General features: G+C 41.8%; 1 protein-coding gene and 1 pseudogene across 3 annotated transcripts; one reads left to right on the forward strand and one right to left on the reverse strand.

The window, feature by feature from the left end:
- Positions 1–19,441: 19,441 nt before the first annotated feature.
- On the reverse strand, positions 19,442–22,570 carry LOC144385280 (uncharacterized; annotated as a pseudogene).
- A 2,101-nt stretch (positions 22,571–24,671) lies between these two features.
- LOC144385357 (uncharacterized) lies at positions 24,672–30,803 on the forward strand. 3 transcript variants are annotated; one of them, XR_013451604.1, is made up of 4 exons: positions 24,672–26,717; positions 29,990–30,045; positions 30,113–30,264; positions 30,526–30,803. XR_013451604.1 is itself a non-coding variant. In XM_078085600.1 (3 exons), exons 1-3 carry the CDS (start codon positions 25,695–25,697, stop codon positions 30,530–30,532), a joined length of 1,086 nt encoding a protein of 361 aa, XP_077941726.1. In that variant the 5' UTR covers positions 24,672–25,694; the 3' UTR covers positions 30,533–30,803. The 3 variants fall into 3 exon arrangements, 2 of the variants coding, with proteins under 2 accessions (XP_077941726.1, XP_077941725.1); XM_078085600.1 differs by lacking the exon at positions 30,113–30,264; XM_078085599.1 differs by lacking the exons at positions 29,990–30,045; positions 30,113–30,264.
- The last annotated feature ends 41,286 nt before the right edge of the window (positions 30,804–72,089 follow it).

Below are 72,089 nucleotides of genomic sequence, written 5' to 3' on the forward strand. Positions count from 1 at the left end.
ATATTGGGAGACTCTTGGGAGATATGAACCTTGGAATCACAGTGCTCTGGAGACTCAAAAAGAAAAAAAAAAGTCTGTGAAAAAACAGTTTTACCGACTCTTTCACACTCAAGCTGACGCACACCCGTGCAGCATTATTCCAATGGCCCAGAGCTTCCTTCTGCTGCAGCAAAACGCGTATAAGGAATTATTAGTTTAAGAAAGATTAAGGACTCACAGGGTGGAACATAGGGGAGAATCTATATTTCACCTAAACATTATCCGTTTTTTAAGAAATCAAAATGAGAACATTTCTTTATGAAGACAACTGTAAGAACAGAAAATGACTCAATACCTTGGCGAGTCTAAGGGTGTGATTTTATGACAGCAGCAAACTGTGAGACTCTAAAAAAAGACGTTGTCTCCGAGCCCCATTAACACATGCAACTGTGCGCAAACAGCAAAAGAAATACAAATTAAAGTGGCTTATCATTGAGTCTAGTCATCTGGCTACACCATCTTTTTGAGCAATCACAGATTCTCTTTCATCTACACTGTGAACTGCAATGATGCACAAACAAAGTAACTCACAGAACCAACTGTGTCTCCAAAAAATGCATTCAGACACAAGGAAAACATGCCAGAAGAAAAGGAAGAGTAATTTTTACATCAATTGAATTATGTAACCTTTTTAATGGAAATATCTTTACATGTTTTATTTTTGTATATATCTTCACAACATCAGCCACCATGCTTTAACTATCAGTTTTGGTGATCATTTTATTGTTATGGTAAAGCAACTTAAAATAATGGAGGGAAATATTGAAGAAAGCAATTATGATTTATGATTAAAATGGTTGGGTTAGTTTGTCCTTCTACATGCAAGTAAATAAAATGTTACAGGTGATTATAACTTGCTATTGCACACAGTAATTAAGGGAACATTATGACTCTAGCAGGAAAAATCAGAGAGCAACCACATATACAGTAGCTATCGGCAAAAGCAGCCGACAAATAAGTATATTCTAAACATCCTTCAAACTTGTGTGGGTCCCTTGTAATAATGCTGAGGACAATGGCCCTTAACTGCACCTAATCGCCGACCCGTGACAGACACAATCACTTCCTCTGGCATTTTCATTATGAGAATTCCATTCAGTGGTGATTCTACACCTGCATGTCAACGCAGCTGCCACGACACTCCGGATTTCTCAAACTAATGGAAATAACGTCCGATGAAGGTCAGTGATGTCATGCTGTGATGAACACCGAGAAGAAGGGGCGTAGACTACGGGTGACTGTCAGGCGACCACGTTAAACAGAGACCAGTGTCTGGTGAACGGACTCGCCATGTGACAGAATAATGAGGGGACGAGGGAAAACGACGTGAGCGATGCATGTAGGAGGTACTGAGAGTATGGGAAACAGATCCACGCTAAGGACCGAGGAGTGGGCGCGGGGGTTTAGGCGCTGTCTTTTGGGAAACGTCAGCGTGACATTACATTACATTACATTTAGCTGATGCCTTTATTCAAAGTGGCTCATAATAAGTGCATTCAACCTATAGGGTACAGACCCAAAACAACATTTCTTCAAGAAAACTACTACGAAGTGCTATAAGCAAGTGCCATCTTAAGCTCTACATGACCAATACATTTCAATCCTCAGAAAGAAGTGTAAGATCTTCTGTTCTCAACAGTAAAAACATGATGTTCAAATTATATTTTTAATTGTATTGAATTATTAACATGACTTTAAAGGCGGTGGTGTTTATTACACAATAAATCAGGGGCAATATTAAAAAAGATAGAAACTACATAACAAACAAACTAGCTCACAAAATGCTTATGTGCGTGCGTGCGTGTGTTGCTGTGTGTGTGTGTGTGTGTGTGTGTGTGTGTGTGTGTGTGTGTGTGTGTGTGTGTGAAAGAGAGAGAGAGTGTGCCTGCATGCAGTTTATCCAAAACTCAAGCTCATATCCATAATTTTCTTTAACACAGCATATGGATTTGGAATCTCTGGCCAACATAGCAAAGCATTATTTGCCAAGAAAAGCCAAATGTCTGGAAATGTGGATGGATGGCACATTTCAGGCCACGTTCATGGAGGCGGAGCGACAGAAGGTGACAGTAGCTGTCGGTCGGGGCACTGGCTGGGATTCATAACGACCCCAGGCCAGATTACCGGCCATCTGTACAGTGCTATAGATATCTGCACACTGCTCCAGTGGCGGAGGAGCGAAGGAAACGATGGGGAGGGAGGAAACGGAAGAGCGACCTTTGGCTGAATGAGTAAAGGGACGAAGCCCTTTCGATGGACAGACAGAGCGAGTCGGGACAGAGGTGAGGAGGGAGAGGTGACTGACAGTGATAGATGCAGACCCCCACAATCTGCAGGAAACGGAAGGAGCATGACTTACATCCAGTCCTGTCCTACAGTATATCACTTATGCCTGCTTGACACAACCCAAGGCTTGGAGGAAGAGGGAAGGTGAAGGAGTCTGTCAGTTCCATCTTCTCGCAGGTGCTTGGAGACAAGCCATTTGTCAGAGTTTGTCATTGGCTCTGAGGTTATCTTGCCTCTCTGATAGAAGATGATAGGAGGAACATCAGAGTTGTGCGTGTGTGTGACAGGGAGGTGTGTGGAAGTAGGGGGAGGGAGGGTTTCATTTGGTCTCTATATATAAAGCATCCATCACCCATCAGACGTGTAGGTGTCAGCTAACCAGGCAAATCTAATGATGTGATCCTGTGGAGGTTGAGGAGGAGGAAATCGATCTCAAAAAGTAGTGAGTGGAGTTTAATGCTTTGAGCCATTTCATAAAAAACATGTTTATTTCAAATAAATAAAAACAGTCTGCTTTACAGCCCCACAAAATAAAACGATTGTTCTGCTAGTGGGTAAGGAAAAAATAAGCACTATAATATGTCAAAGGGCCATTTATCTATCGTAAATCTTACATATAAAGTTCATGCGATTTAAAAAGGCTAATCATACGTAATTTTTTTATTAATTGGATGTGGTGTCGTCCATTTGGAGCTTCTTCACCACAGTCCACAGAACCGTTTTGTCAAGTGCTTGATGGAGCAGGAGCTTCTCACTGGCCAGCGGGAAGTGTAAAAAGTGACCTGTCGCTCTAAACTACTGATGTGATCCCATGTATTTATGTCCTAACAAAGGACCCCCCCCTGACCTTAGGAGGGTGATGTTCCCTGGAATGGTCTGCGACACCAAAGCTGTCCAAACACATCTCACGGTCATGCTTCAACTTTTCTGACATGGCGTGACAGCGAGAGGCATCGACACGTCTCCTCGACAATTACTCTGAATGTCGAACCGGCTGTTTTTGCGAGACCAACTCGCAGCCGGTAGTCCGACCTGCTGTTGCTTCACTATTTTATAGAATAACGGAGACCAGTTCTTTGCTCATCAGCATGGGGGCAAGTGGTTTTAAAATGCTAAAATGATTATTCGTCACGCATGTCTGTCTTGTCTCTCTCTTTCTCATTATGTTTACACAAATACGAAGGGTACATTTGGCGTCATTAATTCAGTTGAAAAACAAGCGCACCATGTGATATTAACATTCAGATATTCTATTGAACCAGAATTGAGAAATGGACATAAGGATGTTCGACTCCTAAACACACGGGCAACATGATAGAAATACAATGCACTGGTTCAGCTGTCTCGGATATGGCAGTGTGCCCGAGAAAAGGTTGGCTTCTCTTCTCCAAAACACATTTATAAAAACTATGACCTTGAATTAGCTTGGGCGGGCTCTCTGGTGCAGCTGACGAGAAGTCTAAAATTACTGCTGGGGGGTCAGCGAGGGCCCCTGTCGAGGGAACGGAGAACCACAGGCTGTGTTTTTCCTTGCTGGTGCCGCGGAGGAGAAACAGTCAGTGACAGATGAGTGAGAGATAAAGAGAGTGAGTGTAGTAGGGAATCTGTCCTCACCAGATCTCTCCTGCTTTTTGCTCAGTGTTTCGACTGGGGGAGACCGGCCATAAAAAGGCAAGGTCACACTGAGTGAGCACCACAAAGCTGGAGCAGTAAAAAGCCGGCAGTCCTTCCGACCCAATAATGTTAATTGCGTCAGAAGGACCTATACCACATGTTTGTGGTGATTATAGCAAATGGTAGATGGAACAATAAACTGGTGACATAAATAAGGTAAAATATATTTGAAAACGTGTAATTAATCTCAGCGATTACTTGATTTATTGGGCTTTCACAATTGCATGGTTGACGTTTCTTTTCCGCTAGAGTCGTATTTTGAATTTGCTTTTAATTCTTCCTCTACTCCAGCAATTATAGAGCACAGCGCTGAGATGCACTTCCTGGTGGGTCTTGTGTAACACGTTGTTCCCTTACGAGGAGGAGTTGATATTAGTTGGCATGGCTTTGGCAAAGGTTCAAAATAGCCAGCAGAAAACAAATCTAATATCTTGACAAACGCCTAAGCATATCATGCTCATGGCCTCTGAACCCAAGATGCCGTAGTTCATGGTAACTCCGGGCGGTAAAGAGGTCATTTTATTTTAAATGGTTTCTTCATGTGCAAAATGATCCGTTATGTTTTTGTGCAGCATCTATAGTTTATGTTGGCAGAGTGTAGTTTTATTCAGATTTGAAGTGAATCTTACTGAATTTTAATCAAACACCAACTGTTGCGGAAATGTAGGCCTCAATTATCATGCTATTGGTCACTGACTGATACTTGTATCTATCTCTTGTCAACACATATGCTCGATACAAACTTCACATGTATAACTCTGCTTACTGAGTAGAAATATGATAAAAAAGAGCCACTTGACCTTGTGATGCTTCCCACACCGTCGCATGGTCTGCTCCAACATTCAATCCACAGCCTCCTTCCTGCCTTTTCCTTCTGAATATGCCTCGCTGAAGGACGGCAGGCTTAATCTATCGTAGAGTCCATAACATTTGGCCTGTGCGACCGTATAGAGCAGCTGGGGCATGGTTGAATTTCAGCTAAATTAGTAGAGGGTAGAAGGGCATTTTGCTGTAAATGGTGTCCATTTGGAAGATCACAAGGCCAATGAGCACGACCAGCGCTTTGCCGGCCGCCTAATTAATTAGCAATGACGGAGGGAAAAACTAAGCACACGTCCAAAAGCCCAGGCGAACGATCCATAAATTTGTAAAGGGTTAAGGAGCGCGACGCCAAGAGTATTCAAATGAAATCAAAGACTCCACAAAACGTGTGAATACCAACAGCATATGAAACAAAATGTGAAAACAAACAACTGTTCACAGTTGCTGGAGATGTCATGTAGATTTTAAAAGTTTCTCATACAGTTTCTCTCAAAGGGGCCATAATTCATATCTCAGAAGAGGTGATATTGGAGTGTCACAATGGCAGCAATAAAAGTGCATCCCCCTGAAGCTATCGGCAGTCTGTCTCCATTACAGTCAAGCACTTCTCATGAACCCTGTCTCTGTTGATATCACCTTTCATGAAAGAGCCTTTCCTCATTGTCTCTGTTCATTTCTGTTTATTTATTGTTAATAGAGGCCCCAACTTCAGTGGTCACAGCTATTCTGACTGGTAGATAAAAGACCAAAAAAGCTATGCACAATTGAACAGTGTCCGAATTATATGCATACTTTATATACATCATATACATTGTATACATTATATGTTATTGTTGATTACGTGCACTAAAATGAACAATGCTTTAGGAATTCAAATTATGTTAGAGAGGCCGGTGATTAATGCTGGACCCTGGAGGGTCTCATTCATCAAATAAACACCTTTGACTGTGAGGAACATGAGGATATTATGAGCGTATTGATACAATGCCAATTGTAAGTCTCTTAAGCTATTGTATCCGCTTCAATGAAGCTGCATTTTTCATGCCTGAAAAGATAAACTATTGGCAGCTATCTAACTCCAATTTGGGAAAATTGAGTTTGACTTAAAGTGGTTTGAATTTTTTCTTAACAACTCAGCACAAACACATGCACACACGCACACAGTTGTATGCACACACTGGTAGGAATGCGTGCTTGTTTATGAAGATAGTACTGCAAGCAAGGCATTGGCCAAGTGTGAAGAAGTTCTGGAGATGGGGAAGGACATACCTACAAATAGAGAGAGAAGGTTTACTTTTCTAGTTAGATACCAATAACCCAACTTACAGTTGAACTACAATCCAGAATAGCAGCTGAGTTTGACGTACAGTGCAACACACTGGGATTTTCTTTTTACGTCGAGAGATTAAACTTAGTCGTAATCATTGCTGCCTCAAGAGGTGTCTTCGATATCCCAGCTCGTATTGGGAGGACGAGCTGAGGAAGCACACAGAAAGAACCCAGCCGCTAGGCTTCCAACCACCACACCAACGTGCTGCCGTCTTCCCATTGACGTCATTCACATTTAGTCTCACAATGAACAGCTTGTTTCCTGAAATTAATGAAAAATGCTCACCCAAAGGTGCCATTCTCTCCCACTCTTATATTGTATCACATGTCCTCTGTGGTTTATTTCTGAAGCTGTAATGTGTTGTTAACTGTGGGGGCTGGCATTGTGTAGACTTTAAAGCGTGCATGATTTCACGATGGCCCTGGTTTACATCAGGAGTTGTGTGCTCATACAGTGAATAGATAAGAGGGAGGCCTGTGCTCCGAAGCATCTACCTTTTGCATACACAGCTCTGTGATGGTGACCGGCCCACGAGACACCAGCTACTTATCTCTGGGCTTTGATTATGACCTTCCTCTTCACCGCCTCGGGTTCGTAACACCGTACTTGACATGTTGTAGCAGTCATTGCTCGCCAACACCACCACCAGAGTCATGTTCTGCTGTTTAACGATACCGGCCTGCCTGTGAACACAGATCTAGGCCAGAGGCCGACTCACGGGGGGAGGGGGTTGTAAATTGACCTGTCGTTCTCCAGTGGATTCATGATGTATTCTAGTTTTAATTATCTTTTGATTGAATTTTGGATATACTCACACACGTCAACCGAACAGGCAAAGATACGCCACATGAGTTGACAGGTGTGTGATCAATCGGACAGTTCTGATGGGGTGAGGTGTCATTCTGCCACATCTTGCCTTTGCGGCATTGGAAAAGACTAAAAAGTTAATAACGACGGCACACATTAATCAAGCATTCTCTGCCAATAATAGGGATTGTTTAGGGAATAATCTTGAGTAATGGCGCGCACACAATTGCGCCGCTTTTTGGGTGGGCAGCTTTTGTCAATGCAATCAATGCTGCCTGGACCTGCACAGTGAAGCTCTTTGCTTGATGGAATTGGACAGAACTGCCAAAAATAAAAGTGAGGAATACCTTGTCTCGCTGTGTCTTGGTATCCCTGCCCTCATGACCGAACAGCATTTTTATTATTGTGACAAAAGTTTAAATCGATGTTTGCTATGAAGAAATTAAGTTTACACATTACATCCTGCTATCGTATTGAGGCTGTTACATTATAATCACAGAGCAGTTGCATTGCTCAATCCTTGGTTCAGATCAAAATAACGAGGTATTCGAAAGAAATGAATCTCAAACTCAACAACATATTATTTTATTGTAGGTTTACATCAGTGTTCTGAATAAATCCCCTAACAAGCTAATTCTTAATGCTGCATCTGAGTAACGGAAAGATGCAATTTGGTCGACCAACTGTGGTGTAACAATCACGGCCCTCGGAATGATCACTGAGTTTGTATCTCACAGGTGAGCCCTAAAGGTTTTATCCTTTGGTGCACTGCAGGATTTGTTATGTTGCTCCGCTCAAACTGCTGCAGACTGCAGTCTAAATTGGATTAGTCAAAGATCTGTCTTACAACTTAATCAGATACACTTTCAGGCCGCTAATTAAGAAGAATAATTACATATGCCTGTCCCCTGTGGGGCAAGCACTCCTAAGTGTGTGTTTTAGAGGGACTATTATTAATTATGGTGACTAAGGACTGAAAGGATCAGGCTTTCTGCGTTGTCATGTCAAGTGTGCCATGACTGAGGAAATAATTGATTTGATCTGCTCCACTGCGTTTAAAATCTGAAGTTAGTCTGAAAAAAAATGCTGCAAATGTTTTCTACACTCTTAGATTGAGCAGAAATGTTTCCTTCCCACCGCATCTGCTCATTATTTTAACTCCTTCATCCTGGCCTACATTATACAACATAAGAGCTGATCCACACTGAACCCCTGGAGAGGTTGAGTGAACCTCTGCTGGATTGTGAAATGCGGAAGACGGCACTTGGTCAATATCAGGTATCTTGGCGGTATTTTGGCAAAAGAAGCGGTTTCAACAAGCTACACATCTTTTTAAAGTGGGTTTTTGTGAAAGACAGAAAAAAAATATTCATCAAATATCAGATTCAATTTCGATTGTGGGTTCAACCACAACGCCTCCTGAAAACGGCCTCTTTAGTGGTAATACAGTGGGTCGCTGCAGGGCCACATTCTGCCATGATGACTCAAAAGGTTAAGGTAATTTCTCACCTTTATCATCCTCATCTAGTCTTCCAATTTTCACCTGCCGGTGGAATCATGTGACTGGCTGGTATTGTTCTGAGTTATTATGTCTATCGGTCTGTGGAAAGACATTGTCAACGTGATACCAGAGGAAGACGCACTGGCAAAACCTTACAGGTGTACAGTTCAGATAAAAACGAAGGAAGAGTTTGTAGGGCGGCGGTGAAAGGCAGCGTTGGAATTGGGAAAGGGGCAATTGCCCCTCCCCCACTCCCCCACCCCTTACACCCCAATTCCAACATGTAATGTGCGCACACACACGCACACTTTACACCCATGGCTCGGTTGATCCCATCACTAGATGGTCTCTGGTCAAAACACTGGACAAAGCGGACAGAAACCAATAAAATTGATGTCAAACTCCCACCATACCCTAGGAGGAGTTTGCGGTCCCAAAAGCTTTAATCTATTTAATATAATTGTAAAATAATTGTTATTATAGAATATTTCACATTTATTGTGTAAGCATCTGGCAGCAAATTATCATCAACAAACTCCACTTTGCACGGTTCTCTCTTAGTCTCTTGGCAAGCACTTGTCTTCTGTGACAGCTACAACTTAACTTTTCTAAACTTCTGCCCATAAAATGCAAAATGAAATAAAGATAGCGACACGTTGTGGCATGAGGAGACAGCAAATCCTTGACAGCAACAAGCTGTCTGGTTGCAGTAAGGTCACATGTAACGGTTTGTGTGAAGAATTACATTTATAATGTAACAAGACACAACACAGACATCCTTTGCTCATCACGCATAATTGCTCCGGGCGTATACTCTGTAATGTGCTTATAAGATTAAGACTTGTAGAATGAATGTGTCATCTGCAATTCAGAAAGAGATGGCCATTTTCTTTATTAAGCATGACAATGTGAGTCACAAAAGTTGAGTCAGAAATGCAAAGCTTTCTGAAATGCTCCAATTTATTTGTGATATTTTTATCCCTTTTTACATGTTGAAGTTTTTATTTTAACTCAGTAGGCTTGCTGGCTGTAGGCAGCACAAAGAGAGGAATCACAAAAGTATGAGAGAGAGAACCGATAACCATCAGTGCTTCACAGATGACACGTTGGTATTGGCACTGTAGATACAAGCACCTCCTTCCTGCTACACATACACCTTTGGTAGAGCACAGATCGATCAATGGAGTCACGCAGATAAGAGCTCTTCTCATCTGATAAGACTCTTGAAACATCAGGGCTTTTTACCTAAAGGCTAATCACGGATTAGAACCACTCAGGATCAAATGATACATACCTTAGAGATAAAATGGGGTTTCTATGTCATTCTTTGGATGTACTTTTTTTGTATTGCTGTGCATTGAAATGTATTTTTCCCCAACAGGAAAGCTTGAATTAAGTAACATACGAGGTGTCGTCGTGGCGAGAGTGTGACGTCTTTGACAGGATAAAAATCTGCTGTCACTCATTCACCCTGAATCAATACTCTTTTTATTTTTTATCCAACTACTCTAGGAATATAGCATTACACTGTCCTCTCTGCTGACCCATGGCAGATATTCTACATTCTACAAAAAATAAAGAACAGTCATTTAGTATTCTTCACCTTTCGAAGAATAAACTGTGCAGCAAAGCTCCATTACAAAGTAGAAGTGTGGTAACACCCCACGACGTCTGCCACAGAAACCTCCCTTCAACATATCGTGTCTCCCTGCTCACCGTGGTGACCCTCAGAAAAGACACACACACAGATGGTCACAGTCACAACTTGGCGCCTCTTCTAGCAGAATGAAAAAAAATGGAAATAAAAAATATGAACATTTCATTACTGTTTCATTTGGCAAATGGATGATGATTAAAAAGATTAATGTCCCCGTGACTTTTGTTTTATGGTGCATGGATAGTTTAGTTCAGGGGTGTTGATTATTGGCAAAACAACATTCCCATTTATTTATTAGTGTCTGTTAGGGCAAAGACTTGTCTCACTGAACAACGGCGAGCATGGTTCATTGATAAGTGAACTGCTTTAATGTATTAAATTCACTTAACGTGTATGTGGGGTGGGGTAAATTTGTGATGCACCCACTGAATGTTTGATCAACAGAACTTCACATTGTTCTGACGATCCGGCCCTGAAGGACCCATTGTGTGCCCATTTTACCACGACAACGTTTCTGACGTACAAGAACCATAACAAACGGCGGGAGTTGTTTTTTGGGTCGGTAGACATGCCAGATACCCAATGTGTAGAAGCCATAAAAAAGAATTATCATAATTATGAATTATCATAATAACAACATGAATATCATTATGGGCTCTCAAGAACAAACATTGCTTTTGTGACATATCGATGTACACCTTTACAACAGTCACGGTTTGGTTTCTGTGACAGATAGAAGGTGTAGGCTGACCTAAGTGGAGGGATGAAAAGCACTTGGCCATGAACCTTCATATTTTGCTAATGTATTAGCTTGGCTTTAAACATTATACACAGTCTGTCACTGTTTCATAATAACTATACTACAGGGAGCTGAAATTCAGTGACAAGGTTGAACATAATGAGATTTGCCTTCTGGATTTATTATGGCTGACATGAGTTTCTTCTCTGGGTGGACACAGTTTGGTGACCTCCAGTTATAAATCCACTTTAAACCAATTTAAACCTTAGAAAGTACTCCACAGACTTTTTCAATAGGACCGTTCTGCCTTGTCTTCAGACATTTACAAATAATTGGGCACAAAAAAAGAAAAATATCCTGACAAAAAAATCTTTCTGTACACCGAAAACAGTTTTTGTTTGGTTTTGTCTTCCTTCTGTATCAAATCTTGTTGACCTGAAGCCTCGGGGAATAGTTCTCAAGTGTTCTTGGTTGAGACTTTTCTTAACCCACTATGAGGACATATTCATTATTCATTGCTCATACTCAAATTGACAGTAATTAAGTAATTTTTCATCATTCAGCATATTTCTATAAAAATGAATGCAAATCCTGTTCAAGTCAGTTTGGCAGCTGATGTTTTATCCTTTGTTCATTGGTTTATGTAGCTTGCAATTGTGTAGCTATTCAAATGGAGAGGACTAAATGAAGCCAAGAGGGATTGAAGCAAGAAGCAAGACGTTTTTCATCCCTGTTGTGTCTTGGGCTTGTATTGAAGTCAGTTTTAAATTAAACTAACTGCCCAAATGTAGTAGTAGATTGTGATGTATGAGATGTTCATATGGTCAACAGGTAGTTTTAGCAGCTACAATTGCAGCAGGGATAACTTTAGTGACATAATGCTTGATGAATGTTTCAGTCGTTGAAATTGAATTTTCAGTTTAACTAAAGATTAAAAAAAAAAAAAAAGATTTTTAAGAGTGAAAAGGATTCGTAGTGCTGCTTTGTTTTGGGTAAAATTTATTTTTTTCATTGTAATTTTGATGAACTTCCCTTTACCGCCATGTTAACGAATGTGACTTCATTTTCTGTAAGAAGTGAAAACCTCACTGAATCATTTCAGACTGCTTTCTGCATGACGCTGTCCACCTTTTGATTCTCCCATATATCGGCAAGGATGAGGCCGCTTGTTATTGTTATTATTCTTCCCTGAACAACTTAACTGAACAGTGAGTGTGTTAAGATTCCTGAATGTTGAGATTTGTCATCAAGGTCACACAAGCTTTGGGATTTGACAGGAATGTGGTATCGCTATGGAACACATACTGTATGTTAGTCGTCCACCCTTGTTTTATCTTTTTTCAGATGTTTTGTACTGTAATTCAGGGTTTTAAGTACACAAGAGCAGTTATAGTGTAAAGACTAAAATCTTGTGGTATGTGCGCAGTCATCCAGGATGAGCATATTCAACCTGATAGGGGCCATCGGTGTAAAAGCTCCTCACACACTCTTCAGCCGGTGGAATGACAATTCGAGGATCACTCCTATCTGATGACACACTGATAAAGTGTTGCCTGTTGGGCACCAGTTTGATCATCACAGTTAATCCTCACTAGCTCTTCTCTATGTGCCAAGAACCCTGCCTTAATTGCACAAAATTTTTATTGTGTAGACTACGGTGCTTTGTCAGGTGAGGGATGGCATGAATGTATTTTTCATGACAAAAACCCCTCGCTGAAACTCAAAAGAACAAAGCGACAGCCTTTTGTCTCTCTCAAGATCAGTGGGCCTTTTTGGACTTTTTGTTGCAGTCACAAAAGGGGGGACCAGCATTTTATTCCGCTGCATCTTACGTCGAAAGAGTTTTCAAGCCATAATCATAATTAAAATGTGGAAATGCTTTGGAATATTTGTCAGTAATCAGAGAAACAGTAAAGCAGCCACCGATTTTCACTCACAACCTTTAAGTCCTTCTCGCCTGTAAGGGAGTCAAATGCAGATGAAGTGACTAATTTAATTTATAACTTAATTCTTAATTGCTGATTAGCTTGCAAACGTTGTTCTGGAATTTGCTGTGGAATTTGACCTTTACTGTTGAAAGTATTAATGGTACGATTGCATCCTCTGTTATTGCTTTATCTTCTACCCTTTTCTGTCAGACTTCAGCCTGTTTTATGGACTCAATTCGTCAGTCAATTCGTCGGTCGTGGAGGTTGTAGACCCTTGCCCTTGGATTAGCACACTGATTATTAGGTGAAATACTTCATGATGACCTGATCTTTGGCTACAAACATTATAAACAGCATCATAACGTTGATTAATTATTCAGTCTCTGGCTCTTTCAAAACTAACGTTAGATCTATAATATTGTAGCAAATGTGTTATATCCATACGTTGCATGAACGTACATGAATTTCTCTCTAAATGTTTGAAGAAATGACATGTGAATATTGTTGTGCTTTTTTGTTAATATGATAATGCTAAATGTAACAAAACTGCGCAGGATTTTAGAACGTGCGACATTTTACAAACGGCGCACTATAGAAGTGCAGCTGAGGTTGTGGTGATTATGATTTCTGGGCCTTTATTTAGTGTTGTATATTTTGATCCTGGGTGCTGGCTGGCGCTGTTTTCAGGCTGGGCGGGGCGACCAAGAGGAGTGCTCTCACTACCCGCACCTGTGGCCAATCAGCGATCTGACACGAATTATAGCCTGCTGTCTCCCAGGCCTCCTCGTCGGATCAGTACTTCTCATCGACACGACTCTACGCCACACGCCAGCACGCTTACGCAGCCTTCGCTCCGGATCCTGCACTCGCGACCTTCTCCTCACGAGCCTCTTAAGAAATAAAGATTTTTCGTTTGTTGACCACAAGACTTTGTCCCCGGTTCTGCTTTTGGAGCCTGTCCTCATCCACCCCTAACAGAGGTCACCAAACAGTTCGGCTGTCCACAAGGTGCAGAGTCCAACCTCAGCCGAGGAGCACGTTTATATTTGTAATTGAAATATGACAATGTAAAAAGTAGGTTGCTTGATGAGATACAGTGTGTTTGATTTTTACATTGTGCCCCGTCTCTGCCAAATATTTGATAAAATCCTGTAACCATTTCAAAAAGCCTGCTGTGCGAAAACAGTGAATATCAGGATTGAGGGCCGCTGTTTCAACCCGGGAAACTTTGTTTATTTTATTTTATCTGTCTGTCTTTGTTGCGGTTGCCGTCCACCTGATATGTAACTTGTTACCTTTTTCATTTTGGTAATTAAGTCACTGTCCCATGGCCCGAAAGATCATACTTTGTCACAGCTTCCTTTTCAGTGTTGCAAAATACGCTCACACAAGATCTGAGCTTCATATGTTCACTACTACATTTCTCCTTCAGCATTTTTTCATCTTTTCCTGTCAGCTTCAAAAAGAACAGAAACCATCTGCTTCCTCCGAGGCTGAGAGACAATAGGTGGTTGGATGAGAGGCTCTTCAGAGCAAGCTTAGTTCTCCTCCTCCAGTCTGCATCAACGGTTTCAGTCTATCAACTGTGGCATGCTTGTTTCGAATGCAAACGGCTTGTAACGTACCTTTACCTTAATCTCAAAAGCAGGTAGTAGTAGTCGCTGGTCAGCGAAACTGCCATGCACGGTAAATGGACAAGCCTGGTGACGCGTGGGGAATATGTCAGAGGGACGAGCGCATATAATTAGGAGAAAATCCGGTCAATTTTCAAAATAAAACATTTTTCAGAAAAAAAAAATATATATAAGCTTTCTGTGGTGCGGCCCGGTGGTTGGGGACCACTGCTTTAGATGACTGCCTGCAGCTGGACAGATGAGGGTAAGTGTTGCTGGCTGGGTCTTTATTGTGGCTGCAAGCCCACCCACAGATGTAATTGACAGTTTAACATCAGGATCACACACTCCAGACACTGAGTTGTCCTTTTTCTGTCTTTCTTCAGTTTGATTTGTTCACACTGTTTTTTGTATTTTTATTCATATCAAATGATTAGCTTGTTTTTGTAATTTTGTCCCAGGGGAGAATAACAAGTAATGCCCATAAAATCCCTCTAGCAACACTATCTTCAAGTTAGGCTTGGGGGATGGGGGTGTATGTGAACTGCAGAGAGAGTAACTACGGTCTGCTACACCTGGCATGCTTGTTTTGCTGGGAAATGATGACGTCTGGTTAATTATAACATGTTATTCAGCACACCAATAGTGTTTTGACATCCGGCTCATTAGAATGTGTTATTCAGTAACAAAATGCGCTTTTGATCACACCTGTTTGAGCAATCTCACTCGCCATATCGAAAGTATTCATCAAATGAGACATGTTTTCCCCACGCTCAATGAATAATAACATACCTCATTCCAATATACTCGCTGATCAGGGGCAAAATGTCGTTTACCTTCTTAGGTGTGAAATGGCTGGTTTTGTCTAGAATGTACAGGTTTGTTTCACTTCGTTGCTTTGGAATTTAAAGAGCAAAGCGATGCCAGAATGCTGGCAAATGAAAAGTCTCTGCTCTTCTCTGCAGAGAAATGGGAAGAGAAAAGATTTTTTTATTCGTTTTTCACATTGAGTGACTCAATTTCACGCTCCATTGGCATATCTGAGGTGACACGCCATGAAATCAGTCCAATTCTGGGATTTTAGAGGAACAGTATTTTGAAACCTCCTGAGATATGTGGCCGTATTACTTTCTCCACCTCCGGACAGATTACACTATTATGTGACAGTCGCAAAGGTGAAACTGTGCTGATGGTGTGTTGGTAAAACTGTTTTCCAGCATTACTCTTAACATAAACTATCAAGCATATCATGATTCAGCTAAAAGCATCAATTAGTTTTGTAAGATAGACCTCAACTTTGGTTTTGCATTATCCTGAATAATTTGACAAGTTGCCGAAAAAATTTGATAAGTTGACAACAATGTTTACTTTAAGGGTTTGCTACTGTATGTGATGCATAACTCATGTATTAGTTTTCCCTATGCTTTACATAATTTTGTATGACAGCATGTGAAAATGTGGATGTTGGAGTTCCAGGTTTGATTAAAAGTAGATTTGTAGGTTATTTTTCTTTTTTCTCTTTCTAAGGCAAGGATTTATTCAGGCCAATTAAATCAAATAAAAACTGAGTCAGTAACATTTGACCTAAATGCATGTATTGCAATAAACCATTATAACTACACTTAAAAATTAATTTACACTCGGTTGCCAGTTATTAAGTACACCTAGTTGAAGGTAACTCTCAAACAGGCCTAGAAAACGGAATGGACACAACCTTCATTAAGGTCATGGTTATAGTTTGTTAAATAATTGTATTGCTTTATACTGTGGTGCTTTCAACATTCTGTATATTTATTTGAATGCAGGTGGGTAAAATATAAAATATACTGTATGTTTTATACTACCTACTTGTTTGTATTTTGAAATATACACTAGTCCTTAAATCTCTTACTGGAATCTTGATTTTCTTGATGAACATTTGTTGGGTTTTCATATATGTTTAAAGAGGCTTCTCCCTTTTCGAGCAAATTCGTAATGGGAGCTAAACAGAAGGTCGGCAGAGAGCAGGGGGGGACAGGCTGAGGACTGGGAAGAGTGGGCACTCTGCTGTGGAAGACTGTAGGCCACTGAGGAGTGCAAGCTTGAGTCCAGCTATCACCAGCTGGTGGTGAGCGACAGGAGATGGCTGGCTGGGTGACTGGGGGGAGTGGGCATCAGACTGGTGGACTACGACATGAGCCTTACATAACCACAATAATTGGAGAGGAGGAAAAGCACAAGCTTCAAAAATAATGTGCAGGTTTAGCAAGTTAGAATTTCTCTCTCTTTTTAGAGCAAGAGAAATTGTCAAACTTAAAAGATGTACCTGGAGTCACTCCTTTAATAGCAGTTGGCTCCGTGGCCAACCAAGGGACATTATATCTTGCTCAATAAACTGTAACAATAATCTTACATTCAATATCCTAATACTCTAATACTAATACTCTCTAGTCACTTTTGGTTTGGAAAAAAAACATCAATGGTGATGGCCAAAGCCAAAAGGGTTACATCAAAAATGCCAAACACAAGGCTCCATAACAGCAGTCAACAAACCAATGGGGGACGTCATGGTGAATTAGTCCATTTGTCATACACAGTCTGTGCATAGGGCTTCAGACGGACACTGCAACGTCACCAATTAAACCAGAAAAAGGATCTGGTAGGATCAGATTCTATAAATCTTGAACTGTCTCTACCTTCTATTCTTGACCTTGAACACTCGCCTTTTAGATGCATCAGCCACCAGGGCCGTTAAATTGGCAAATCTTGAGTCTCACACATCCTAGCGAAGCATGTATTTAGCATCCTTCTAAGGGATGTCATTTATCTTTCAATTTCAAGCCCTCATCCCCGGAGAAAGGAGCTGATCATTGGCATTGCAGTCCTTATCCTACCTCATCTGTTCTTGTTAAAATTGTGCCACTACCTGGCTTTTAGGTAGAAGAGAGAGATTGAACATATTTATTTTCCAAGTTGACATGCTGTACCGTTTTTTCCAATATGAAATGAAAGGTGAAACTGTCACAGTTCATAGACCGGTACCGGTCCGCGGCCCGGTGGTTGGGGACCACTGGTTTAATGCAATCACTGATTTAATTTGTAATTGAATGTTTCTACAAAAACTCTTCTTGTACCGGTACCTTGAATGTGTGTAATTTTCCTAATTATTCATTGTAACGTCCTGCAGTAAACCATGCTTTTTGAATTTTCATGAATTAAATAAAACTGTAATGAAAAGGTTTTATATAAATCCCTTTTCTTTCATATTTAGTTTGTTGCTAGAATGCAGAACTGACAAGAATGTCTATGACAGATATGTCTATTTTTAACGCAATTAAAATGTGTCTCAACGTTCTACTGGCGCTGACATTGGCTGCATGATGATGAATATACTGCAACTACAATATGACCTGAAGAAATGTTGTGGCTCATTAAGTGTAAACTTCAATTATACATTAGATCCATAAGTATTGTCAGGTTAATTTTGTTTGTGACGTTTGTAAGGAATAACGCTTCATTGCTTACTTTAGGAAAGTGCATAAAAGGCACATATGCATTCATTAGAAGCAATATAAAAAGCTCCAGGTGGAAACTTGATTCTTTCAATTGTGTCACCTTCCTCTGGGTACGTTCCCAACCATCGTCATATACAGAGTGAATTGGACAAAATGTGTCCGTGTGTATGTGTGTGTGGCTGTGAGTAAACAAACAGTTCCAGTAGTAGTTCTTATGTCGAAAGCATAACTACCACTACGTTCTGGTTGAGTGGTTCATGATCTAAAATAGTAGATATCAGTCTTGCAGAGACCATCTCAAAGCCTTTGGAAATCTGCTCGGATATGTCATGCTTATCCCATGTTGCTCACCTATGACAAAGAGTCATCATTGCAAAGCTAATGTTCCTTCAGAATATTATGCTGCTGGAGAAAAAACAGGACTTAACCAGATTTTTTAAATTTTGCAACCGGAATAATGTGGGAAAACAAGAGGAAACTTTACGGGCATCAATTGGTATGAGCCACATATTGATGGCGTCATCTGGTACACACCTTTTGTTGTTTTTTAAGTTTATACACCATTCCGATGCTGGTTGCTCTATTTAGTGATATTGTTAATAATAATCTTTAACTCTCAGGAGCTATTGTCCTCCATTACTGACCTTAAGAGGGGTCTGTAGGTATTGGCAGGTATGTATGTTTTTTTTGGCAATGATGGTATATTGAGATAACATTACATAGCTCACATGGTATATTTTATGATCGCAAAGGGCTAATCTAAATTAATTTTCCACTTCATCTCCTGCTAATTACCTCCGATTTACATACTGTTGCAGCCGTGCGAAACCTTCCTCCTTTGTTCTTCGTTGACCAGTGATGCCATTTATTCTGCCACTCTGTCTCAAGAAGCCGTATTATTTAGGCTTTTTTGATATTCTTTTTACATAATATCTTTGGGTAAAATACATTATACTTGTACACATCATTTTGGTTGTGACAGATTTGCATTTCCGTTCATTGATACTTTCCTTTGTTTCTTACTATTTCAATCTGTCTGTCTGTGTTGGGGAGACCAATCGGGTCTCTCGGGCGAGAAATACCGACACTTTGGCTCCGTTTCTTGATGCCGATGCAAAAAACATCTACACAGTATGAAAAGCGACAGGCTTTCAAATAACTCCAAAGTTAACCCACCCGTCTGTGTTAGATATAGAGAAATTAATCGACACCCCTTTCTTTTTCTTTTAAAATGAGGTGTGGATAATATTAAGATAACGGCAAGCCACAGAAATAAAACCATTGATTAAAATGCAGGACGTTGTAACTACATTTTACATGCAGTCAGAGATTCACCTTAAACTAATTTCTTTAATAACTGAGAATAACCCCAACCATAGTTTAGGCTTCATCATAAACCAGTTAAATAACAACACTAGTGTCTATTATCAATCAAATCTGCTCTTTTAAAAGTTATACAATTAAATGGGTCCAAGTATGAGGACCTTTTTTAATCTTTAAAGACAAAGGTTTCTGTTACATTACATTACATGTCATTTAGCGGACGCTTTTATCCAAAGCGACGTACAATAAGTGCATTCAACCATAGGGTACAAACTCAGGAGAACAAGAAACAAGAAAGTGCAATTTCCTCAAATAAGCCAATTTACAATTTGCTATAGATGAGTGACGTTACAAGTACAATTTAAGTGCTACAATTTGTTAGTCTTTAGTCGAGGTAGAGTCTGAAAAGGTGTGTCTTTAGTTTGCGGCGGAAGATGTGAAGGCTCTCTGCGGTACTGGTGTCTTCAGAGAGCTCGTTCCAACATTTCGGCGCAAGGACAGCGAAGAGTCGAGATCTAGTCGAGTGTTTTGCTCTCAGTGAGGGAGGGACGAGTAGTTTTGCAGATGCAGAGTGGAGAGTGCGGGTTGGGATGTAGGGTTTGACCCGATCCATTCACAGCATGGTACGTGAGCACCAATATTTTGAACTGGATGCGGGCGGCCACCGGTAGCCAGTGAAGAGAGCGGAGGAGTGGAGTAGTGTGGGAGAATTTCGGAAGGTTGAAGACCAGTCGAGCTGCTGCATTCGGAATGAGCTGCAGAGGTCGAATGGCGGTGGCAGGGAGACCAGCCAGGAGGGAGTTGCAGTAGTCAAGGCGAGAGATGACAAGAGCCTGAATCAGTACCTGCGCTGCCTTCTGAGTGAGAAGGGGACGTATTCTCCTGATGTTGTAGAGCGTGTATCTACAGGATCGCGTTGTCGCGGTGATGTTGGGAGTCAGGGAGAGTTGGCTGTCAAGTGTGACGCCGAGGTTCTTAGCGGTCAAAATGGGCGTTAGTACGGAGTTCCCAAAGTTGACTGTCAGGTCCTGGGTAAGCGAATCTTTTCCGGGAAAGAGAAGTAGTTCAGTCTTGTCGGGGTTGATTTTCAAATGGTGGGCGGACATCCACTGGGAGATGTCAGATAGACAGGCAAAGATCCGAGCCGCCACTGGGTGTCCGAGTGAGGGAAGGAGAGAATTAGTTGGGTGTCATCGGCATAGGTGTGGTAAGAGAAGCCATGCGAGCGAATGACAGCGCCAAGAGAGTTAGTGTAAAGCGAAAACAGGAGGGGACCCAGCACGGAACCCTGAGGAACTCCAGTAGTAAGAGGACAAGGTTCCGACACAGATCCTGGCCAGGTTACCCGGTAGGTGCGGCCGTCGAGGTAGGACGAGAGAAGGGAGAGAGCAGAGCCTGTGACACCAAGTTCCTGAAGGGAGGAAATAAGGATCTGGTGGTTGATCGTGTCAAATGCAGCAGAGAGGTCCAAAAGGATGAGGACAGAGGAGAGAGAGGCGGCTCTAGCAGTGTGGAGTTGCTCTGAGACAGCAAGGAGAGCAGTCTCTGTGGAGTGGCCTGCCTTGAAACCTGACTGGTGGGGGTCAAGGAGGTTGTTACAGTGGAGATATGAGGAGAGTTGATTAAAGATAGCACGTTCAAGGGTTTTGGACAAAAAGGGAAGAAGAGAGACCGGTCTGTAGTTGTTTTCTTCAGATGGGTTGAGGGTGGGTTTCTTCAGGAGAGGGTTGACTCTTGCCTCCTTCAGAGAATTGGGAAAACAGCCAGATAACAGAGCGTTGTTGATGAGACAGGTGAGGAACGAAAGAAGGTCAGGTGCGATAGATTGTAGAAGATGTGATGGAATGGGGTCAAGAGGGCAGGTGGTCGGACGGGCAGAGGTTACTAGGGTAAGAATTTGGTTAGGAGAGAGGGCGGTGAAAGAGGAAAGTGAGGGCGAAAGAGGTGAGGTCGGTGGGACGCGAGAAGTAGGAGGTGGGTTTGAGAAGGAGGAGCGTATTTTCTTGGTGAAGTAGTTGACAAAGTCTCCCGGAAGAAGGGTGGAGGGGGGAGGAGGGGTAGGGGGTTCGAGGAGATTGGAGAAGATCGAGAAGAGTTTTTTGGGGTTAGAGAATGAGGATTCGATTTTGGATTGGTAGAAAGAGCTTTTGGCAGCAGAGATAGAAGCAGAAAACGAGGAGAGGAGAGATTGAAATTCATGCAGGTCGTCAGGTCGTTTATATTTACGCCATCTCCTTTCCGACGCTCGCATGGTGGCTCTCATGGTGGCTCTCATGGCACGGACCGGTTGAGACAGCCACAGAGCCGGAGGGGATTTGCCAGTCCGTCGTGTCGTAAGAGGGCAGAGAGAGTCTAGAGAGGAGGAAAGAGTTGAGAGGAGAGTCTCTGCAGCAGGGTTCGGATGCAAGAGTGAGATGGAATCAGTTGAAGGGAGGGCTGATAGAAAAGAGGATGCCAGCGAGGAGGGAGAGAGGGAGCGAATATTGCGACGAGCCGGTATAGAGTTAGTCAATGAGGGAGGTTTGTTAGTTATAGAGAGTGGAAGGGAGTAAGAGATGAAGAAGTGATCAGACACATGAAGTGGAGTTACAGAGAGGTTAGTGGTAGAGCAGTTTCTAGTAAAGATGTAGTCAAGGTGATTGCCGGCTTTGTGAGTAGGAGGAGAGGGAGTGAGTGACAGAGCGAAGGAAGAAAGTAGGTGTAAGAGGTCAGATGACTTCTCTGTCTGGATGTTGAAGTCACCCAGGAGGATGAGCGGAGGTCCATTTTCGGGGAAATTAGACAGGAGAATGTCCAGTTCTTCCAAGAAATGACCTAAGGAGCCTGGCGGACGGTAGAGGACAATGATGGTTAATTGTACCGGGTGAGTGATTGTTACAGCATGGAATTCAAAGGACAATGGGGTGGATGGTGGTAGAGGGAAGAGAGAAAAGCTCCATTTGGGTGAAATGAGTAGACCTGTGCCACCACCCCTACCAGTGGGCCTGGGAGTGTGGCTGAAGGAGAAGGCGGAGGAGAGAGCGGCTGGGGTGGATGTGTTCTCAGGTGTGATCCAGGTCTCGGTGAGAGCGAGGAAGTCCAGTGACTGCTGGATAGCGAAGCCGGAGATGAAGTCAGCCTTGCGAGTCGCTGACTGGCAGTTCCAGAGACCTCCTGTGACGAGGTGCTGGACATGTGTGGAGCGGGTGGGATAGGTGAGAGAGGAGAGGTTACGATAGAGAGCAGATCTAGCCCGAGGCCTGTAGTATCTGCGGGAAGAGATTCGAACAGGCACGGGTGAAGGGGTCAAACACATTATTAAGAATAGCAGAAGAAGGCGCCGCATTCAGCCGCCCCGAAGACTCCACGAAAGACTCCCTGGTCTTTGTTCTGCTCGTCTTCGTGCTGCGAGGATAAGCTAACGCTTCCCACGATTTCTAGTTAAATACTCCCTCGTTAGTGGAAGTCGGCTGCGGCTGCGCTGGCCACTCCCCCGTCGTTTAGGAGACAAAAGGTCGATTGGCCTCGACAGAAACTCCTCAAAATGCAAAGCACCAATAGCTTGACACCCTAATCAGTGAACAATCACCATGTGGTGTTTTGACAAAATGAGAGTTTAAGGATACAAGTCTTATTTGCTTCAGAAAACAAGGCATAAACAGACTTAGATCAGGTCAAAACCTAGCAGAGTTAGGAGGGCACACTGGCAGTTAACTTAATAGTAGAATCTAGAACACAAACTGGCACTAAAAGACTGAAAGAGCTTGAGCAAACTAGCAACCAAGATAACTTCAAACAAAGAGAACTGGCCGTGAGACGACAAAAAACTAAAGCAAATCAGCAATCAAATTAACTTAAGACACTAGAATCAACAACAAATTTAGCAGACTAGCTTGGTTTAAAGAAAGAGATACTTAGTCCGATTTCAGGTCGCCTGGATGTCTGGTGGCCTTGTAGAAGAGATGCACACTGTTGATGTTGAGGTTTCTGTTGATGGTTCTGAAGTGAATCTAAACTTGCTAGTGTAGCAGGATGACTGCTTTTCCAGTGGCTCCGTCCACTCGCAGTATTGTCCCCCTTTAATTTATTATATAAGGAGGGACCTGTAGATCTGCTCGCTCTCTGACAGCTGATACGCACCTCCCCCTTCCGGGTTTACCTGGCTGCAGGTTCGGCAGACGCTCGGCACTCTCTGCAGGGTTGTGCAAATTGTTCCACCGTGCAGGTATGTTGCAGTCTATTGCGCGTCGGCAATCTAGTCGGCACCGTAATAAACTTGCGTTTATGTGCAGGCGCTGGCAGGTCGGACTGCGTGTTTGCTCGTTCTGTCCCGGAGCTATGCCACGCTGAGGTCCCGACTGTCCTGACCCGTTTTGGACTGCTGCTGCTTTGTGTGGGGATAAAACCCACACTTTTTACGGACATTGCCTGCTGCTGCGTTCGGGTGTGGAAATCCCGTTGTCTGCATTTTTATGCCTATTGTATTATGTTTTCATGTTTAGCTGCCTGAAATAGGAGGTGGATGGCAAGGGAGATTTTTCTTTATTATTTTTGTAGCTATTTTTGATTATTTGATGGTTTAGTTCTTTGAGTTCAAACTGTAACCTGTTTTGATATTTTCCTTTCTTTTTGATTTGTATTGGATCTCTATTGTTGTTGAATTTATTTTCAGTCTCCCATTAACTGTCCATCTTTGTGATTCCAGGTGCTGAGGGCCTCACTGGTGATCCTGTTTGGTGATGGTGTCCCTTCGTGTGTAGTGTCTTATTCACTCCCCTCCTTTGTTTTGCTTTGCCCTTGTGTGTTTGGAGTGTTAATTTTGGATTGTGGTGCTCCCATTTTAAGTTTATACTCCCACCCCTCACTCACCTTGAGCACAAATGCCCCAGCCCTGGAATACATGATAATTTATACAAATAGGATAACTTTTTTTTTTTTAGATTTGAATTGTGCCCAATAAACTGTTGTATATGCTTTTGGAAACACGTCTCTCGCCTGCTCAGTGTAACGAACTTGTGTTGTCCTTTTGTTTAGATTTAGTAATTTACCTTATTCATCGATTTCTTTCTTTTCCCTGGGTGATTTCTCCCAGGGTGGCGTTGCTGGTTTCCTTTAGTTTCTTTCTTTTTCCCCTAGTTAAAAACATAGATTATTGGGGTAGTTCCTACCCCACCTCACGCTTGCCACAAACTTGGCGTTGCTGGCAGGACTTATACTGAAAAAAAAAAAAGGCAGAGACGTGTGTTCCTTTGTTTTTTTGTTGTTTGTTTTTTGTTTTTTTGTTTTTCTGAATAAGACAAAGCAGCAGCAGTCCCCTGGCAACCATGGAGGAAGAAATGCAAGAGTTGCGAGCTCTGGTTGCGCAGTTAAAGGCTGACAATGAGAGGTTGCGTCAAGCTTCGTTGGTGCCGCCCTCTAGTGCTACACCTTCAACCTCCTCAGTACTGCCGACTGCCCTTACTTCTGCCAGTGCCCCTGCAGCCGAGAGGTTAGTGTTCGTGCCCCGAGACAGAAAGTGCCCTATGTTTAGAGGAAGGTCAGGGATAGCTCTGAGCGAGTGGCTTGAAGAGCTACAGTCGTGTATGCGGGCTCGTCATTTAGCCCCAGCTGATCAGGCCTACTTTCTGTATGACCATTTAGAGGGAGAAGCACGGGAGGAAATTAAATACCGCCCCAGCACAGAGCGCGGGGATCCAGCTAGACTAATCACTATATTACAAGAACTCTATGGCTGTTCTGAGTCGTATGTGGCCTTGCAGGAAGCATTCTTCTCTCGTAAGCAACATGAAGGGGAAACGCTACTCGAATTTTCGCTCGCTCTCATGAGCCTTATGGAAAGGGTGAAGCAGCGTGCACCGCCTGGAATGCTTAATACAGATAGTCTGTTGCGGGATCAGTTTGTTGAGCAGGTCTTAGACAGCACCCTGAGGCGAGAGCTTAAACAGTTTGTTCGTCATCAACCTGCAGCTACCTTGCTCGACGTCAGAGGGGAAGCCATTAGGTGGGAGCGTGAAGGTCTGCCCAGCACCTTCAGAGGCCGCAGTAACTCCGTCCCTTCCATCAGTGGCATTCAGTATGGAGTTCAGGGTGCTCATTCTGTTGTATGTGTCCCTCCGTCCTCAGAAATGGTAGAGTTGAAGGAAATGTTGGGGCTGCAACAAGAGCAGCTCAACCATTTAACCCAGACCCTCGCTCATATGCAGCGCCCTCATGCTGGTAGTCATACAGCGCATCGTGGGCCCAGAGTGTGTCATCGCTGTCAGAGACCAGGCCATTTTGCGAGAGACTGTGACGGTGTGCGCAATTCCCGCCCCCAGTTTTCTTCACCAGATTCCAGGCCGTCTGCTAGGCAGGCAGAACCCAGCACGGCTCCGGAAAACTAGCACCCACCAAACTGCAGAGCCACAGTTTAGGTGGGGCCCCTCATGGCTCACGCCCTGTGTCTGGTGGGCTAGCTCAAGGCCCCAGACTGGTGTCGTCCTGTCCCTATTTAGAGGTTCTCATGGGAGGAGTCAAGGTGCCATGTTTGATTGACACCGGCTCTATGGTTTCTACTGTTACAGAAAGCTTCTTTCAAAAACATTTTGAACCTTGGGGTCAGGAGCGGCTCAAAGCCTGTAGCTGGTTACAGCTAAGGGCAGCTAATGGTTTGAGCATCCCATACCTGGGTTATTTGGAACTCGATGTTGAGTTGTGCGGTAAACTAGTTTCACTGCGTGGTATCTTGGTGGTAAAAGACCCCCCTGGTAATGCTTCTCTTCAGGCCCCTGGTGTGTTGGGAATGAACGTGATCCAGAAATGTTATCAAGAGCTCTTTGTGCAGCACGGTTTGTCCCTGTTTAATCTGCCCTCTGTCACGCAGGCCCCACAACCTGTCACGCAGGCATTACAGGAGTACCATCAGGTGACCACGCAGACCTCCCAGGAGCTGTCTGGGAAGGCAAAGGTCAGAGGTAGGCGTGCCTGTCGTATTGCAGGTGGTGTGATGCAGATAGTCGCAGCTACTTGCTCAGGGCAGGGTACCGATAGCACAGTGTTGTTTGAGCCCCTTGACTCCGGTTTACCTGCAGGTTTGTTGGCTTCTCCATCTGTGGTGAGGGTAGTTAGAGGTACAGCATACATACCCATTGTAAACGTTGGCTCTATAGAAGTACTGCTGTACCCACGCACTGTTCTTGGCACTTTACAAAAAGTGAGTGTTGTCAGCCTCCCTGCAGGAATCGCAGAGGTCCCATCCACTGTAGCCATTGTAGCTTCTCACACCGCCTTACCTACCGTGCCAGACCAGATTGAGGGTTTAGATCTGTCTTCTCTTTCCCCTGAAGAGCAAGGTCAGGTGAGGTCTCTCCTTAGAAAGTACAGTCCTATTTTCTCTACTCATGACGGTGATTTAGGCTGCACTAACCTCATCTCTCATGACATTCCTCTGTTAGACGAGACCCCAGTCACGCAACGCTACAGGCGTGTATCCCCTTCTGATTATGAGGCTGTCAAAGACCACATTAATCAGCTTCTTTCTGCTCAGGTAATTAGAGAGAGTTGTAGCCCCTATGCCTCCCCCATTGTGCTTGTAAAGAAGAAGGATGGGAGCCTGCGTATGTGTGTCGATTACCGGCAACTAAATGCCAAGACCAGGAAAGATGCGTTCCCGCTGCCACGCATTGAAGAATCATTGGATGCCTTGACGGGTGCACGCTGGTTCTCTACCATGGACCTGGCCAGTGGGTACAACCAGGTTGAGGTCACGGAGAAGGACCGACCGAAGACGGCGTTTTGTACACCATTCGGCCTGTTTGAGTGGAACCGTATGCCATTCGGACTCTGTAATGCACCTGGCACTTTTCAAAGATTAATGCAGAGGATCTTTGGCGATGAACAAGGTCTGTCTCTGCTTTTATACCTAGATGACATTGTTGTTTTCTCTTCTACTGTAGAGCAGCATCTTCAGCGACTTGACGTGGTACTAGCCCGTCTGAAACAGGAGAGACTCAAGGCCAAGCTCTCCAAATGCACCTTTTTTCAGCCAGAGGTGCGGTATCTCGGCCACATTATATCGGCCAACGGTGTCGCCACGGACCCATCCAAAATAGAGGCCGTGGCAAAGTGGCAGCCTCCCCAGACGGTCTCTGAGCTTCGGTCTTTCCTGGGTTTCGCAAGCTACTATCGCCGCTTCGTGGAGGGCTTTGCAAAGCTGGCAGCCCCCCTCCACCGACTGATTGCTGAGCTTGGAGGCACAAAGTCTAGACGGGTCCAGCGGTCCCCACAGCTGAGCCCTGAGCACTGGAAAGAGGAGCTTAAAGACTGTTTTGAGACACTTAAGACCAAGCTCACTAATGCCCCTGTGCTTGCTTACGCAGACTTTTCACTGCCCTTCATCCTCGAGGTTGACGCCAGTTATGGTGGGTTGGGTGCAGTGTTATCACAAGAGCAAAACGGCAAGGTGAGGCCCATAGCTTATGCCAGCCGCGGACTGAAGCCCACCGAGCGTAATATGGCAAACTATAGTTCCATGAAGCTGGAGTTTTTAGCCCTAAAGTGGGCTATGACCGAAAAGTTCCGAGAGTATCTGTTGGGCCACCGCTGCATAGTCTACACGGACAATAATCCACTCAGTCATTTGGCGACTGCTAAGCTTGGCGCCACGGAACAGCGCTGGGCAGCTCAGTTGGCCTCTTTCGACTTCGAGATCAAGTACCGTTCCGGCAGAAGCAACCGAAATGCGGATGCTTTGTCCCGTCAGCATCCGCCTGGCCCATTAGATATGACGGCCATGCTCCCTGGCACACCACTCCCGGAACCACTCCAGCAGGTCCTAAAAGTGAATAAAACGGTCGTGACACAAGCAACTGTGACTGTTTTACCTGAGAGAACCCCTGACGACATCCACAACCTGCAGCAGGCTGATTCGGTCATTCGGGAAGTCCAGAGGTACTGGGAGGAAGGACGGCGTCCCAGTTACGCAGAGCGACAAGAGCTCTCACCTCCCGCATTGATCCTGCTGCGTCAATGGGGCCGGCTGGTTAAGCGGGGCGACATCCTGTATCGGCAGACCTTGCGCCCTGATGGAGCTGAGCCCATCCTCCAGCTGCTCCTGCCTGCAGTTTTAGTTCCTGAAGTGTTGACACAGGTTCACCAAGAACATGGCCATCAGGGTGTGGAACGGACCCTCGCTCTTCTACGATCCAGGTGTTATTGGCCGGGTATGTCAACAAAGGTCGCACAGTGGTGCCAAGCTTGTGAGCGGTGTCAAGTTGCCAAGGACCGTCAGCCTGCTGCCAGGAATCCCATGGGACACCTTTTTGCAGCAAGACCAAATGAGATCCTCGCCATTGATTACACCCTGCTGGAGCCCGCTCAAAATGGCATGGAAAATGTCTTGGTGATGACAGACATCTTCAGTAAATATACGCTCGCCATCCCCACCCGTGATCAACATGCTTCTACTGTAGCCCATGTTTTGGTGGTGGAGTGGTTTTCGAAGTTTGGGGTTCCTGCAAGGATACATTCGGATCAGGGACGCAACTTTGAGAGTGCACTTATCCAGCAACTTTGCAGTCTTTATGGCATCCAAAAATCTCGCACCACTCCATATCACCCAGCTGGCAATGGTCAGTGTGAAAGATTTAATCGAACTCTCCATAACCTCCTCCGCACACTGCCTCCATCCCGAAAAAGAGACTGGACCTCTTGCCTCCCACAAGTCCTTTATTCTTACAACACCACTCCCCATCAAACCACTGGCGAATCACCATTCTTTTTAATGTTTGGTCAGGAGCCCAGACTCCCCATCGATTTCCTGTTGGCCAGAGTCCAGGACCCTGTCAGTGGAGGTGTTCATGAATGGATCCAAGAGCATCAGGCCCGGTTGCAGATTGCGTTTGATGGTGCAAGAGAATGCATGAAGACTGCAGCGGAGCGCAGAAAGACGGCGCATGATCAGCACCTCAGAGGTGAACCACTGAAAGAAGGTCAGTCAGTCTTCCTGCGCGACTTGAGTACCAGGGGGCGTCACAAGATGAAAGACCGCTGGAGCTCGACAGTGTATTCAGTCCTCAAAGCACCAAAGGAAGGAGGCGCCGTCTACACAATAGCCCCAAAGGATGACCTGTCTAAAGTAAAGCATGTTCACCGTACCTTGTTGAAGGCGGTGGTTGGAGCAGAGCCCCCTGACCATGCGGTGGCCAGTCATGCACCGCCCCCTGACAGCCCAGTCTCTGAGTCCTCCTGTGATGGTGACTTGTTGTTCCTGGTCCCTAGGACTGCTCCCCTCCCCACCTTTCCAGCCACTCGGGCACGGGCCGAGACTGAAACCGCTCCTCAACAACTACACCATCGACCTAACATGGATCCCACTGTGCCAGGTCCATCAGTGCCCCCTGTTCTGAATCCAGACCTGCCATCTGCATCCCCAGTTGCTCCGTTCACCAGCTCCTCTGACCCCATTAACTTGCCACCCCGGAGGTCAACGCGGTCAACTGCTGGCCACCATCCTAATGTCCACCGCATTCCAAGGCCAGTGGGGGACTTGGCATCGGGGGCTGCAATTTCCGAACGCCCCGTATCACACTTAGTCACTGCACTCTTTAGACCCTGGAGTTAAGCACGCATTTAGTTTATCGTCGGGACGGCGATACAAAGAGTGGGGGTAGATTGTAGCAGGATGACTGCTTTTCCAGTGGCTCCGTCCACTCGCAGTATTGTCCCCCTTTAATTTATTATATAAGGAGGGACCTGTAGATCTGCTTGCTCTCTGACAGCTGATACGCACCTCCCCCTTCCGGGTTTACCTGGCTGCAGGTTCGGCAGACGCTCGGCACTCTCTGCAGGGTTGTGCAAATTGTTCCACCGTGCAGGTATGTTGCAGTCTATTGCGCGTCGGCAATCTAGTCGGCACCGTAATAAACTTGCGTTTATGTGCAGGCGCTGGCAGGTCGGACTGCGTGTTTGCTCGTTCTGTCCCGGAGCTATGCCACGCTGAGGTCCCGACTGTCCTGACCCGTTTTGGACTGCTGCTGCTTTGTGTGGGGATAAAACCCACACTTTTTACGGACATTGCCTGCTGCTGCGTTCGGGTGTGGAAATCCCGTTGTCTGCATTTTTATGCCTATTGTATTATGTTTTCATGTTTAGCTGCCTGAAATAGGAGGTGGATGGCAAGGGAGATTTTTCTTTATTATTTTTGTAGCTATTTTTGATTATTTGATGGTTTAGTTCTTTGAGTTCAAACTGTAACCTGTTTTGATATTTTCCTTTCTTTTTGATTTGTATTGGATCTCTATTGTTGTTGAATTTATTTTCAGTCTCCCATTAACTGTCCATCTTTGTGATTCCAGGTGCTGAGGGCCTCACTGGTGATCCTGTTTGGTGATGGTGTCCCTTCGTGTGTAGTGTCTTATTCACTCCCATCCTTTGTTTTGCTTTGCCCTTGTGTGTTTGGAGTGTTAATTTTGGATTGTGGTGCTCCCATTTTAAGTTTATACTCCCACCCCTCACTCACCTTGAGCACAAATGCCCCAGCCCTGGAATACATGATAATTTATACAAATAGGATAACTTTTTTTTTTTTAGATTTGAATTGTGCCCAATAAACTGTTGTATATGCTTTTGGAAACACGTCTCTCGCCTGCTCAGTGTAACGAACTTGTGTTGTCCTTTTGTTTAGATTTAGTAATTTACCTTATTCATCGATTTCTTTCTTTTCCCTGGGTGATTTCTCCCAGGGTGGCGTTGCTGGTTTCCTTTAGTTTCTTTCTTTTTCCCCTAGTTAAAAACATAGATTATTGGGGTAGTTCCTACCCCACCTCACGCTTGCCACACTAGATTTAATTTAGGCAAAACTGCACCATGCCTTTTTTTTAAATCTTAGTTGAAAGATGGGCCCCACGTTTCCTTAATCTCTGGGTGAAGTCAAACGTCAAACGATAGAAGATGAATATTATCAAATTCAATTACACTCTGCCCTCACTGCTTATGGCAGTCCCTGTGATGTCATTTTGAGAGAAGGGATGTGGTGAACACGAAGTTCTAATGATGTTGATTACTGTCAATGATACATTCCATCGATAATGTCAGACCAGATGGAAAAAACATTGGTGAACTGAAAAAGTAGACACTCACAAAATAAAAAATAAAAATAAAAAACGTTTGATGTCCAAATCCTTTTGATGTCTGCATCCACTGCAAAACCAACCCAACTTAAAATTTCACTTTTAAATTTATTTTCAAGTCACTTTCATTTACATAGTGCCAAACCAGACCAGATGTTATCTCATGGCAGTTTTCATTTAGCACAGATACCCAACAGTTCCCCATAATCAAGCAATTGGAGGGACAGACAGCAATAATCGAGCCCAGCATAAACAAATGCATGGATAGTTTTTGAGACAGTGCGTCCCGTGTTTGCAATGTTTTAGGGAAAAAAAACATTTATTAAAATTTTGATTATATGAGAGTGTAAAAAAAACTACTTAGTTAGGTTTAGAAAAACAACATAATAATTTAGGTTAAAACGGTTATGTTGACTAAGCAAAGGGTAAACAGAGTACCATGGGCACAGAAAAAACACTGGCCTCCTGGTTAAAAAGCCTTTTTGAATGAAAATGAATGATTTCCATTCATCCATAGCCGTATCACACTTCACATCCAGAGCCCCGCATCATCCTGTTGTTCTCCAAACATGCAATATTGGAAAACGTTTTAAGGGCGTTTTAATTAATTTTCATGACTTTAGTTTTTCCTCTCGAGAAAACTCTTGGGCCAAATTGGGTGTTTGTGAAACATTTATTTTTAGTATTGAAGTGTGTGGTCATGGGGGAAGAAAGCTTAACAAAGAAGTTAGTTTAGTTTAGTTCTTGCCGTTGCATATGGTAGCATACTATTTGTATTTGGAAGGGGATTGCCAAAATGCGTTGCTTTTTTAATTTTTTGACCAGACCATAACCTAATGAAAACAATAATGCATTATTGATGCTACACACTCCCACATGGCAAGCCTTTAACCAGCACTGCACTCTCACTTGTTTTAATATCACAGTATCAGTGACTGTACTGATGGTTTCGTTAAATGTAATACGTGGATAAATACATCACTTAACATTTTTTTTGTTTTTAAGATGTGAAAATGTGAAAGCATTAAGAAAGCATTAAGAAAGCATCAAGTGTAAGGTAAAAGTACAAAAATAAAGCTTCATTGTAGTAATAGACTGTTAGAACAGATCATTACAAATGTCTGGTAGCATTATGCTTTGTTAGCAGGTTAGCTTTAGCTTTAATGGAAATGATAAGTGCTTACTACGTGTGCATGGGCTACAATTCACTCACCAGCTAAATCAATGCCCAAAGAACATGAACATGTGCGTTTGATGCTCCCAAAATAGAACTTGCAGAGCAAAGAAATGTTTAGTATCGGATTGCATATTATCCCAGGTTGTATGGATCCAATTGTAGACGAAAGTATTTCAAAACTGTATGAAAGGATAAAAAATCCCATGCCTCGGGTAAATTAAGCGTGGGATTCATTTCTCTCCGCTGTTCCTTCAGGGTTGAATACTTGATGCCGCTTGAGAGACAAAGTGGGTGATACCCCACGATCTCATTGATGAAGAAAATGATTTAGTGACTGTTGTCATACCAATCATTACAAGTAGTCTATGTATTCCAAGTTAGCCAAGCATGATAGAAGCTCAAGATCTACCAGCTTTCTACGATGGTGCTCTACTTTGATTTGGGTGAACAAATGGTTCTATGATCGCGAAGTGATGAGGAACTACTTAGCGACTACTCAGTGTGTGTTACCAAGTGGAATACATCAAACGAGATGTACATCTGGTTTACTTACACATCTGAAGTTGGCAGACCAAAGCGTGTGAGGTTAGTCCTCTGTGTCCGTATGAGTGTGTGTGTCCTTGTGTTTCTTGAAGCGTAGGCGGCCATTAAATAATCATTTTGTGTCTGACTTTGTTTAAATCAGATAGAGAGAGCTTTTTTGTCCTCCGTGACATTTTGATCTCTGCTTTGTCATTAAGAAGGGATGTGGTGAAATTTACATAGCCCTAATTCTTCAGCCTGCTGACAACATATTTTACCAGTGACAGCCATCTCTAATATTTAGAAGAGTACTTCCGATGTCCTTCAAGTGTGTCTGCAGTATTAATGTAATCTTAATGGGAGAGGTTCCATAAATGAACCTCAAATGGAGCTAGAAATTTTAATGCTTGCTAGAATGGCTCTTATTTCCACACTTAGCCGTAATAGTCTTTATTGCATATTTAATAAAGTGTAGGCTCCTATTATTGTTTAGCAGCCAAGGACTTCATTAAGTAGTTGTTATGTTTTGGATGGGTTTTCCCTTTGTCCCTTCTCATCTATTCTAGTTATATACAGCACAACACTAATTAGATGAATACATTTTATACCGTTCAGTTTCAGTTCAGTTTGTGTGGAAGTGAGTAGGGGGTCATAAGGAAAATTCCTACTATTATTTATTTACTTTACTTATTATCTTACAACAGCATTTCATTGTTTTTATGGAAACAGTGCAGCATGTTATTTAATCATGAAGAACTTGTTTGAGCCACATAGTATCACAAGGCAGTCACTTCAGAGTAAACTGTGAAAGAAAATGTTTGAAGAAAAAGGATTAATATGAATATTAAATAATGCAGTATTTTGCGAGCTACTTGAAATCCCTAAATATTCCCTAAATCTATTTTTGCTGCCAAATGTGAACCAGAGTTGAGCAAAAATGACCTTTGGGTTTGTGATTACAATTAATCTCTTTCATACTACACAGTCATTTCATCAATTCTTATTGTAAAAATGTGGATTATAACCAATAGCTGAGTGAATTGCGAAAACGACTACATCTCCAACACAGTGATCGCTAACCTTCTACACTGAATATGGAATTACATGGCCTCCAATTATCATGTTGAAAAACCTTTTTAAGGATATGGCATTGGTAGCTGACATTAATATGAATGAGCTGATAAGCAAAATGTGAGAAAAGGGGAAGACGTGAAATTACAAAAAAACAAAAAAAGCGCCCTCTGTATGTCAAGTAAGTACACAAAACCATCATGAGTATGGATATATTTCTAAGAACCAAAACAAAGCTCAAAAAATGTTCATCCATGTTGTTTCTGACCTGGTCTTTTAACAGTATTAACTTTGTCTGTATGTTGCAGATAACAACAACAATTCTGCTACTTCATTTATTTTTTTAGAAGTGTGAGTGATCCCTTCTCTCCCTCGCTCACAAACACACACAGAGAGTAAGAAAGGCCCCCAAACAAAATGTTGCCTTTAGGGCCCCCTGTTGTCTGAAGCCTGCCTTTCTCCCACCTTTGGGAAATATTAGCTTCTTATCTTTATCTTTGTAGATTAGAAGTGTGTTAGTAATCCTGCTCTTTGAATTCCTGCAGTTGGGGAAATTAGTTCTAGTCAACAGCCATTTATGCAAAGCTCTTAATCACTTTGTTATATCGTGCTGCTGTTTCTTTGTCCTAATAGACCATAAATAACAATCTATTGAACTATAGCACAGTTCATCGCTATGCAGTAAACACCAGATTTATTTAGTCTGAAGTCAAATTACAGTTTCTCCACCTTATTTGATGCAACTACATATTCGCTTCTCATTATTATCTTACAATTAATATCACAAAGAGAACACATAGTAGTTTCAATTAAATGGGTTTATCAATTTAAGTGTTTTAATAATTCACTCAACATATCAAGATAATATGTTAGACTCTTTACATTTTGCAAGATTCTATGAGTACTGGTCCTAACTAGTGCTATGATTGGACATAAAAACCAATGTTTTTTCCCCAAGTTCTCTTAAGAGAGTTTACCATAATTTTGGAGCCATCAGGTGGGTACTGCACGATTTCTGAATAACTGTCTTATGAACTCACATTAAAGACATCGTAGTGCTCAGCGCTGTGGTTTGACAGCTTCACACTCGTAAGGACACACTGGTCTTTGTCCCCGTGGTTGTGATGATGTGGTGTTTTAGGATGAACTCTTAAAGTGTAGTGGCACTACATCTTAAAAGATGCTGCATTTATATGCTGCATAACAGCGGAGTCTTGCAAACCAAATTAAAGTTGTCACGGGACTCTCTAAATCTGACTAGGTGGTTTCAGTCACGACAAAGCCAAAATATGTTCTCCCGTGGATGAACTAAATTCTAAGTTGATAAACACTCGCGCCCTTATGATTCAACACACGGCCTAATGTAGTAAGTTTGATAAGTGAAGGGCAAAACCAGCCTCATGCATTTTCATCAGGAGCCCCTGGACAAGGCTCAGACATTTCAATACCTCAGAGAGCTTTTACACAACAGATAGGCAGACTGTAGCTGTAATGTACATCCCAGAACAGCCATTATCGGAAAGAGGTTGTGACGATGTCGTATTGAGGGGACAGTTAAAGCGGTTTAATGAGAACCTGGGATGCTAGCTTAGAAAATTTACGATCAAGAATAAACTTAGATTGTCCGTCGATGGGCAACCCTCAGCGGAGACTAAAGAGAACACCTACATTCACTTTAAGGTGCGGAGGTACCACATACTGTGGCTCTGAGTGTGTGTATGTGCAGTGCACACATACAGTGCTCCAGTAGAGCTTTGTAATAGGGGTCAATATCTTGACTTTTTACCTGCATAAGGCTTGTCTGAACCCTCCAAGCCATTGTCTATCTCAGCACTATTTCCCTGGCAGCAGAGAATGCCAGCTATAAATACTGCTGGCCAGGAACATGACAAATATACGCTGGATCAAATATACAAATGTGTTTTATGGTAGTCAGCAACCAGCCATCCATGACTGAGGTTGACTGAGCATAACTTTTGCATGAAGGTTGTTTCAAGGAAGCCTGTTAAGCTCGGGAAATGCATGGAAAAAATTTGCCTCCCGTTTCCTTTCTGTTCGTTCTGCGTTTTGAAACAGTTGGGTTCCAATTTAAGCGTGTAGGTTTTGCATTCAAAAACGAACAAATCATGTTCTGAATGCCTCCATGAACAATGAGCCTTTTCAAAACATTCTGCCTCGTGCAATTTGTATTTTGATTTGTTGAAGTGAAGTAAGTAAAAAGTAAAGTAATCTATCCTCGATTGAAAGTTTAAATATGATGACATGCATGAAAAGTGAGTCTGCATTCACCTATGATGCGTTACCTATTATTTCACCATTACATCAAGCCGAGGGTTTGGCATTTTGTTCTAAGATGGTTTGATTCATCAACCAGTCCAGCAACGTTATTCATGAATGCAATGCCCGAGACCTCTCTTTCAGCCAGCGGTTTACCAGAAAATAATGTACAACGACACAAATGAAACACGAACGTTTTGCCTTTGACCAGAAACAAGTTACTAGTCTTTTTTGTCTGAGAGTACATTCTCCATTCAGCCCTGAGTTATAGTTATGATCGTTCAGACTGAATAAGCACTGTGCAAAAGCAATTTCACCTTGAATGGCTGCATGAACATGTGATGCCACCATTCCAAGTGGTTCCTGTGCATTTTCTAAGATGACACATGATACCATTATTAGGAATTATTTCCAATGTCATCCAAAAGTAAAGCTGCAGAACAGCCTGTTCAAACCAGCAGTTCAGGACCATAAACTAAATAGTGAATGTATTCAATTTGACTAAGGAGGAGAGTACACAGTATCCCATATCCAAACATCCCATTTTGTGAAGCCAAGCACAAAGCAACTAGGAATGCCCTGCAAAGTGCCTTAACCCTTATTCGACTTGGTCCTCTCACTGAGCCGCTGAATACCCCTTTTTTCAGGTTGTTAAATCAGCAAACTCATCTTAGTTTTTATCCTTGAACCTCCTTCAGTCAGAACCCCAATTATATTGCAATGGGCAAGGGTTGGAACCAAAATGACCACTTCAACTCACATGCTGATCTCACAGGCTGCAATTCAAGGTGCCAACCCGCCCAATGGGAAGGTGAGGGAATTTTAAGGCACCTCATGATTCAACTCCTAGTTAGAGGGCTACCATTCAATTGACAAACCATTTTCAATTCTTCTTGATGCATTATTACATGTATTTGGTTTTTCTCACTCAAAACACTTTCTAAGACATCATCAAAAAGCAATAGAAAGTAATTATTGTAATTATTCCCAAATAAAGAGTAACAATAAATAATAGACTTTTCTTCTACCAAAATTTGCTGTTAGGGGAAGTCAGCACTCTGTGGCGACTCTCATACAAAAATAACGCTTTCTCTGGAACATGTGTTAAACAATATATTAAGGGATAAAGGGCACGGTTTAGATTCTGTGGCAATAGATGTCAAAGCATAGCATTTTAATTCTAACCTATCCTCAGTGATTTAATGACTTTAGATTTGGCTTTAATTGTAGAGTGTGAAATTGGTGTTTTCCTCTCTGTTAAAATGTAAATGTTGACCAAAAGTGCACTTACTTGCGAAAGTTCTTAAAGACTTGACAGGCAAGCAAATTCACGCCAATTAAAGTTTCAGTCTACTTTGTGATTTGGTGGGCCAACTGCAAATTGGGAAAAAAAATAAGCTAAACGTTTCCATATGCTAGTTTTCAAGCCACGGAGTGCCAGTCGGATTGTATCCATCTTTGGCTCCTCAGTCTCGTCAACTCTCACCAAAGCTCTGCTGCTATTTAACCAGGTGTAGAGCGTAAACAAAACGCATCTGCTGCATTCAGGGGCGAGGAACAAACAGCCTGACAGTGCCACAAAATTGTTATAGGCAATTAAAATGTTGATGCTTGAGTTTGAAATTTCTAATTTGGGAGTTTCGTGAGTGAGAGAATTGCGGTGTATTTAAGAAACCTTTCCCCACATATTATTCAAACATTCACACTCACTCACCTATGGCCCACCTTGTGGAGAAACTCGGGGTTACAACTAGTGAGAGACCCTCGCAAGCTATTGAGTACCAGCAACCAGTCGCTCAAGGAATTAGGTAAGAAATTAAATAAAAACTATGTGATGACATTAATGCACTTACTTGTGTAAATCAATTAGATCATGTGTACTGTACGGCAAAGTACTAGAAGGAGTTAACACGAAGAACCAACAGCTATTTTATCGTTTTTCTACTATAGAGGATTAACCTTCTTTTGTTTATGGCCAGCTGGATGTTATTACCAGCAAAGGAAGAGTGATAATGAAATACTCCTCCTAATTATAGGCATAGATCAACTTGTAGCTGTCAACTATATCATTTATCATCATATTGATTGCTTTTTTGCCATTTGTTGTCCTCAATATGTGCCTTAGAAAGTAGACGTTACAGAATACAGTAACCCCCAAAACATATTTATTTTCTAAGTCACAGGATGAGGCCTGGGCATCTGGGTATCTGGGCTTCTTTAATAATTATATGATGGTTTTATGTGCATAGATGGGATACTTCTAAAACCAAAACAGGAAAACAGAAGTTTACATGCTTGATATCACCAATTGCTCTACAGACTCTTCCAAAAACTGAACAGACAATGAGCTGGGAAGATTTGGCAGCAAATTACATTGTGATGTAGGGATTGTGCACGTGTTGCACACATGTACCGAAGTCGACACACAGAGCATGTTACACTCTGCAGCGCAACACTGATGGAAAGTCTGTTTATTTACCATCTGTCTCTCTCTCTCAGTCTCCTAAGCTGTTGTCTCACTTTTCTGCTAGTGCAATTTTGCTCAGTTTTAATTGATTTGTAACTGTGCTTTTGCCATTTTGATCCCCATGGCACAAAAACACAAATATGTGTTAATTCAACAGAACTTTCTGCATTTTTTGGGGGATGGGTTGGAAGCTCCTGCGATAAAAAGTAAATCTGTGAATTTGGCCAAACAATAAATGTTTTAACACCTAGAGTTAGATTGTACATTTATTAGAATTAAATCATCTTAGGAATGTGCTAAGAACTCACCTTCCAGGAATTCAGGATCACATATAACACAGGTTTATTTCATCGTAAACATGTGGCAATCTCAGAAAATGTAATTTTAATAAACGTCTGTATAATCAGATTATTGAGGTTATACAATGGGGGATTTTGACTATGGCCCAATGATAGAAGTACTACAATAGCTATATATTTGCTGGACCCATTGTCTGTGGGGACTTTGCCAAACAATCCTGTATGAAGTTATTGCTAATGCATACTGAACACGTCCCACTGCTCTGCTATGCGTCAAGCAATTAGCTGGTCTGAAAATTAAACTGAACGCTATATTTAAATAATCTGTCTATAAAACAAGGCAACGGTCATTTCAGGCATTTTGGACGGTTGCTCAGTTTGAAATATTGCAGGGCGTAATGGAACAAGAAAGAGCAACCCCACTGAGCTGCTAGATGAAGAGCTGCAGGCGACAGGCTGCACACCTCCAACTTCTCAGCGAGGGAACCAACTACTTTCACCTCCGCAGACTCAAGCCGTTTGCAACATTAAATAAGATCACAGTAGCTCACTAAATGATGGAAAATCGAAATTATTGCATTGCATATAAAACTACAGTAGTTAGCTGTGCTAACAACGGTACGTCTATCACCTGTACTTCACCGCTTTTAATATTAGCATCAAGAAATAGCGTCTAAATGATCAATATTTAAAGTTTCATCCGAGTATATACCATTGGAGAGATTCGAAAATACTTGGAAAGGGATTGGATGAACTATCTCTCAGTCATAATCTCTTTGTGAGTGGAGTGGAAAGCATCCATTCCCTCGAGAAAAGCCTCCAGTGTCCGTCTTAGCTTATCTTTGGAATGAGCAGCCGCCCTGTGAGGTAACTTTGAACCAAGTCATTTAAATTACACTGCCGGAACAATATTCTTCATTTAGTCACCATTAGTTTTTTCTCATCCAAACAAATGGAGATCAAATCCCTAAAACGTGTTTGTCTGCAGGCTTGCTGGCATTGTAGGACATTTTAACAATTCAATCCATGCACCTAGCTGGAGAATATCAGTAGGAAAGATTTTATTCCAAATCCCTCATATAAGAGAATAACATTTAAATGTAAAATGTCAAGCTTTCCTTTTAGCCCATGCTCGTATTGCATTAATTGATTGTTATTGATCGTGACTGATGTTCATTGTTCAACTCGCAAATGTAATTTCTATCCTCTGTTTAGCATTTTGGGAGAGACGTGAGGAAAATGTGAAGCGGCGTCTTCCTGTCTCTGAGTTTAGCAGCCTGTGGATCCCGCTGGGATCTGAGGGCCAACAATGCTGGATGTCCCAACAGCAGCATCATTCACCAGGCTGTTACCTCGGCTGAAGCCAATCAAAGCAGATCTCAGGGATCCTCCACAAGCATAGAACCCTGCTATAGGCTGCTGTCTGAGGGCGGATGTATGTCAGATGCATGTGGGGGTTTGTGTGCACCAGCTCACGAAAAGGTCAGTATGCAGCCAATTTACAAGTGTGCAACTCATTTACAGTACTCATTTCTAGTCTCATCAGGTGTTCATTGTGGGTTGAAGGATGAAGTGTACACACCAACCTCACTGAAAGCATTATTGCAGCACTGGTATGCTCATTATGAATGAGAAAGGTTGCCTTTTCAGCATTGGGACCATCTACTTTCACTTTAAATGTCAGTGTTAAAATGTTCTAGCTGATGTTCCGGCCTGAAAACACCTATACTGGCATATCCCTGGCATAACCCTATGACACAACTGTGTCATAGGGTTAGGGCTAAACAAAGAACTCCTACAACGTTAGAATGCCGTTTTGATGGACATTTCTTTCTAAAAGATGTTACTCACTCAGCTAAAAAGAAAAAAGAAAAAAAAGAAAAAGAACCATGTGATGTTAGTGAACTGTGATCACATGAGCCAATGCAGCACCGTCAACAGCCATTTCCCCAAAACATTTTAGCCTTGTGAACAACAGAAAACAGCTTGTGACCAAAACATATGGAGGAAACCCACAAACGCTCCAACAGTGAGTACAGAAGTTAACTTGTTTGTAATCACACACCCAGTGAGCCAAAGAAAGTGAGAGCCGCTGCTCCATGAGTTCACCCAGTAGCACCGAAGCCTGCCCAGCAACACCAAGGGCCTCCCTATCAGGCTAAAGATGATGATCTGAACTGTGATTTGCCCACAAGTACTTTGATAATGGCAATCCAATAGCTAACAAAGAGTTAAATAGTGTAATGTAGTGAAGATAAAAATTACACTGATTGCTTTTTTTTTCATTTCAACAATGAAACAATGTTACTTGGTAGTGCATAACTATAGATTTTGTGTTCTGTCTCTGTTTAGGACTTCATGACAGATTCAAATACCCTGGGTCTGAATATGTTTAATTTTAACTGCATAGACCGGATTAACACCGTAGCAGGCCGTGTCATTGAGATTCATTACATTAAATGAGGACTTTGTTCCCACGGAAGTATACTAATAACATCATTTGTGCATTAATGTTTCTATGAATAATGAAACACGTTTTTCATAGTGTTTCAGCATTAAATTTGCTAAAAATGTAACATTTAAAATACTGATGTTCCCCTTTAAAAGATTTAGCATATTGTTTTTGTAAAAATGATATATGTATGTATACATATTCATATATACTTCATCACATATACTGTAGCTGTGAAAAAGAACAGAAGTTAACAGAAAAGCAAGAAAGTACATCCATGTGGACATGCTTATTTTTTAAATCTTGAAAAATATAACACAGACATGCAGGTACACTATGTCTGTAAAAAGGAAAACATAGTTTTTATCTCCCAGGGCGCCCATGAGTGTGAAAAAATTAACTGACCTACTCGAGGAGAAAATACAGTTTAAACGAATAGTATCCTAAACTTTTATCTTCCAATAACCTTGTTGTTGGATCATGAAAAGCTTTCTACTAGTAGAGAGTAGGACAACGAGTAACGTACACATTGTATAAATTCCTACAATCATGGCAAAGAAGTCCCTGAAAACCACATAATAATAAGATAAAGATCCTCACTCAATCTCTTCATTTCATCAAGTACTCTCATGGTGTCAGAATAGGTAAAACTGCCATTTTTTATTCTCCTCCTTGATTAAATAAAACAACACAAACCACCTTGTGTTGTTGTGAGTCATGCATGATAAGTGCCATATCCTCTATCTACGTAGGATACGTGTGGGAGGAAGTTACCTCCAGATGTAGAATGCTTAGATGTTACAGCTAAAAGTGCAGTCCACCATCATTAACAAGGGTCATTTTCTCGAAATAATCCCTTTTCACATTAAAGGACCTCATTGCTGAATAGAGGCGGATGGCAGTAAGAGTTTCTTAAATCCAAGATTAACTTAAATGTGATCGGTAATGGTGCAGTGCTCTTCATAGTACAGTAGCTTTAATTAGCCTCTGCTTGACTCGAATATGTTATTTCTATTAGAACGAGTACAGGTAGTCGTCAAAGGTCACAGATCTGAACTTCTGCCTTTATTATGTTCCGAAGAAAGAACAGAAAAACACAATTGAGCAGCTGTACCATTTGTGATGCTGTCCTGCATTACTGTGACGCAACGAACCTCGACCATAGAGAGGAGGATGAAGTCTACATTTGAGCTATCTTACTCCCTCTTATCACCTGTGAGAGGGGGGCCCTGCACAGCGAAGTGATCCTGATCAAAGCGGTTGCACCTGTCCTTTCTTTCTTCAGCGCTTCGGTGAGACTAAATCATGTTCAGCTTGCCGCTTTGCAGCACGACCGGAGCAGCTACACTGATCTTGTTAAGGGCCAGTGGAGCCGACAAGTACATTCACTGTGCGTTAGTTCCAACCACTCGTATGGCAATCTTCAGGGTGAAGAACTGTGCGCGCGTGTGCGTGGTGTGTGTCCGTCTTTGTGTAGAAGGGTCAGCGTCACTCTCCGATTCACCGAGAGAACCCGGAGGGAACAAACGGAGCCTTTTAGAAATGTGGCGGAAGTCAGGCTTAACCTGTTTTTAATAGTCCCTCCCTCTCCATCATTCTGTTCCCGGACCTGTCTTCTGTAACAGAAGGCCGCTGTTTTGAAGGTTAACATACTATCAATACTCTGACATTGAACAAAGTCCACATGGTATTTTAAGACTTGACATTATGGCATTTTAAATGTGCAGTGACTATATCCGGGCGACCGCTGTTAAAAAAGACATTGTGAAAAGGAGTTATAACACGTCTTAAATAACCACAGTTTAAATGTAGTAATAACTAAAAACACCGAAGGGGTAATTTAACAATTAAAAGTTCCAGGAACTGATCCTGGGTTTACACAACTTACTTACTGTGAAGTAATAAGCAGTTTATGGGGAGGAAACTAGTGCAATACTTTCCATTTAAGTGCTCCTAAACAACAGTACATTGGAGGGATTAATATGCAGCAGAACTGACAGCTGCAAATGATGTTTCTTGATGAAGGAATAATAATTTTACACTACATTACGGCAGGTATTTACAATTCAGAGACGGAGGATGCATACATAACTACGTCAATTAAGCAAATAGTTGTGGAGATGTCAGATACTCCATTGAAGCAAATCTTAACCAGCGGGGATGTGCCATGTGTTATTATGACACCAGCTGCACCGGCTTTCCAACGGGAAATAGTTTTGATGTTTTCCCTAACTGCCACTCTTCCGCTTCATCAGGATCCCTCAGAGATGTTTTTGACAGGTAAACGCGTGGTGATGCGTACCTCAAGTGAGGGACATTGCAGAAGTTGACCAAAGGTTGACCGATTTCCCTGTATTGCTCAAGGCAATGCAGGTAAAAGAAATTTACATTATTTTTTATCTACGGCGCAACAATGCTGCAGTAGCTGGGAGCTGGCTACACTTTCGTCTGCATGGACTAGTCGAGTTTAGTGTCAGTTTGAGTTTATTTACCACGATTTGCAAACAGCACAAACCCAGAGGTGAAGGGAGGGCTTGGAGCTTTGGCAATATTGTCTTTGTTACACTGATGTGACACTAAAAAGTATTAAACTGTACACTGTGAAACATAGTGCCACCCCAATTACATTTAAAGTCGTCGTATATTTTACATATCTGCCAAGACAAAAAAAGGTTTCCAGCGTCTGCAAAACCTGCTTACAACATATTTGTATAACATTCACTATAATATACACTTTTTTTCCCGCAATTCCCCAGTAATAGAATATCTGCTCATAACAACTGAAGCGTGATGAAGATTTTTATCACGCAAAGATTTATAAGCGATGGTTTAAGGATCGGAATATGTGATCTTAGTTAAATATTCATGGTCAAAAGGGCCTTGAAACATAAGGGATGATTTCGCCGTGGCGCAGCGGATAGAGCGGGTGTGCTGGGAACCGCAAGGTTGGTGGTTCGAGACCCAGCTGCCCCATGTCTCAAGTCAAAGTGTCCTTGAGCCACCTAACCCCTAATTGCTCCCTGGGCAAAAATGTAAAAGCCATGGGTTCGAAGTGTAATGTAAGTCGCTTTAGATGAAAGTGTCTGCTAAATGACCTGTAAAGTGATGTAAATTATTTGTTAATCAAGATTTACAGTTTTTCTAATTGCCTAGGCATGATTTGGAAAGCATTCATTTTCCCTAAAATTTCACACAATTCACACAACTAAACAACATTGTGCCACATGAAACAGTTACACTCCAAATAATTTACAAAGATCCTATTTTCCTCGTATGAGGACGCAATCCCTGATCTCTGATGCAGTTACAAACTGCTGTGCTGATACTTCAACGCTGTTAACATTTCCCACTTTTTAAATTATATAGTCTGATATTTCAACAATCAATCAATTAGTTTGGCCCGGTGGCCAATCTGTCTGCGCCTGTGGCATTTTGAATGACAGCATTTTGAAATGGCAAGCAATTGAAAGTCATGTCAGATTCTTTTACAGAACATTGTTCAGTGTGTGTTCATTGTGACTTACAAATTGAATGCAAAGCTTGGGCTGAAATTGAGTTTCAATCATAATGCTTAACTTGTCAATGTAGCCTGTTAGTAACTAAAAAAATAAACCGCATCAGAAATCTGACTTTTTTTAAGCTTAAGCTTGCTGAAAGCTGCGTACTCCTCGTAAGTGTGGTCTGCACAGCCGGTGCTGCTGCTGTTGTGCGCCATTCAATCTACATAGTCTGCCATTTCAGGCCCCACAATTTTAAGTTTTATAGAATTGTTTGAATGAAAAAGCTAATTTCATCCATCACAGAAACCTGTGCAAATAATTAAATGAATAACATTTTTCATTAAGTTTGCTTATGAATCGATAGGGATGATGTTCACAGTGCTGACACACAGGGTTTGTAAAGACGGGAGATGGAGCTCTGCCTGATAGAAAAGGATGGACACAGACAGAGGAGAGAAAACAATGTTGCTGCACTAAGAGACCTATGAGAGATTACGAAGATGTTATTGTTGCCGTTATTGCCGTAATGTTGCGGAGGCTCGGCTCTGAGTCATGTGAAGGACAAACCAGGTTGTTGAATACTTTAAGGCGGGGGGGGGGTCACTCTGAAACCTTCTGGAGAATAAGGAGACATTGAATGTAGTTTAAGAACATTTTGCTCCAAAAATAGTACTAATAAGTTTAATTTCTTGGAGACAGGTTTGCCCATCTGCTCTCACAGCCTGTATTCACCTGTTTTTAGCTATTATAAACGTGATAAACCAAATATCATCTATATATGTATGAATATGTATACTTATAGGTAAATAAAAGGCTTTAGAGATCTTTGATGAAGACAGATCACAGAAGGGGATTAAAAAATATAACTAATAGTTCATTGTCCCTTGTTGGCAGCTGGTACATAGAAAGAAGGCGTCTTCCTTCAGTTCTTGGTTCCTACGTGAATCTGTGAGGAAAACCTGAAACATCCAGACAGGACTGGAGCGCGATGGCAGTGGCCTCTGGTTGGAGGGTTACAGTATGTTAAGGAGGTGAGAGAAGGAGGAAGACATGGAAGGCAGGTAGTGTTTAGGGGCGTCATAATAAGTGAGAGGGGGAAGCGAGAAAAAGTGTCAGAAGGTTGAGGGGACCGCGAATGGAAACACTGGCCCGGCTCGTCGTGTCGTTTCTGCAGACACTCCGAGGACAGCAGTGTTTTCCGGAAGCCCGAGCTTCCGCCTGCCGCCAGAACAAGACGTCCTCTCTGCGGCCGTCGCTGGTAACAGACGCCATCAGTCACACTGGCTCAGAAACCACTCGCCTCCAATCTCACCACTGCTGTGAAGGCAACTGCTCGAGCTTGTCTCACAAATCTGCTCCTCTGTGTGCTCTGCAAGCAAAGACATATATTTACCCACCATCACGACATTGACAACAACACACACACACACACACAGAAGGAAATACACAATTCAGAGCACACTAAATTTTTCCTTCACTTTGCCAGAAACCAAAATTTAGCGCTTCTGAATTTGTCGCTGTCCTGCTTTTTCTATCCCTCTCTGTGTGTGTGTAGTTGGCTGCTGGGTTTACACTGACGGAATCCACCTCATGTCCACCATGTTTCCTGGGCTTACTGTCTTCATCTGAGCATTAAGAGCTCATCACGCCACATATTCTCATTTACTCTACTGGATGGAAACTTGTCCACGGAGCATTTGGGAGATTTTGAGATACCAGTGATACAGAACCGGAAATATAGTGGTGATGTATTGTTGATTTGATTTTTCTTGTCAGTTTAGTAAAGTAATTGTGTGTCTGCACAAAAGGAGGAAAAGGATCGATGGTTGCAGCCTGATCTCCAAAACCTGTTCGAAAAAATGTATACGAAAATCTTGAAGATACGAATTAGTAGTGATACATACGAAATAAATGCGGACTCCAACTGATGACGTCACCCTATTCACAGTGAATGGGGACCTGCACCCCGTAAACACACTTCGTGAAGTCTAACGATGTAAAATGAACGTGTTATGATTGATTTTTAACGAGAAATCAATGTTAAATTGTAAGAATACAATACTAACCCTAACCCCCTCAAAAAATCCAACATGGTGGAGAGACATTCACTCAAGGGGCGTGGTTAACCACCGCCAGTTAGCATGTATTGTTACGAATTTCTATGTTAAATATTTCGTATACATTTTTACGAACAGGTTTTGGAGATCACGTTGATGGTTAGGATGGCTGGATTGAAGCCAGATTTTATGTTTTAAAGTATTTTACTTGAACTCATTTGTTTTTAAATGTTGTATATGTCTTATGTTTAGGTTTGTAGCCATTTTTGTTTTCCCCCTGCTGCAAGACGGGATCAACATAGATATAACTGATGAAAATAAAATTGTGGTCCATTCAAGTTAGAATTATATTAATTTGGGTTATTGCAACATAACTTGCAAAAACACAGTAAAATAGAGATTGCAGAGATTTACTTCATCAAAAACCATCCTAAATAAGAGTTTGATGAGGAGTGGAATGAAAAAACATGAGACTTGAGATCTTTCCAGCTCCCATACAGTCTCATAATGTACTCCACAAACTGCATTTGTTACCCCCCATAATTGAATACATAATCTCATGCGCTGTTTTCCAGTCTGCTTGTTGCTCCACCCCTCAACCTCTATATATGCACACATTTTCCCCCTGCACGACCCCTTCACAGATCAACAAGCATTTACTCCTCCCTAATGAACACAAATGCATAATTCCACACCATTACCTCCTCCACTCCTCCCACGTACCGTAAGTGACAAATTAACTAACGTCCACAAGCAGTTGAATTCTTGGTGGGTTTGACCTTTGATCCCGAAAGCAACCACGTGTTTGTCATTTGGTATAAGGCAACGATACAGTCAACTACACTTTACCCATTATGCAGCAAGACACAGTGTAAGAAAACTGCTATCAGGGGTTGGCTCCATTTACTTCATATTTTGTATAATACGGTTTTGAGTTGTAGACATTTTTGCTAAACGTGTTAATGCTTTTTCCCTTTGATGAAATTCAAATAGGCTTTTTAGATTTCCGGCACTAAATACAAATGATTTCAGAAAATCAGTATTAAAATAGCACCATTTTCTTTGGGAATATGTAATGGAGCTTTTTCTACCCGAGCAGAGGATGAAGTCACGACCAGTTTGTTTGTTGTTTTCCAAGCTTCTTCTTGCCTTCCTGACCTTGTCGGACCGTATATTTCTTTCCGTCAAGCTGTATAGTTCTTTTTAGGTTTTTTTTAAGTGCCGCTTAGTAAACTAAAAACTCTCGGTTTGAGTCGGTTTAACATGCCGATGGCTAAAGCAGGCTTTGTCGTAACAGCCCTTGCTAAAGACATCTCCCTTTCTCTCTCTCTCTCTCTCTCTCTCTCTCTCTCTCTCTCTCTCTCTCTCTCTCTCTCTCTCTCTCTCTCTCTCTCTCTCTCTCTCTCTCTCTCTCTCTCTCTCTCTCTCTCTCTCTCTCTCTCTCTCTCTCTCTCTCTCTCTCTCCGCCCGCATTGATAGTTATCAATCAATTAACAGCCGTTATCAGATTTACGGCTCTGGGTTATGAGTGGCCTGATGCACCAGTGCGCTCAGACGGCCGTTATCATCCATCCATTACCAATACAAATAACAGGAAGATAACGCAGACCAATATCGACCACAGTAATTATCTCGTGAAGAAAAGGGGAAGTCTCGTCATGAAGCCTCACAAGTGCAGTCTGCATAGTAAGGAGACCTTGGAGATTTGTTACAATGCTCTGAAGCCGAGCTGAGCGTCATGTGGTTACGCAACACAACCCAAACCACAATCTTTTCCTATACTGACCAAGTAGTTTTGTTGTCAAAAAGTAAAGTATATCAATTCACAAATGCTTCACAAAGCTTCACTTTCATAATGTAGTAGCTTGGCCAGCGGTAGTGATAAACACTGATAAGATCTGTTATAAGGGCTCCCAAAATGGTTAATCTCGTTCCCTCTCTCTCTCTCTCTCTCTCTCTCTCTCTCTCTCTCTCTCTCTCTCTCTCTCTCTCTCTCTCTCTCTCTCTCTCTCTCTCTCTCTCAGCTGCTATTATTTATTCAGTTTGTTTGGCGGGGCTTGGTAGCCGTGGCCGCCCCTCCCTGGCAGACCTATCGAACTGTGGCATAATAGATGTAATACATCAATGCGTTTGAGCTGAGAGCCTTTAATTAGGCCTTCCTGCTCGTTTCATCAATTCCCCCCTGCCCTCTTGAGATTTGGGGGAGGGGTGGGGTGATACTGAAAGGCCTGCATTGCATGTGAATCACTGCACCTCCACCTCCCCAGCCCATTCCTCTGCCTCCTCAGTGGGCTCTTTGTCCCTGAAAATTGCCAGTCGCCAAGCCTCGCCTCCTGTCATCCTCCCCACCAGGCCCACTGCCACTCATGAATGCTGCGTGGTCAGACAGCACTGAATGCTGAGCCTTACCTGAATGTCAATAGTTAGAAACCTGTCACCCTTTGGTATTTAAAAAAAATTATGTGATTTTCTTTCAGAAACTAGCAGAGGGGTCCACTGTGAAATACTGAAATATGTTTCTTACTGTGTTCTTGTGTGTGTGTGCACGTAGGTGTGTCTGTGTGACTGCATACACGCATGTGTGTGTGTCTTTGTGCAGCCATGACCTTGCTCCCCAGGTGCTGTTGAAATGTGTCATGTTGAATAAACGCCAAGAAGGACCCAGTGGTGACCAGCGGCACAACTGCAAACACACAGATATCTCCTGCTGATTTTGCCATTTTCTGTTTACCATTTCTGGCCATTCGCATTTCACATGAAGCGCAGCAACACCATCTGACATTTACCACAAGTTAAAATATGACCACACCAAACCACACAACAGAGGGCCACCAGCCCTGCAGGGAGAGGCTGATCTAAGTAAGCATATATTGAGGATGACTGCTCTGCAATGCTGAATGCCAGACTATTGATGGCATTCACACATATTACAGACATTATAGATTGCTTTTGTTTGAGATGAACAAAACTATTGATTGGAATTCCATCCTGAATCCAAATGTGACTCCATTTATCATGACATTCAAGAACACTTATTCAGGAAGACATTACATGAGGTGTTTAAAGGGGTGCCTGCATGTTTGTGTGTGTGTGTGTGTGTGTGTGTGTGTGTGTGTGTGTGTGTGTGTGTGTGTGTGTGTGTGTGTGTGAATGCATCAATGCCACAAAAATCTGAATGTAGGGCCGCGTCACTTTTCTTCAGGCAGAACTTTTCATCACATCTAAAAACTAGAGGAAGACCGAGGCTAGTGTCCATCAAAATGACCTTCAATTGAATTGAATATTCTGTGTTCATGTGCTTTAGGTAGCCTTGGGGCTGGACTTGTATATTTAAAGCCAAATTATACATGATAAGGTAAGACAAACATTTTTTTGCAGCAGCTGAAATTGGTAAATACAGTTCATAGGAAGGCACGGGGGACTTGTTCGTACCCTTACAGATGAAAAGGAGATCAAATGGTGCCAACAGCCGGCACATAGTAGCTGAGCATGAACTAAAGATCGGGTAAAGGCTGAGCTGTGAACCAGAGCAATCAATAACATCCCCTCAGTACAGAACGATACTGACACACTGAATGAATTATGCTTTTATGAAATGAGTTGAAAAGAAAACTGTGGTGGAGAACCATTGAAATGTTAAGAAAGTATATAAAGTACAAAGAATTGAAAATGTCAGAGCTGCGCCCCCACTGGGAGGTGGAGCGAGCGCGATAAGTCGGATATAAAAACGCTGGAAGACGGATGGGGAATTGTGGCCCAAAAGATTTTTCAAAAATGTTTTTTTTTTCTTTCTTTGCAGCCCGGTACCGAGTGGACCACAGACCCACGCCGACCCACGATGTTTCACAGCATCTCGAGGTCACATCCCGATCTAATGGTGGGATTGAAGTTCCAGTAGTTGAAATACTGAGAGGCGCTACGGAGCAGTGGAAGAGCGGTGGGTTAGAGGACATCAGAGGAACTTATCACACAGCATTCCTGCTTCACCATCATAAGCTCGGTGATGTGACAACAATGAAAAGAAGACACGGATTGTGTGAAAGTTCTGTAAGCAACAGCAGTTGCAAAGTCCCTTTGGATGTTTAATTCCAGTGAACAGCGTATGAAGACTGATTTTAGATTGAGGGAAAACGCACTTGGCAACAGGCTCCATAATGAACGACAGATGGTATAATTCGGTCATCCATCTTATCGAGGATGGAAATTATTTTCGGCGAGAAAAACTTTAAAAGATCAGCACGTGTGTGCTTACATACACGAGCACATAAACACATGCAGCCTTGACTGTGTTGTTTTGTAAATACGGTGCAAGTATAGTATAGGACCTCTACTCCACATGATGAACTGCCCAGTCTGTTAATTCCACAGAAGCTAATCCCGTCAGTCTTTTGCTAATATATCCATTACATGAGTGATGCTTCCATAAGCCGGCCCTAGTCAGTAAATAATTCTGGTTAATTAAAGCCAAGACATCCATCTTTGCCAAGGCTTTGTGCGTGGATTCTGCGAAAGGCATGTTCTATTTATAAAACAGTGGTTTTCCCTACTGTTGATGTAGTTTCAAACCTCTTAATTAAATTGTAGATTTCCAATGGAAATGAATGGCCAATAATTCATCGGAAAGGTGGAAGTGACACCTTATTTCCATAACGGCACACCCATCAGGAGGCACACCAGCAGGGGACGGCTGTGTGAAGCAGACACAGTGAAGTTGAAATATTTATCTTTTAGTTTATTCAAATGTCATTGCACTGCTTCCTGCCAGAGGGGATACGTAGTTAATGAGCTGTTAAAGTAAGCAAAAGCTTCTTAGCAGCATGCATGTTCATTTGTACTCTCACTGGTCACTCAAAAGCTTTCCTTATTTCGTTACCCTTTACCTTTTCACAGGTAACCACCACGTCACGTTAGAATTATCGGTTGGATGATGGATTACTGGATTGTTTGATCCCTTTCTCCAGATGATTTACCAGTTTAAAAAGAAGCCATATGAAACATACAGTACGTGGTATTTGTTTACATGGGAGAGAGGGCTTGTTAGCCGACACTTGGCTGACTAGAGGTCTTCTATTTATTTGTTTCAAATTTCCATTCATTTTCACAAATTGGACATTATACCCAAGACGAGGCAGCCGGTATTATGATTTTCTATTAAAAAGCAAATTCATTTTATCCACCGTAAAATGTTGATGATTTAACTCGTATTACTTCTCCCCCATTTATAACAGGACCAAATTTACAATGTACCAAGAGCATTACTCCAAATAGAATTATACGCTGACGGTAAAATAATTAACTGGGGAAAACACATCAGCTCTTTATTTCCATCTGAAAGAGAAAGTCTATCAATCCAACATCCATCTGTATTATGTTTTTTTGTGGTGTACAGCACAAGATTTAAAAAAAAGCTGAAATCAATGCAAGCAAACCTGAACTGATAATTCAGCTTTCTGTAAAGGAATGACACCAAACCTCTGTTTAGTTAGTTGGTATTGTAAAAATAAGGGATGAAAAACTTTGGATGTGGATGTAAAGAGAGTCCTATCATCTTAGTCTAGTAAATAGTGAAGGGTTTATTACTTTACTTAGTAGTTGGTATCAAATCGATAGCATTTAACACTATTAAATGCCATATGGCTATCTAGAAGAATGTTGCAGAGGAGAGATACATTGATTTGAGTGTTTTTATTTGCTCGCTTTTGACAAAGTTTGAGAAATGTCTTAGATCACAGGCCATGCATTTCAAATGTAACTGACAAGACTCAAGAGTCCACAGACTAATGTTTACCATATTCACCATTTTAGCTTGTGAGCTAACAAATAGGACGGACGCTAATTAGGACGAAGCAACAAGCAATGATAATAATAATGATGTTACGATTCATCCGCTGAGTCCAGAACATCGAAGGAAATCCAGTCAATAATTGTGGTAGTATAAAGATTTTATACTAAACACAAAAAGTATTGCCATTTGGTGCCATATTTTTATTATTTATTATATTAACCCAGCTTTGGGAGGAGGATCCCTACAATCTGTTGGTCTGATATTAAATGAACGAGTCTGTTTCACCTTTTCTTTTTGTTTCACTTAATATATTCATAATTTCCATTTGTGAGTGAATCATGAGGTTGTCACAGAATTTGTCCTTCTTTAATATCTTCCAAAACCACTGCATATAGTATATATCGAATTTAGGGGACTTTAAACAGAGTCCAAAAAAGGAATTACATTATAAAACACTCGCTCTGTGTGACAGCAATCAGCAGTATGGAAATGCCAATATGTCTACAAAAATTAGAAGCCATTTTCTCAGACTTACGACACTCTCCACGGGGAACATGGTGCTAATGGAAGTTGGGAAGGGAGCCTTTTAAATATGCAAAACAGGAAAAAGCATTTCACTTTGTCTTTAAATTAATCTTCGTAGTGGCACTTGGAAGTATTCTGCACATAATTTCACGGATTTAGCTGATCACCATGTGCAATACACTCATTTATCAAATATTCCCCATGAACCCCAAATACATATGTAACTCTTGGGCTAACTTAATCTGCTTCATCTGATCCATTTAGAGGAAAGGTTCCCTTTGGGAGAATTGTCCTTCTTTATTGAGACACACACTGCCCATTTACGAGAAAACCATGGCTCGTAAACTAAAATTGCATGGATTACTTAACAGACATGTTAAGTATGTGGGATGTTGAATAAATCTAAACTATCTTGGTGCATTTTTCAGTACATTCTAGGTGATGAGAAATAAGTAAACATGGAAAAAAATGTGGGTGTTTACTCTGCACATATCAAGTGCCATTTTTCTTTTTTTAAAGAAAAGGAAAAGGAGAGTCTCCTACTTGATGTGCCATATTTCTCCTTTCTATCTTGTCTAAAGATTCACAGACAAAAATCAACATTCAAGTACTTGGCTACAAATGTGGGTCATATTAGGAAGGATGCCAGTAAACAGAATACGTAAACCATATATCTGCCATATATGCGTCAGCTGTCGCCTGTATTTACAACTTGTGTGCATTTGAAATCTGGTGGGAAAATTTTGAGCTATCTGAAGTTAAACGGTTCAGCAAGGTGGCACAGAAAATCAAATTCCACTGTTATTTCATACCAGACAAATGCTGCCAATTGGCATACAACCTAATATGACACACCTCTGTAGGAGAGGTGTTCCACGACAGCTCAGTTTTTTGCATGGCACATTATTCCTGTTTTCAGAGTAATTGAAAAGCATAAAGTAATAAGAACAAAATAATGGGTATACACTATAGTACATGTAGCCCGTCTACTCTCTGAACTGGTAGATAGGGCCCTGAGATCTTTACTTGATTGAATTTTGTTCTTATTCCTAATGAGCTCTATATCATTATTCTTGGATCAATAAAGAAACTTAGTACCTCACAGATATATTTTAACAGACTGCCAGACAAATGTACTTTCTCAATGGATGTTCTTACTTTCTAAGCATTGCAAATAATGAACACACCCAGAAACGTCGTAAAATGAAATACCAGTGTATCACTTTAATCTAAGACAATGCATTGAAATAAAAACAGGATAATAAATATATTCTTAACTGTGTGTTACACAATGCAACATTAGACCGAATAACATTTCTTTCACCCACTTTTTATTGTGACTGTGCCACACACATACACCCCCAGTAATAACTTAACTAAGCTGGCAAATTAACCTTTGAAATAACAAACGTTGCAGACCTGGTTTGATGCTTTGGTTCGTTGAAACCAAAAAACACCAGGTGTTACCTGAAGTGACAGCATGTCAAACTTTGTGTGGAAGTTCACTTCTACTCCTCAGACAGGTAGTCCACAAATTATCTTGCTGATAATTCATACATTATGGAAATGTTACCAATCAAACTATTTATTGACACTGGATGTATACATGTTTTTTTACGTGGGTTACATACAGTTTAATCAAGTACACCACATGGTGGCCATACAAATGGCCACGGAGATGAGTCAAGGCTGCCCCAAGTCAATCGAAACACAGATTAACATTTTGAGCTTCACAAATAGGGCATGTATTACAGGGCTTTTGTATTGGACAAGGTTGGCATTTTTTTCTGTGTGTCTAACGCTTTGTATGTTTCTAACATCTCACATCTTGAATATGAGCAGTGTAGCTCACCATGGAAACAAAACGATGTGTCTACTTAACACAGTAAAGAGGGGGGCTTGAAGACCTGCAGCCTCTTTCCTAATGAGCCTTGTAAGACCTCACGCTGTTTGATGTCTGAGACCGTTTCATCCAGCTCAGACGCTGTCTCCATTGCCCCCTAACCCTCTCTGTGCAACGAGGGGACGGGGAGGCTGGCACCCCTCTGCCCTGTCTGTCACCCACCGGGCCCATTCCTTATGCTTTGCTCCGCTGCCGGACCAGGATGAGAGGCCAAAATGCAGACAGATATGCACCTGCAAGGTAACATCCCCTGGGATTAAAAAGCAGCCACTTAATTTTGTTTGCGCTTTGACAGGCTGCTTTTAATTTTACCTGCCAGCACGGGTTTGTTCAGGTGCTCTCTCTGTCTTGTGTGACCTATCGCCGCCATACGGTCCCGTTGCCACAGCTCATTACTAATGGACCTGCTGGCACGAAAGAGCCATTTAACCCGTGCCGGTGCTATATTAAGGCTTTATTGTGCTGAACTAGCATTCCTACTTGTTTCCCCTTTAATTATAATTTCACAGAATCTTGTAAGAGACAGGATATTTATGGTTGTAAATGAACTTGTTTTCTCGTTTGTTTGTGTTTTTGAGTGTGCTCACAATTGTGTTTCTTTCATTGATCAAAACCTGATGTATTTCAGACCATTGTTGTAGATCTGAGGAACGTTAACAGTTAGTTGAGACACTGAGCCTGTGGGTCTTTGTAACTTCATTGTTTAATTTTGCTCTTCATGAAACCTTCATTGGGGTTTAATTATTGGAAAGGTTTATTTTGACAGCAAAACACAGAAAAGACCAAAGGGAGGCTACAAAAGCAAAGTGAAGAGCACCCAACCAGTTTTGAGATCACGCTGATACTGTGACACTTCTGGAGATGATTGCCTGATATGTGGGTCACTGGTTAGGAATGAAACGTGATGAAGAAGACTTCATTATGTAACAGAAAGCAGTGTTTTGTTCATCTCTGGCTCGCGAGAAACTGACAGCTCGAGCTGTCCCTGGTTTGAGCAGAGGTTGTATGGCATTGCCAGGTGGGGTTCCAAAAAAGTAGATAGAAATCATATGTTTACATTGTCTAATTATAACATTTACATGTTAACAGACCGAAAATCCATTTGGAGTTTTATTCACATTGTGAACACGTCCTCCTCCTTCTAACATTCACTCTCCAATCACAACAGCTTTCAGTTACAGCCAGATCGCCTCTGACGCCTCATGCTTTTTAATCTCACCATTTATCAATGATTTTGTTACAGCTCTGCCGCGTAGTGTTGTGCTAAACAAATTCAAATTTTAGTAAGGACATCGATACTTTGAGCTGAGCCACACAATTCACACAAATTTGATTTCAAATATTCTATGTGTGCATGCATCTGGAAGTCCAAGTCAAGCAGCGTTAAAATTAGGGAAGCTGAATCATCGGGCTGAGGGACAGCTGCCGGGCGAAGGGGAGAGGGCTTGAAAACTGAAGAGGAATGATGTGGTGAAGTGAGGTGTGATGAGTGAGATGTAAAAAGAGACAGCGACTAAAACTGTGTAGTGTCTGTGACCGAGGGAGGAGGAGAGAGCGGCAGTCTGTGTCAAGGAGACAGCGCTCCATAATGTTATCTCCACTGGGAAGACTTTAAAGGCTGAATGCAATCTGTTCTTGACACTTAGAGCGGGCACTATATATTTCTCTTTCTCTCCTGATTTCAAAAGTCAGGATTTTAAAATGTGAATCTCATTCTGTTTAGATGTTGTACTATATATAAGGACTTTATTGAATAGTAATTAAAACAGCAGTGCAAGACGGTTAATGAGCTTCAAGTTTGTACATTCCAGCCCTTCTGCCATGACTTCTATCACAAGTAAAATGAGAAGCTGTGTTCAAGTTATCACTTGCACTAATTTTAGCATAAGAGCTCATTGGTCCATAATGTCTGTCCAAGTGTCTTTGAAGGACGCCCGTCGTTGGAATGCTTGCTGTGAGAAGATATAGTATCCACTGATATCTCTGCTAATCCAATAGTCTTTTTTGCATGGTCAATGTATCAGCTAAGTAGAAGAGCAGACCTACTGGGACGATTATAAAGCACAACAATTGACCTCACTAATGTTGAATAAGTAAACACTATTTTAAGGCTGCTGAATTCCCAGAGAAAACAGAAACACAAAAATGAATGATGCTCTTTTCCTCCCTCTCGAATTTATTATCTCTGTATTTCTCTGAGAGACTAGTTCCTTTTCTTCTGAGCTCAATATGTTAAAAAAATTAAGACATTACAATTTTACAAACATGCAAGACTCCCTATGGGTTTTTTTTTACTGTAGATTTCTGGACAGATACTTCACAAAAAGGAAGTGAATTGCAAGCTAAGGGATATAATGACCTCAAATTACCGCCAGTAATTATCCTGCTGATACATATTTAATGCAGGTCATCGTTACGCTCAGTCAAAAAGCAAAAAGGAGTCAGTGAAAAATGCATCATTAAATTGATGGTTGACACTGAGACCGCAAAAAAAGGACAATGTGATATATCATTACATGGCCAAACATTATATTGCCTGCTGGTATAATCACATATCAGAGAGTCTGTTGCTCATAATGAAAGTCATTGAAAATCCACAATTGAGAATGTACCCTGTGGCGTTTTCTTGGAAATATAAAAACCTTGTGCATATCCCCGGAGTCTAATAAGCATTTAAAAAGTATTTTTTTTGTATTTGCTTAACAGCAAGAGCTGGTGCAATGGAATATTTCCCGGTGCATTGCCATCACTGACTGTCAGTCACTTGAGTAGCAAGAACATGTATAACAGCTCCCACTCTTAAAATCTTAAAAAGCAGGTTTTATTTTATTTACAGCTTACGCTCATGAATATAGTATTGGCAGGTGAGTCTGTTTTTTGAGTGTAATACCTTTTCACTCCCACTGAAAATTCTGCTGCAGGCAAACTCGACTCCAAGTCTTTAATAATGAATTTAATCTTGTTCGTTTTTTTGTAGAAAACGACAGCGTGGAAACACTTCAACATACCAAGATAAGATGACTATCTCTTAAAATCGTATAGCATCTTTTAAAAAATTCCCATGATCTCAAGGTTTCCATTCATTCTCTTCTCATCCTGGTGTTGGACGTGTGCAACATCAAACACGTTTTCATTTTGTGCTCAGCGTAAAAACGTGCTCTCCATACATCTCTCACTACTTTCTGTATGTCTGCATTGACACACACACACACATCATCAAAGTGTAATGCACTCACACGCACCACAGCTTCCGACCTCACCTGCTCACACACAAGAGCTCAATTAAAAAGAAACCAATGCCGGAACCCCAGCTACAGTTCTCCTCACCAAATCCCAACAGTTATGCACTGGCTGTCAACAAATCACTCTTTATTTACTGTGTCTTTTTGCTCAATAAATGTGAGAAAAATAGGTCTTTACTTCGCTGACAATATGACTGATTCAAATGAATATGTGCTGTATCGAACTGTAGAGTGAAAGTTAATCAAACTGGTCGCAAGAAGAATGTCTCATGTCCTGATATTGTACACGGTCCAGAGTGATTCCTTTGTAAAGTGTGCAAAACTATATTTAAAATCAGCAATGGTAAAATGAGACTTCAGCAGAGACGCCTAGTATTTCTGCAAAGAACACAAACAGCACAGGTCTTGTGGTTAAAAGTCCTGTTTGTTAGACTAATCGAGCCACCACAAGTGGTCTTCCTGTGTATTTAATACCATGACACCATCTCTGCCGCTGCAAAGTCATATGTATATGATCACACTATTAAAAAGAATCCTAATTGACATACCATCGGCATTGTTTCATTGTTAGAGGGATACGAAAATAAGGGAAAATTCCTTTCACTGTACGCAAATCACCAGTTTTCTCTATTTTACTATTTCACGACCTGCCGCGAGACTCGTTGGTTCACTTGTAAATAAAAAAATATACTTTGTCGTTGCGACTCAAAGAATGTATCTTCATGATGTTCTCCTTGGTTTGAGAACCACTTTGAGAGTTGTTTTTGTTAAAATCACACACAGAATGAATATGCATTTAATTTAAATTTAGCCTGAAGTCTTCATCAGATTTTGGACAACAAAGAGGGTGAAAGACCATGCAGTGATTTCTCTATTCATGCCTGATTGTTTCACCACCTATACTCGTTGCCGATATACTCAAAAGTAAAACGTGAATGGACTACTGAAGAAGGGAGAACATGCAGTCACTCAGTGTGAAAAACCTGCGTTCCAGCTACAAGGAAATATGCAGCTTGGTAGACGTTGGTAGTGAGAGTTACACAGTACAGCTGCTGGGGCAGATCGAAGTCAGTTAAACTGATTCCCACAGCTCTATCCAGTCGCTTAGCGGCGCCCGTTCTTGATGTGGAATAACAAAAATGTAAAGTCCAAGTGGGTGCAGGAGGAATGAGATTCGTGACAGAGGCACATAACGTCACTGGAGGAGCATGAAGAAGGTTCACTCACCAGCTTCACTCCTTGCCTCAGCAAGTCATCCAGCAAAGATGTGAATTTAATCAACAGAATGTTTTCTGATTCATTAGAACCATATTTTACATTTACAATAATATCTGAGGAAGGTTCAGTAGTCATTCAAATATATCAATGTGTACAACCACATTTCAGAAGTCATTGCTTTAGTGTTTTAAACATCAGAGTTTCCCTCACTATATCCTCCTCTGTCCCTCTCTGAGCTGCAAGGTTAACCCTCCGTCCTGGTGTGAGGCCAAGGAAATGCTGATGATGGTCTTCAATGAGCATTGAATCAAAGCATTGAAGACCATCAAGGGCACCCCTGGCACTCAGGGTTGTGATGGATAAACAACCAAACATATAAAAAGGTCGCCCGCAGCCCCGGAATGATTCACATGCTGCAAAGAACCAACAGAGGACTTTAAACCTGCCATCCTCTATCGCTTTAGATGGCTTTAGTGGTGGCAATTTGCCACCTTTCAAGAGGAAGGCCACATAATGTCAACTGGCTGGCTTTGATACCACATTCAACATCCTCTGAATGGGTTAAAGGCAAAATCCCTTATCCAAATGTAGCCAGGGGTAAAAAGCGACTGGAATAAACATATTTTCTGCTTTTCTTACCAAAGAGCCGTGTAGTTACTGAGAGTTCACGAGGCCACAGGTCTTTACCAGAAAAACAGAAGTGCCAATGATGCTGACCCTTTAAGCACATTATCCTCCACAAAAGCTAAATGCCCTTTAAATATGGTTGGCAATCAATTAAATTCCTGTTTGTTCTCTTTTGTTTGTTCTCTGATAGCTAACGTGGCTTAACGTTACTCTGCGGGTGGTGAAAAAACTCCGGATGTCTCTTTTCTTTTTTGTCTGCATTTTCTACAAAGCACAAAAGGGTCAACAAAATCAGTGCTGAGACCAAACAAAATACCAATATAAGGTTTCATTATTTCCTGCCGCTTTTAGTAGCTCACCGCGTCAGACTACCAGCTCTCTTTCCACGAGGGACGATTTAGTTAGTTAGTTAGAGATTCTGACTCGTCGCTTCAGCCAATCAGATGACAGCATCTTGTCCTGCGGGCTCGAGGACACTCGGAAATCTATTTTTTAAACTTCTGGGCGACAAATATAGTACAGATAATAATACGAATGAGTTTGCAAATATATTTTGCACATTTATTTTAAAAAGTATTGGTGGGGACTATCGGTCTACAAACTCGATAGTCGTTGATAGTCTCAAGGGACCCTATGCAAACCTATGCATGCATAGCATGAATCATACCTCCCAATCGAGGCTGGTTAGTGTCATTCATTTGACTGTACAGTAAACAATTCACATGCATGTCACAATGTGTTTCATTAGACAAACCATGGCCCTTGCAAAAAAACATTATGCATGAATCTTCCTAGGGTCAGCAGAGACTTCTTTACATCCTTGTTCCTCTTGCCGTTCCAATGTCCTACATGTGTGTGACAGAACTGTAACACAGAGCTTGGGAGCAGTTGAATATGAAGGACTGTGAATGTGTCAGTGGAGTCTCCAATGGGAACATCATGTTCCAAATATACAGTCCATCTGTAGCCTGCACAGTGAATAACAACGGCTCCTCCCTGTTCCACCATTTTAATGATTATTCCTTTGTGGAAAAAAGTCCTGTAGGAAACATTCCATTACCGCATTAGAAGGGAGTGGAGGTTGTTAGGGGGGTTTGTGTGTAGTGCACAAGGCTGCCTCTCCTGTCACATCAGCTCTTTATTATTCATTAGGATCTCTTTCTTTTTCCCAGCGTAAAAGGACCTTGATAAGCCATGTTTATTCATGCACTAACCTTTTTAAATATTTCCAAGAGCTCTTCGACAAAGACCTACCTGGCATACCTAATACCTAATCTTTGTTTCATTATTCAGTCCTCATGCTCTCACTTCTCACTTAACATGCAATACATGGATTGTGCCACCACACTTCTTCTTTGTCTTGTAATTTTGCTATCTTCCTCTGTCTCTGTATCTCACTCACACTATCAGTTTATTATTTGGGCTTCCACAAAGGCTATTTTTTGATGTTGTTTATTTTATGTGTTTTTGAGGTAGTGGGCAGAAGGTGGGGGTGGAGAGAGAGAGGGGGGGTTATGCATTGCATTATTTTTTTCTTCTCTCCCTCTACAACCCCTCCCTCCCAGTCTGCCCTCTATTTCACTGGCTTTCTCTCATTCAGAAGTCCTTGCCTCGGCAGACTGATCCCTCAGGGCAGCCTACTGATTAGTGCAGTCACCACCCCACCCCCTTCCTCTCCACCTCCAGCTCACCTGCTCACATTTTTATTTAAATTATTTATTGCGCTAAGGTGATTTTCACAGTATGTACTGCTCCATAAAAGAAAAAGGAAATATAGCACCAGTGTTTGGTGTAGTATGTAATGACACTGCAGGCATTACACCAAAATAGGTCAATTAGAACTGAAATCACAAATAATATCATAGGTGACAAACAAGCTTTTTCAGCGTTTTGTACAGTTAGGTATCAAAAAGAATACCACTTTAAGGCTGTTGCTGCAACTGGCAGCTAATTAGCTTAACTTAGCACAAACACGGCAATCCATGCAGTGTCCAAAGGTAAGAAAATAAACCTTGCTCTTTAATTAACACAATACCTTTAGCTTTCTTAATCCACATAAGAAGAAAAAACTTCTTTTGTGTCTGAGAAAGACACATTGCCCATTATTGGGGTTGATGTGTTATGTTTGGTGTGGATAAGAAGCGCACCAAACTCAGAATTAAACATCTTAATTCCACTGGTCCTCAAACTCCTTTTCTTTTCTCTTTCCTCCAGCGTCTTAATTGTCAGCACATAAAATCATGTTCCTGTCCAGCTCCATTTGTCTTCCGTAAGTGGCTCAGCAAACCTCCTCTATTACACCTGCGCCGCTTGGATGGATGCAGTTAGCTCTAGCAGACATGTTCCTTCTTCTCTGTAAGCACATCTGCCAGTCTGCCAGCCGCCCGTGATGCTTCCGCCGGCTATAGCGAGCGCTGCAGCAGCAGCAGCACCGACACAATGCTAAGACATGGGCCAGCTACTGATGGACAAGCACTTGTCCCAGTTAACAAGGGTCATTTGGAAGGTTTCTAGAGCAGCAAGGTTCCAACACAAACATGGCTTTTATCCGAGGGAAGAATTACACAGCACATACCCAATGAATACTGTATCTTTGTAATCCATCCCTTACATTGAGGTTGTCAGACCGCTAGCAAAGAGCAAACTGACGCAATACAAAACTGACTCATCTAAAAACCATTATGTTACGAGTGGATGAAATCGAGCTTTTTGATTGGTTGAGAGTGAGTCCCAGGGTGCGCTGTATTGAGTCACTTCACATATTTGGGTTCAATATCAGTGCACAATCAAAACAACAGGTCGATTTTGCGTGATCGTTAGTTGTCATCTCAAGCTTGACACGTTTTGTGTTAACCTTGAGATTTTGGGGGGAATGTGGGCAATGTGAATGAATGAGATGGTGTGAGAGCTAGCAAGGAGACCTGGGATGTTTTAACACATTTTTGATCTCCTAGCTAATCATCAACAAACTTTTGGTGCTAGGCTAACACACGTGATGTTTCAAATGTTTTTCTGTTGTTGTTCCATGGTAACAGCCACACATACAGGGACTATCTTCTATTGAAATGTGATACACGTTTGGTGGCAAAAACTATTTTGTGCTGAAGGGCAGCTTACGGTTTGGTGCATGATTGAACATGATGGAGAACAGGTTCAAGTGCAGCATAAAATATCTTATAAAATGTTTTAGCTTACAGCTATAAAGCTCATGGAGAAATGTTTATTAGTGAAATTATATTATATATCAACTGCTCCGCTTTAAAAAATATTCTGTCTGATTTACTTTATCTTCCATTGCTGGTTTCCCATGTGCACTTGCACGCCTTCAGCCTCGTAGCACTGTCAATCTCTATAAAGATCGTCCTGTTTGTTTTCCCTTCTCACTCCAATTCTTCCTTCAGATGAACTGTCACATCCCTTCCAATGAGCATCAATCCGCTCTCTGCAATCTGCCCCAAAGTTAGTGATGCCAAATCCATGACGGCCTCACTCAATCCACATTTTCCACCCAATGGAATTTGAGGACACATGAACCAAACCTTGCTTGGATATGCACATTCCCACTCAGACTCATCAATCAGGCCTCGTGGGAGCTGCCGTGCTCCAGATTGGTTTTTAGCTGTCCAGTGAATTGATAGAGAAAGAGAAACTTAAAGTAATGTGTTTGCCAATAAGTTGCCACACCGGCTTGACGGCATTAGGCATCATGACTGCCTCTATCGACGATTCCTACATTTTTTTAATGCTATTTTGGAGTGTTCTATTGGCCCAACAAACCATCCAACTAAGGTGCCTCTGGAAATGTTATGCTACATACAGTATGATGAGAAATGGGAGTTTGTGTGAAACAGGTAAGTGAGTGAATATGAGGGTGAGTAACGGGGGGAGAGTGAACGAGTGGCGCGAGTGAAAACTCGGCAGTGAGAGTAGAAATCTGAAGGGGGGAGAAGAAAGAGCCCTAATTTAGACGCTTCAAACTGAAAGAATAATTTATTGACTCTCTGCAGCTTGGTAAAGAGTTTCTGATAAATGGAGCAAGTCCCACCGAACTGTTGTAAAAAAAAAAAAAGGGGGTCATACCGATTGAGAGAATATGAAGAAAAAAATCAGAACCATGCATCCACCCATCCATACATGAGCCTCGTTGAGGGTCAATGGGGAGTTGGGGCAGGGCTGGAGAAATTCTGAGGGCGGAAACTGCACTCCATCCTTCCAATGTGTTGTTTATTGATGACTGACTTTGAAAGGAGTGTTTGAAACATTTGGAATTTGGTCACAAAAGATCGACAACTTGAAATTCAATTAACTCATGTTGCAGCATAAACTCAAAGTATCCCGGATATGAGATCTGACTTGTTAAAGTTGAGCATTTGTGTGTTGCTGTATACACATGTTTAAACAGAATATTTGGGTCATTGTGATTGAAAGGAAAAAACAACCTCAAAGACATTAAACAGAATAAGTTGGTAGAGAACCTCAAAACATCTTGAATGTTCTAGAAAACAACCTTACATACTCCTCTATATGCCTTTGTGACAGATTGCAAAAGAGATCTTACCTATTATAATAAAACATTTAGGACATATTCCTATAGGAAACTGCTTTTTTTCATGTCCCATATTCAGCATCTTACTAACAATGTATTTTTATTTTGCAGCAAAACTCACCCCTACTTATTAGTGTAGATTAGTGATGTCTTTGTTTTATTTTTTTATTTTTTGGTTATACCATGTTTTTACATCCAAATTATTATTAGTATAATGCTTAGTTATAAAGAATTGGCAGATTAAATGTTTACAACCTCACCCTTTTTTCGCAGAAAGTATAGTAAAGTAAAAGTAAAAAGTATAGTTGTATTTGATGTTTTCTAATACTGGCCATTAAAATAACGAAATACAGTTTTTTATATTAAAGAAATGTATTTTTCTTTTTCATGTTTACAGTGATAGACAGTAAATAGATGCCATTGTCTTTCTAACAGAGATTGGATAATGAGAAGACAGACATTACAACCTTCAAAGTCATGAAGACAGGTACATCAAAGTTTTAGGAACTCGGAAAACTATCTAAAGCTCCGAAAACTATGAATCCATTTGTTAATGGAAGATTGTAGGAACACGACAAGTTTGAGCCTGGTTTTAGCTCAGACACTTTTCGATTTAGCAAACCACGAATGCTTCACTGCAGCAGCAAGATTAGAGGTTATAGTCATCTAAAGTACCTGCATTGGCGTTCATCATAATAAGATTGCCTGACAGGTCTTTGTGGCACTCCGTCCCCTGAGATTTGTCTGCTGACACGCTGGAAATATGTTCGTAAAAGACCTGTTTTAAGTGTTGCGGCGTAACAGTGCTTTGAGCCTCTCAGTCTGTCTACAACACAACACCTCTGCCTGGTGAATTACAGGTGCAGCACGTGTTAAAGGCAGAAATAATGAGAACAGTGACGCTCCTTTGCAATGAAAACGCATCATGGGCTGTAAAGTCAATTACTGCATTAGTGAATGGATATTACACCAGGAGGCCAATGGCTTGATGTGGGTGAAGGTAAGGTTATATGACGGCAAATAAAACAGTGATTTGCAAAAAGGGATTGCTTGCTTCGTAAACACTTTCAATGGCCAAAGCTCGCAGAGACAAGTTCCCTGATTGCTTATTGATCATGAGCGGGTACCTCAGTGAGCAGAGATCAGCTCGAGGTCAAAAAGGTCAGTCAAAAAGCCGGCATGACCTGGGACAAATGTGTTATTAATGCTTTACGATGCTCATCACAAAACGGATGTGTTGTTGACTCCTTGAAAGAGATTTTGTTTTGTTTTCCAACTCCAAGTACCAGCGTGTAAAAAAAACTTGAGGTTGCAAACAGCAAGCAAGTGAACACCACTCTGCTGCGTCCTCCCCTTCCAAAGCAGCCTGATCTCCAAAGCCTGTTCGTAAAAATGTGTACAAAAATCTTGAACATACAAATTCGTAGTGATACATACTAAAAAAATACGAACTGCAACTGATGACGTCACCCTATTCAAAGTGAATGGGGACCTACACCCCGTAAACACACTCTAAGTCTAACGATGTAAAATAAACGTGTGATGATTCCCTTTTTTAACGAGAAATCAATGTTATATTTTAAGAATACAATACTAACCCTAACACCCTCAAAAAATCCAACATGGCGGAGAGACGTTCACTCAAGAATCCAACATGGTCCGCCATGTTGTTCACTCAAGGGGCGTGGTTAACCACCTCCAGTTCGTATGTATTGTTACGAATTTGTATGTTCAAGATTTTCGTATACTTTTTTACGAACAGGTTTTGGAAATCACGTTGTCCAAAGGTGTCGGAGAAGAGTGGCCGTCACGGTGGGGTAAAGTTGCGGACTCTGTGAAGAGGACCCTCTCCCTATGTGGATGATAAAAGCACACTGTAAGTCATGGAAAGACAAGGATATCTGTAAAATGTAGCTTGGAATATTATATTCCATTTACACACGTAAATCCCCCCAAATCCTATGCAAGGGACTTTTATATATCAGTGCTGTTGATATACAGCCACACCGTTGGGTCACATGTTGATGCTTGTAGTGATAAATCCACAGAAAATGGACGGTTGGGTACCAGGGAGAAGGCTAACCTTTAGTGATGGAATATTTACATTATTATTGTGAAATAATAAGTGAACTGTTCCTCATAAATACCATATTATCTACAAACCATCGATTTACAGGGAAAACATTTACAGAGGAATGAAATGTCCAATAAATACATTTTATGAAAAGTGTACTTAACTAAACTTGTATTTATCTGTAGATATGTTAATGACCCAATAGTTTGAAGTTGCATCCTTCACAATGTCTTTGTGATGGACCAACCCCGATACCTCCTAGTATCTATTTATCTCATTTAATTCAGAATGCATCTCTTTATCCTGCTGCATAATTCAAGCATCCTGACCTAAAACCTGGAAGTGTGACTCTTCTTACAACTCGTAGAGTGACACTAAAGGCTACAAATGGCACAGGAAAGCACTTTAAGTATCAGCATTGGGTTGATCTTGGGATCAAGCATTGGGATCTCCAAAACCTGTTCATAAAAATGTATACGAAAATCTTGAACATACAAATTCGTAGCAATACATACGAACTGGCGGTGGTTAACCACGGCCCTTGAGTGAACAACATGTTGGATTTTTTGAGGGGGTTAGGGTATTGTATTCTTACAATGTAACATTGATTTCTCGTTAAAAATGCAATAATAACACGTTTATTTTACATTGTTAGACTTCACAAAGTGTGTTTACGGGGTGCAGGTCCCCATTCACTTTGAATAGGTTGACGACAGCAGTTGCAGTCCGTATTTATTTAGTATGTATCACTACGAATTTGTATGTTCAAGATTTTCATATACATTTTTGGGAACAGGTTTTGGAGATCAGGCTGTCCTAACAAAGTGTAAGATGGATACAAGCATGACGCCAAATGAATGCCAACGTTTCTCCAGTTTCCAGCATGAAGTGCTGGTTAATGCTGCCAAAGAGATCTATTGTAAGGTGTGAGCAAAAGATTATTCTACTGTAGCAGCACTTCAAATAGAGTGTTAATAAGATTGGACCAAACACCTGCCTCATCATGGGATGGTGAGTGTATTAGAGAGAATTTATTGCGTCAAAATATCAAGTTTTATTTTGGGTTACTCGTTTTTTAATTATTTATTTATGTAAGTCTGTGAGATGGATAATTGTGATCATCACTGCCGTACCATGTGCTTTCTGCAATGGGCTTTTTGGCTGTCAGCTATTGTTTGTACGCCTTTCTGTTGAGATTGTCCGGTGAGTTTTGTTTATTTTTTTGAGTTTTAGTTGCTTTCTTTTGTAGACTCACAACGTGTAGTTTTTAGATGTGTAAGTAGATTTTGTGTGTGTTTGGAAAAATAAATATTATAGGAATAAACGCTCTGTAATGTCCACAATAGCAAAACAAGAGTGTGGCTTGGAACCTAAAGCAAACTGTGCGGAAGCTTGAACGATTATGGCGTTCCACCAAATCAGAAGGATCTAGGCTAGTTTGGCAAGACAGCCTTAAAACGTATAAGAAGGCTCTCCGTAACGCAAGAGCATCTTATTACTCATCATTAATAGAGAAAAATAAAAACAACTCCAGGTTTCTCTTCAGCACTGTAGCCCGACTGACAGAGAGTCATAGCTCTGTCGAGCCGTGTATTCCTTTGGACCTCACTAGTAACGACTTCATGAACTTCTTCAATGATAAGATTCTGACTATCAAAGAGAAAATTGATGGTCTCCTGCCTTCAACCAGTGCCGACCTGTCCTCCGACGTAGGAACCTTGGATGCAGCAGTGGGCCCTGATGCCTGTTTGGATGCCTTCTCTTCCATCAACCTTGATCAACTGACTTCTTTATTTTTAAAGTCTAAATCTTCTACTTGTCGCTTGGATCCGATTCCGACCAAACTGCTTAAGGAAGTTTTTCCTTTAGTTAGCACATCCTTATTAGATATTATGAATCTGTCTTTGTTGACAGGACATGTACCACAGTCCTTCAAGGTAGCTGTAATTAAACCTCTTCTTAAGAAACCTACTCTTGCTCCAGAGGTGTTGGCTAACTACAGACCTATCTCTAATCTTCCCTTCCTCTCTAAGATCCTTGAGAAATCCGTCGCAAATCAATTATGTGACTTTCTACAAAACAATGCTTTGTTCGAGGATTTCCAGTCAGGATTCCGAGTGCATCACAGTACAGAAACAGCACTGGTGAAAATTACGAATGATCTTCTACTTGCATCGGACCAAGGACTCATCTCTTTTCTTGTCTTGCTGGACCTCAGTGCCGCATTTGATACCATAGACCATTGTATCCTGTTGCAGAGACTAGAACATTTAATTGGTATCAAAGGAACTGCACTCAGCTGGTTTAAATCCTACCTATCGGACCGATCCCAGTTTGTGCTTGTAAACGGTGAATCCTCAAAGACCACCAATGTTGGTCACAGAGTCCCACAAGGTTCTGTACTTGGACCGATTTTATTTACCCTCTATATGCTTCCTTTGGGCGATCTTATCAGGAAACACCGCATAAACTTCCATTGTTATGCAGACGATACTCAACTGTATCTGTCGATCAAGCCAGAAGAGACGGACCAGTTAGTTAGACTCCAAGAATGTCTTGGAGACATCAAAACTTGGATGACCGGCAACTTCCTGATGCTAAACTCAGAAAAAACGGAAGTTATCCTGATAGGCCCAGAGCGCCTTCGAAGCCAGCTGTCGCGTGATACAGTTTTTATGGATGGAATTGCTCTGGTACCCAGCAGCACCGTCAGGAATCTGGGAGTTCTCTTCGACCAGGATATGACCTTCAACTCGCATATAAAGAAGACTTCAAGGACTGCCTATTTTCATCTACGTAACATATCAAAAATCAGGAACTTCCTGTCTCAAAGTGATGCAGAAAAATTAGTTCATGCGTTTGTCACTTCCAGACTGGACTACTGTAATTCGTTGTTATCAGGCTGCTCTTATAAATCTCTTAAGCCTCTCCAGCTGATTCAGAATGCTGCAGCACGTGTATTAACAAGAACTAAGAAAAGGGATCATATCACTCCTGTATTAACTTCTCTGCACTGGCTCCCTGTTAAATCAAGAATAGATTTTAAGGTACTTCTCCTCACCTACAAGGCACTTGCTGGTGAGGCACCGTTGTATCTTCAAGAGCTTGTAACACCGTATTGCCCTACAAGGCAACTGCGCTCCATAGATGCTGGGTTACTTGTTGTTCCTAGGGTTTTAAAAAGTAGGCTGGGGGCCAGAGCCTTCAGTTATCAAGCTCCTCTTTTGTGGAACCAGGTTCCACTTTCAGTCCGGGGGGCAGATTCGGTCAGCTCTTTTAAAGTAAAACTTAAAACGTTCCTCTTTGATTCTGCCTATAGTTAGGGCTGGCTCAGGTTAGTCCGGACCAGCCCTTAGTTAAGCTGCTATAGGCTTAGAATGCCGGGGGAATTCTTAGGACACACCAAGCTCCTCTCTTACGCTCTCGTTCTACCATAATTCAAGTTTTATTAATGCACATGACTAATTCAGCTTCTTTCCGGGAGTTTTTTTTGTGCTTTCGCCCCTATCAGGTCTCCGTAGATCGTGGTTCCTTCGGGACCCTGGTCCTGACACCTACCGTGGCCATGCTGACGCCTGCTGCTGCCATCATCATCATCATCATCATTATTTTAGATATTAATCATATTACTTTACTCATAAACCGACATTACCCTCTCCTAAAATCTCTGTGCTCTCCCTCCCCACAGGATTCTGTGGATGGTGGTTCTATCTGATGGTGGTTGCCCCTGCAGTGGTCCTGCTGTGCGCCTGGCTTACTACTCACAATTACTTGAATCATTTCTGTCATAGGAATTGCATGTATTATACATTGTTCATTCTGTACACATGGCATCCATTGTAGTCTGTCCATCCCGGGAGTGGGATCCCTCCTCTGACGTTCTCCCTAAGGTTTCTTCCCTTTTTTCCCTCTTGTAAGGGTTTTTTCATTTTTTGGGGAGTTTTTCCTGTGCCGATGGTGGGTTTCGGGGCAGAGGATGTTGTATGTGTACAGACTGTAAAGCCCTCTGAGGCAAATTTGTAATTTGCGATTCTGGGCTATACAAAATAAAATGACTTGACTTGACTTGGCTTAAATGAGTGTTTGAGCATGAGGTGCAGGTGTGTGTAATCAGTGCAGTGCAGGTGTGTGGTGTCATCAGTCCAGGGAGAGGCATGATGGGAAATGTAGTGAAAAGTCAATATTCAGGCGAAGGTGCTCACTGATGGCTGGAGAGGGAGGGTAGGGAGTTTGTGACAGCCCCCCCCTCAGATGTGTCACTCACAGTTTTATTCATTCTACCTAAAACAGGTACAATGCGGTTTCCATAAATCCAGTTTGAATTTAATGCAGTTAAAACTTGACATGGCATAGACACTGATTTAATTAGAGAGCCACACGAGGAGGAGGTATGTGGGAGACGCAGCATGTCTGCTGAGCTGGCTTGCAGGGTTCAGAGCAGACAGGCATATAGTGTGTCTTTTCATGAGAAGAAGAGGAGACATTTGGCCGTCTCCTGTTATAATGTATAGGTTCTCAGAGGAAAGGGGGATGAGCAGAGGATTGTCAACCATATTTCAAAGGAAGTGAGCGAGATAAAAACTCCTCAACATTCCTTTGCTCTCGTCTATTCCCCAGCTGTGAGTATCAATCATTCTCTAATATTCCCAGCATGTCTTCAGGGTCTCTCTGTTCAGGCCCTAGAGCCCGGCTTATGGCATCCTTTAGATCTTCCTGTCTTTCATGTGAATGCGCACTCCCACTTTAACATTTCCGACCAGTATTAAGATTTAGGGTTGTCTTTGACGTAAAGAACAGGGCTGGGGTTTCTTTGGTGCATAATGAAAATGTTCCACAAATTTTAGAGGTCTGTGTGTTAAATGATCTGTGTAAGGCGTGAAAAATGAGTTCAGTATATCAAATGTACTTGGGATGGAGAGCAACTCTGAAGTAACATTGATAACGTTGAACACATTCAGTGCTATTTGTTCTTTTTTTCTCTGAAATTTTCAGCATAAAAGAAGTGCCTTGATGTAATTAAATGTCTCTTGCCTAATCACTGAGAGTGA

The sequence above is a fragment of the Gasterosteus aculeatus genome, chromosome 12, assembly GCF_964276395.1.
Source record: "Gasterosteus aculeatus chromosome 12, fGasAcu3.hap1.1, whole genome shotgun sequence".
Lineage (NCBI taxonomy): Eukaryota > Metazoa > Chordata > Actinopteri > Perciformes > Gasterosteidae > Gasterosteus > Gasterosteus aculeatus.

What these genes read in the sequence shown, in the direction of transcription:
- LOC144385357 (XM_078085599.1), top strand. Translation starts at nt 25,695, where the DNA reads ATGGGAGGAGTCAAGGTGCCATGTTTGATTGACACCGGCTCTATGGTT. An exon ending in ATCAGCTTCTTTCTGCTCAG is followed by an intron (nt 26,718 to 30,525) that starts GTAATTAGAGAG and finishes TTGTGATTCCAG; the next exon opens with GTGCTGAGGGCCTCACTGGT.